We start from the raw sequence: 72,089 nt of genomic DNA, 5'->3' as shown, positions 1-72,089 counted from the left end.
AAAAAAGAAAACATCCCAAGTTAAACAGAAAGAAATATCTCACATTTAGTTTAATAAAACAAAACATTCCATGTGTAACAAAAAAAATTCCAATTTAATAAAAGAAACATTCTAAGTTACACAGAAAGAAATATCCCATAATTAGTTTAATAAAAGAAAACATTCCAAGTTTTACAAAAAAAATCTCAAATTTAATAAAACGAAATCCCAAGTTAAACAAAAAGAAACTATCTCACATTGAAGGTCCGATGGGGTCTCACAAGACCTTGCATGCATAGTCGAACATTGTAGCGAAGAGAATTGGAAGTGGGAAGAATGGCCGTCTAGGATGCACGGCAAAGGTTGGCGGCGAACTCCGATCAAAGGGACTTGCAGTAATCAGAGTACATCATCGATGGTCCGATCTCACTGCAAGATACGCTGCGTGGAGATCACCATGTCGCAACAAAGAGGTTTCGATGCATAGGAAACCAGCACTGTGATGCAATCGGTTATAGCGGATGAGGCATCAGCGTGCGATGATTGCTGGAGCTTCAAGAAACGGCGATTCTAGGAGATGGCGTTCATGTTGCAAAAGCGGGTAGGCGAGGATAGTATGTGGAGGGTGTTTCACATTAGGCTTATATGGCGTGTTTTTAATATCCTAATCCTATTTTTTCAAAATCCTAAACTTTGAAAAGTTGTTCAAGTTGCCTTATAGTAGAGTTAGTTCCTTGTATCACAAGAATATTTTCAAACTCACTTCCTCTAATCTTATCACTGGAAGTAGTAGAAGATATTGCAGATGTACTTGACATGTCAACGGACACTGATTTTCCCGTATATGAAAACACGATTTTATCATTGTGCAACCACATACAAGTTCAAAATTTTTGTTGTTTTATTTGACAAAATTAGAGTCTATTAACAATGTTCCACTGAATGTGCCAATTTGTTTTACTCAAATTTTGTTCTATTTTAACAAAAAATGTGAGTATCTTAATGTCTCAATTGTAATGTTAATAGAAATTAAAGAAATAAAATTAAAGATAAAAGAAAAAATGCAAGATGCCAGAGATAAACTAAAATTGTGAAAATTAAAAGAAACAGAAATCAAAAGAAAGATAAAGAAGGAAAGACAAATATAAAAAATAAAACAACATAGAAAAGCAAATAAATTTTATTAAGAAAAACTGAAAAAGTAGATTACAAGCATTTGAGTTTAGAAGAATTATTTAAATTCTCAAATTTTATTCTGTAATGTCAAAATGGTTAAAAAATTTTTAGATTTCTAAATATTTTTAAAGAACTGAAGACTTTAACATCCTATTTATAGACTTTTCTATGTCAATTGATAATTACATTTTGATACGTCACTTTTTGCAAATTTAAATGACATTTACAGTCATTTCTGCACTCTTTGTCTACTGTCAATTGAAAACTTCAAAAATAATTGGACTATCAAATAATTAATAAAAAATAAATATTATAATATAAATATAAAAAACATCAATCTATAATTATTTCTTTACATAATTTTTTTAAATAATAATATTTTTTACCTAACAACTAATAATATATGCAGTATAATATTATTAATTAATTATATGTTAATATATTAGAGATAAAATAATTACATGTAAATAACCCAGTGTGTGTAATGTGTATTACAATATTACAATAGAAAGATGTGTGTAAATAAAAGAGTATAAATGTACTATGTATGAATATGTAATAACTTTACAATAAATATAGATTAAAATAAAAATAATAAACTAACAAATTTAAAAATTAAGTTTATCAAAATAAAATAAAATAAAATAATAAATTTTTTAAATAAAATTTTATTCTTTCATATTTTTTTATGTATTCTTCTTAAATAAAGATTTAAAATTATTTATTTTCTGTTACAATAATAACAATTAAATTATCTTTTTCAGCGATAATGATTATTAAAATAAGATGAAGGATGATTTTTTATTAAATTATATAATTATATATATTAAAAAGGTAATTATTTTAAAATTTACTTCAAATATAATAATTAATTATTTTAGTCTTATAAATATCGGTAAACAAGTCTAAAAGTATTAAAATCTTAAAATATATTGTTAAATGGTAGCTTTTATTTAACGTAATTATTGATTTGACATACATATTATAAATTATAGCAATTTTTTAAATATTTTTAAAATACTGATATTTCCAATAATTTTAACCACTTATTTTAATTATATATATTATATATTTTTTATAATAAAGATCAATAGTTAAAATTATTAAAATACTAATATTTTTAAAATATTTAAATTTTTTAATTATATTTTATTAATTTTTGTTATATTATATTTTAGTTTATTTTATGTTTAATTTAGTTCCTTTTTTATAAAATTGAGTAAAGTATTGTTTTGTCTCTAACGTTTGGGGTAAGTTCTAAAGTTATCCCTAATGTTTCAATCGTCATATTTAAGTTCTTAACGTTTCAAAATTGACTCAATGTTGTCCTGCCGTTAGAAATTCGTTAAAAAAAATTGACGGCGGGACAAAATTGAAACGATTTTGAAACGTTAGGGACTTAAATAGGACGAAAACGTTTGGGACAAAAACGATACATAAAAATAAATTTTTATTTAATTTTATCTTTCAATAATATCAATTTTTTATTGTAGGTAGTATTCAATTATTTTTTAATTAAATCTAAATAAATTACACTTAATTACATTACTTTTATTTTAAATAAAGTTATTTTTTTATAATTTTAAAGAATTTTGATACATTAGAGAGACAAAAAGTATAATTTATATTTTATTGTATATATATTATTTTTTCTTTTCTGCAAGTTTATATACTAGTCATTCTACAAACATTTCATTATAACTAAAAAACTTTAAGAGTAAAATTATAAAAAAATTAATTTATTTAGAAATGAAAGTAACATGATTAAGTGTAATTTATTTAGGTGTGATTAAAAAATAATTGAATACTATGTATAGTAAAAAATTGATATTATTGAAGGATAAAATTAAAATTTATTTCTATGTATAGTAAATTTGTTTAACCAGTCGATCATATTTTGACTCACTGTCAGCTAGGATAGGATTCAGAATAGTAGTCATCTGGTGAGTCAACAAGTTGAATAAATCATGATGGCTTTCATTAATATATTGTCGAAACTCAGCCATCAATCCTGGCACATTTCCAAATCTGATTGAAAATATGTAACTGCACATAGGAGGCGTATAGCCAGAAGGAAAGCCAAATGGAAGCCAACTTGCAGTTACTTGCGGTTGATTCTGCACTGTGGTGATCCTAGGGCGTGAATTTCGTCCACTACCACTAACACTTGCATCAATAACTGCAATATTCTCCCCAGAATTATACTATACATGTGGAATCAAATTTGCAGAAATTTGTGTAGTAGTTATTGGAAAATTATTACTTGTTTCTGCATTGCCATTTGAAACTTCGTCAGACATGGTAACAATTCTACCACTTATTAATTGCACGCAACAAATATCAACACTGCATGCACAATGCAACAGTTAAAAGTAACAAATTTTGACACAATTAAATTTTAAACTTGTCCCATCAGGCGTGCCAATTTGTTTTGTCGATTTTTAGCAAATCGATGGTGGTTCGACTCTAATGGTTTCGGAGCGAAACCTACTCCTCTTTTACAGGTACCAGTTTTATTTGCATCAAAATCTATGCCTTTGACAATGACGAAGAAGAAAGAACCAAGCTTTGCAGAAATTCGAAATGAACAATAAAATTTAAATGACTTGAATAAAAGGAAAATGAAATTGCAGAAAGAAAAAGTGTTTGGAAAAATAAAGGGCAAATTAAAAGGTAAAGGCTGAAAAAGATAAACGTTACTGAATTTAAAGGAATCGAAATGACATTGCAAAGAAGATAAATTGCATGAAAAGGAAAGTTGCAGGAAATTTAAATGAAAAGTAAAGACATGAAAGGAACCTTTCAAAGAAAAAGACTATTGACTGACTCAGAAAGTCGCTGGGGATGTGAGTGAGTGTGAGTGTTTTCTCCGAAAAGATTCCAACCTTTGTTCTTTCGAGCTTTCACCAATTTATAGAAGTTCTCAACCAATCAAATTCAAATATAACTTCCACGTGCGGTTGATCCTTGAATAACTGTTCCTGCTCTTTGAGTCTGTAACTTCCGCCAACTATCTTCACTTAGTAACTTCCTTCGATTGCTTCACTCTCTCCATGAGTCCTAATCGATCAGAATCATCATCTTCATCAATTGACCATCTTTAAGGAATCCAATAAAGTTATTCTCCACCTCGAAGTTCACAATTTGTTTATCTTTTTCGACTAACAAATTGCTGTCGACCTCTTCTTCGACATAGTTGACCTCCGTCGAGTCTGCATCTTCGATTTTCACACTTAAGTCAATCGACTGATAGAGAGTACATAACGGAGTACCTAATTGGCTCCAATTCAAAGTTAATTCTAACATGTATTTGGAGGTCGATCGAAATATTATTTTGGTACTTGGCAATGATCGAAGTCTAAACTTGTCGAACATTGGCTTATCAAAGAATTCAATAACATTTTGATCGAAAATATTATTTTTCGATATAACACTATGTATCGTTTTTGTCCCAACATTTTCGTCCTATTTAAATTCCTAATGTTTTAAAATCGTCTCAATTTTGTTTCGTCGTCAATTCTGTTAACGAATCTCTAACGGCGGGACAACATTAAGTCAATTTTATAACGTTAGAGACTTAAATAGGACGATTGAAATATTAAAAACAATTTTAAAATTTACCTCAAACGTTGAAAATAAAAACGATACCTTACTCTATAAAATTTCTAGTTCGGCGTTGACTATAGGCTTCCTCCATAAATAGGAACTTATGACTTTATATGATGATACCGACGACTTTCACACAAAATCTCCTCGTTTGATTCTTGCTAAGTCAAGTGCGTGGGAGTCATACTAGGAGATAATATTTTAAAATTAGTTTATTTAACTTAATATTTATAATAATCGTATATATGTAAACTATATTTTTTTTTTAATCAAAGATTGAAAGACTCGAACTCATAATCTCTTATATGAGTATAATAAAATTATGCCATTTAAATTATAATGATATGTTTATTACATTTAAAATTATTCATTTATTTTAATAATAATTAAAAAGTATAAAAATAAAAAAATATAGACTATTTTGAACTAATATTCATTGTCTTTCAATTATTTTTTAAATGCCTAATCTAACACTTACTTTGACATCATTGCTTGCCATTCAAATTCCTAGTCACTAGTAGAGGAGTCTTATTATTAGTAATTATAATAAAGGTAAAGTATATTTTTATTTTTAAGGTTTGTAATTTTTTTAAAAATATTTTTAATATTTAATTTTATTTAATTTTATTTTTAATGTTTTTATTTATTTAATTTTATTATTAACGTTTTTTATTTGTTGTAAAACTATCTTTAAATGTTTTCAATTTTTTCCTCAATATTTCAGATAAAATTAATATTCGGGAATAACTTTGATACAAATCGAAAACATTAGAAATAAAATTGAATATAATTAAATATTAAAAATATTTTTTAAGAAAATCACAAATGTTAACAACAAAAACATACTTTATCCTTATAATAATTACTTCTCTTTATTTTTTTTTCAATTTTTATATTAGATCAACTTGATTAAATTTGGTTAATAAAAAGATTTCGATTTTGTTAGGTAGATATGATTTTGTAAACAATATGAATAATAAGCTTTAGAATTTATCCAGTAAAATAAAAAAATACTCTACCTCCAAATTACCTCCTAAACCTTAATATTAGAATAACTATTTGCACACCTAGTGAATTGAATATGCAGCTATTGTTAACTATATATACATGAGTAAATCGAATCAAAAGAAATAACCATCCAATTAAAAATAATGACATAATCATTTACATACCTATTGAATTAAACATCCGACATATCTATTGTTCATATTATTTAATATTCTTATTGTCTACCTACCTATGTGAAGTATTATTCTTTGTATATATTACACATCAATAATATTGTAATTATACTTTATGCCGGGTATTTGAATGTACACGAGATTTTAGTTGAAGTTTTACAAGATGTCACTCTCTTAATATATACATATATAATTGTCATCTCTACGTATATGTGTATAAGAATAAGCCTCAAGTTAAACCACATTTGTTTATATATTTCAGCTTTTCTTTTCTTTTTTTTTTATACTTTCGATATATATATTATTGGAATAGTCTCTTGTCATATATGAACGAGGGACATGATTAACTCATAACTAAGGACTCATTAGAAAAGCGTAGTGGGCACCAGCCATAAACAAGACAAATAAAGCATAAGGAACACACAAAAGCAAAAGCTAATACACCGAACTGCATGTCAAACATCTAAGAAAGGGAAATAAACTCAAGCAGCTGCTAAAGATATGAATCCGGGATACATGGTTTCATGCGTGAATATAATATATGATATATAAAACATGTTCCTAAAAGTCTAAAAGGATTAAAGGCTATAAAGGGACCTATATTAGAAGGGGTCGCCTCATTTTGCCACACCTTGTATGTGCCTGTCATAGCAACAAAGATTCAAAGAACAAACAGAGTCTAAGTCTAGACACACCCATCACCTATCATTAGTTTATGGACCATGGCTACGCTAACTTGAGCCTTCTCCATTTCTTGGGTTGCACTTAAAGCTGCACGGTTTGCATGCCATTTTATATATATCTGGCTAGTCACAATTATATGTTTCAAAAGGCATATATTTTTCAATATGTTAATTTTTTTCCTTAAATATACATACACTAGTAATATTATTTGAAAATTAAAAGGTATGTATTAATTTAATATTTAATATATTCAAAACATGAAAATAAGAGTTTGAAATATCAATTCGAAATGCTCATACCAAAATTTAGAGGAAGGTATAAAATAAATGGTAATAACAAGTACAATATATTATTATATCTATCATGTTAGATATATATTAAAATTAGTTATTAGGATAAAATACATAATAGAATATAAAATACACATTAAAAATAAATTAAATTATCAAATATATATAATAATTAATTTTAGTATATAAATAGTATTTTTAATATTATAAATGTTTAAATCACCAAATTGTTAGACACGTGTATAATAAACAATTAGAAAATACTAGGGCAATATTTTTAGTAGAAAATAAAATTGAGCGTTACTTGTTACTTGTTAGTGTTGATTCAAATATAAAATAAATTATCAAAAAATATTAATCACATAATATTTTGTAAACAATTTAGTAGTCCTACTATAGAATAATTTTTTTTTTAATTATGAAAGCAATATCTGTCATAATTATAATTCTGAAAATCAGATCAAATTGATTAGTTCAGATGGAATAATCGAAAATTAATTACTAAACTGATTTAATTTATTAGATAAAAATAAGTTGGTAATGAACCAATTAAAAAATTAAAAAAATCAGTCAAAAAATCAGTTAACGAGTCAAACTTGTTACAACTTTTTAGTAGTTAATTAGTTTAAAATGATAAACACAAAAATCCATTTTTATCTAAAAGAATATATATTATATACATAATTATATTATTTAATTATTTCTGACTCAATTCTAATTGAACTTTGGTTGAATTTTTAAATTTTTTTATATATCTAACTCTACTAGTTTAATTTATCTATTTGGTTTTTAAAATTTTTGTCACAATACATATATAAAAAATAAAGATAAAGATAAAGATAATTTATTAGAGGATTAATTTTTTTTATCAAATAATTAGTCACTAAGACAATAAATAAAAAAAATAAAAAAGCAATATTAACTAATTATTAACTAAAAAGAATTAAGTCTCAACCTTTTTCTAAATAAATATTTCCACTCTCACTTGACCCCACAATCACCTCACCAACTCCGATCCATACGCTCTTGCAAACATGCGCACTACATCAATAACGATTCCTTGCCCTTTACTACACACACATTTAGTTTCAGACTCCTCAAATGAGAGTAGTCACTGACACAAACACACCCAAGTGAGAAAGACATTATATTGTTGCACAATGCAAGGGGCATCATGGCGTATTACCTTAGCTTGGTAGTAGTGTACTGTGCATGCAATCAGCACCATCCCATCATCAGAAAGAATAACAACCTTGGAATTCTTCGCTTTTCTTGCAAACTATATATTATTAGTAAAGCTACTTTCTCCCATAACGGGTTCCCTTTAATAACATTCGTGTCTCCACTGCCTTACATATTCCCTTGTCACGCACTTTATGATCAATGCCCACCTTCACGTCTTTTTATGTTGGAAAAACAACATGGGCGTGACCAAGACAATGAACATATAATCATTGAGGAATTTTTACCATATATATTATTTAGGGTAAAATACATAATGTTTTTATATAAATCGAATGAGTTCAATTTCGAATTATTCATTCCAATACTCATTTGAATTAGGTCAATTTGAATTACTAGAGAAATATGTAAATCGAATCTAACCAATTCAATTTATACATGCATAAAATGTCCTATTAAATCGAATCACATTGATTCGAATTATGCATGCAACTGACATGCCTAATAATTTGAAACAACATGTTTCGTTTTACGCCTTGTATTGTCCTTATATAATTCGAATTTGACTGATTCGAATTACCAAGAACATATAAATCAAACAAGATAAATTCGATTTACTGTGACGCCAACGTATATAAATATGATGTGAACGTGAATTCTTGCTATGAGAGTGAAACACAATGGCTAGTGAGGATAGTTTTTTAGTGTTGATGCATTATAGAGGGTCGATTAAGAAAAAAATATGCTTTGGAATTAAGTTTACTGATAAGGATTTTCTCAGTATTTTTCTTAAACCTACAACGAGCTTTGCTAAATTCCTGAATTCTATAATCCAAAAACTAGGGTTGCAAGGCGTGAAACGAGTTGAGAAGTTATTCTATCGAATTTCGATTTTAGTTTTGCGAGATGATATGAAATACGATTCGTTTGTCATAGAAAGTGACGAGGATTTGGAGGTTCTGTTCCATTGTCGTCGGAAGATCCCCGAGGTCAGGACCCATGAGTTGTTGGCCAAACTTGTAGATGTGGTCTCCAGCTCAGGAGGTTCCAATTGGAATCCCCAACCTTCAACAACGGCAGCCTGTTCTAGTTCGAGGCCTGTTGGTGCCTCTTCATCCGTGCCTGTAATTGCACCTGAGGCAATGGTGGTAGCCTCCCCGTCCTTTGTAGCTGATCTAAACCGCAGTGGTGACGAAAAAGTTGGTATTACTGATACGGCGCCGGTTTCATTACAGGATGGACCTCCCCATCCTTCGCACTTGAGACCTGATGTCGAATTATATAAGGACAATACGAGGTGTAAATCAAAACAGATTGTTTCGAATTACTAGGCACGTCAGTTGCATGCATAATTCGAATCAATGTGATTCGATATAATAGGACAATACATGCATGCATAAATCAAATTGGTTAGATTCGATTTGCATATTTCTCTAGTAAATCGAATTAACCTGATTTGAATTAATGTTGGAATGGATAATTCGAATGGGGCTCATTTGATTTATATAAAAATGTCCTATTGAGAGATCCATATAACGTTTTTTCTTTTAGGTAAATTGTGTAATTTTAGACTCCATTTGGTTTAAATATGCATTTTACACTATTATTTACATCATCACATATACTAGTGACTGGTATGTGCTTAATTAATTACTATTATTTCAGATTTTCTAACTATTAATTATATGAGTTTTAAATTTTATATATCATATAGAATAAGTTATCATTTTTACCCAAAGTTAAATATACTGATAAATCTATCTACGAAAAAAAATAAAATTGAAATGGTATATATAAAAAATTGATTCCGTATGACAAAATTCTCAAATTACATTTTTTCTAATCCTAATTAACCTCACTCCTTATTTCTCTCAATCCCCAATGCAAGTACAAACAATACAAATTCATTTTTCCTAATATCACAGATAAAATAAAGTTAAAGACTAATCATAACTAGTCTAACTATAATACATTCTTCATGAAAGACTTCAACAAATCAAGAAAGACTTCAACAATCCAATCGCCTTCTCCTCATGGAAGATCATCGCTGACTATTGCCACCATTGAAAACACTACAACATTTTCAGTAAATAGTGGCGGTTCTGGAGCCATATTACCGCCGCTAAATATTTTGCAACGGCTAAGTAATCGCTCCAAAATAAACCGCATGTAAACAGTTAGCAACGTTTTCTATTTACCGTCGCAAAATCAGCATTTAACTTTGCAGCGGTTATATCTGCTGCTATAATTGGAAACATAAATGCCTTTCATTTTAGCATCAGTTTGTAACCGCTGCAAAATAAACATAATTAAAAAAGATATTTTTCCCGTTTTTTATTATTTTATGTCAATATCAATATGCTTGTTTCCTTTATTTTGTTTCTTTTTTATTAGTTTAATTTAATAGAAATTAATTAAAATTAAGAAATTTTAATCAAATTAAAAAATAAAATGTTATAAGAAAAAGAATATATATATATATATATATATATAACAAAATTGTCACAAGCGCATCATTCTTTATAAACTAAAATTAGGTCATGTCAGAAAAATAAACATTAAGCACTAAAACAAATTAAATTTTATAATATCTATTTCAGTTTATTCAAACTCATTATTTTTGTTGCATGTCATGATTGCAAGAAGAAGATGGCTTTGCACGCGATAAAGTCGATGCACTCCCCAAAGAATCCAGCTCTGCAACAACGTCTGGTGACAAATTGTCTCATTGCTGTTGGATTAGATATCTCAAAAGATTCTCCATTATTTGTCTCTTCGCCTTCTCTTCTGCTGCCTCAACCTTTAATTCTGCAATCGCTCTCTAATACTTTCAATTTGCACACCAAAGTCCAACTATTGTGAAGTAGAATTACTAAAAAGTTGGGTGGGATATGGTCCAACACCTAAACCACGAACTTGTCCTGAGTGCTCCTTAACAAAAACTTATGCAAGCGAATTGTTTTGTGAAAGCTGCTTCGAGGATTCATCTTAACTCTCAATACTCACAATTACTTCCTACGAATATACCAAAATTGGGGTTATAATAGTTTTAACTTTAGCATGATGAATACAAAAAGAGAAGTAAAAAATCTTAAAACATTACTTACACTAACAACACGCGCATCGTCATGGATATCCGAGCCATTCTTTTTTTATGAACCGTGGTCCATAACTCTCCTTTACTAATGCGCTTTCCTTGTACTTGCTCTTAGAACATTGATGTCGACACAATCATGTAAATAACAACACTATATTTAGGAAAATGATGCAAAATCTGAAACACAATAATTATTTATTACCTCTTCGTCCTTTCGTCTTGCCAATATTTTGGAACTCCCAGTATGTGTGTAAACTTGTTTCAAACGATTTAAAGCATTTTGTTTACACTTTTTCTATCAACAACGAAATAAATACAAATGAGACTGGGATGAATTAATAAAATATAAAGAGTCTTTTACGTAGCCATATATGGTTTAGGGGAAAGAAATACAAAATACTATTTGTTACCTTTGTTTCTTTCTTCAAGCAATACTCAAGGACCTATTTCCAGTTATTTGCATCTATTCTTGATGGGTGACACTTAACATTTTTCTTAAGAGTCTTTATTTCATTGTAAAACTTATGATACAAGTTGTGTCTTGTATTCTTTCAGTTCTTTCCTATCCTTTGCATAATTCCCCATTTTATTTTTCCTCCGATGTCGTCTTCATATTGAAAGACCCGCTACCATTATTTTTCATTGTCAGTAACCAAAATCAATGAACAAACATAAGTCTATGGTAATGTGAAGAATATCAATAACTAAAAATAATCTACTTTAAAATTAAAAAATATAACAATATAAGAATCTAAAAAGCATTATTACATATAAGATAGAAATTCTAATTTAAACACGTGAAACACAAAATATGAAAATTTAACTAGCAATACAAAATATACATTGCAAAGTTTTTACCCAAAAAAAATTGATAATTAAATTGCCTTAACATATCGAAACTAAAAGGATTACCTTAACCATGTTATATGCATATTCCTTGGTAGCCTTGTTCACTGTCTTCTAACTCTTTTCACAAATGAAAAACTGGGAATAGTCAGCACACAAACTCCCAAAAAATCACTTAATAATCTAGTCGCATGACCAACCGATTGCAACTCTTTGTTAAACAGGAGTATGATCTTTCTATTTGGAGAAAGTGCTATAGCCTCCTTGATACTCAAACTCGTCCCTTTTGTCACGCCGTCCTCTAAGAAATAAAAAAAATATTGCAAGATAATCGTTACACAAAAGAAAAATAGAATTAAGGGATTTTAAAAATCAATATTAACAATAATAGGGGGAAAAGTTTACCAATCATAGTAACATTTCAATGATTTGTATCTTTGCGTTTGTTGTCGTGGTTCTGACCTTCGGCTTCTTGGAAATCAAACAAGTTGTCAATGTGGTCATAAAACGACTCAATTTCATTCGCCTCCTGTAACACCATACCACGCAAAGCCTTACACTATAGTAATAAAGCAGAGGTGGTGAGGTATTACGACACCTAAACAGAAAAGTTCATACATAGTATTTGAAGAAATATAATTTAACTAGAAACTTATGAAGGAAGGATAAAATAAAAGCGATAAATCATCATCACACACGTAGTGTTAAAGGTAAAAGCGTCAATATACAGAAACAAAAGACATAATATATATATATATATATATATATAGGATTCAAAAGGAGATACATAGAAAATACTAGTCTCGACCTGCAAAGAAAAGGCCAGCTAGAAAAGTATTACAACCCCGAAGTATAACCAAATACAACCTTGTTTCTCCAAAAGAAAACCTCTAAGAGGGATATACAAATTAAATGCATATACAAAAGTGGAGAAATAAACATTACTAAGCACAAAATACAAAATAGGAAAGGAATCTTCGCTATCCAAGAGAATCCAGCATGCTTAGCAAGGTGCATCACATCCTGTATTTGAAAACAACAAAGTTCGCAATGGGTGAGAACCCGAAAGTTCCCAGTAAGGTAACAGTTCTAAAAAAAGATGATGTAAAAATTGCACGAACCCGCTAGGCAATCCTAAACTCCAATCAGACGAGATTCAAGCTTAGAATTTTGCTAATCCAAACATGGTAAACACGCTAAGTTCTCATCTATATCAGTGGTCTATATTCTTAATTCTCCTCCACACATCTCAGCATTTTACTCTTTTCAACATCACAGCCAATCAGTATATGGTTCATCAATTTATTCAGCAGTAGCAAACACAAGTAATAGGATGCAAACACAATCAAGAGCAATTACAACATATATAGCAATTAGCAATTAAACAGAGATATTCACTTAGACAAACCAAACACAAGATGCACACTCAAGAAATTGCACAAAGATGCACACGATGCAGGCTTGTCCTACTAGCCATGAGCTCACGCGTCGGTTATGTTGCCAAACCCGACTCGAGTAAGCGGGATTAATCAAATGTCCTTACTCGTAGGTTCCATAAAAGCAAGCGGGATTCACCAAACTGTCCTTGCCCCAGAACGTTCTCGGATCAATATGCAAGTTGGATTTACCACCATCCTTGCCAATCACATTAGCCCACGAGTCAGCATGATTAACCAACCGTCTTCACCGGGCACCTCGAACAAGCGGGATTAACCATCGTCCTTGTTCGGAACAAATATCAATCAATGCACAAGCAAAATGCACCACCATCCTTAGCTTGCCATTTCAGTATTTCAGATCTCAATCAGTTATCATTAATGTCTTTAAAAAAATTTTATTCAATAGGTTCATTAACCATAAGCTTTCATCAATTATCATTAACTTCGATCCTTCAATCCACAATCTCATTCAATATGTCAATTTAATCCATTCAATATGCTCACACTCATTCAGAGCCTGAAAACTAGTTATTGGACCTTATTCAGGGGTTACAAGGGTTTACAAGCTTGTCAGAAAAGCTAACCAGTAAAAAACAGAGACTTTTTTTGAAAATAGGACCTATGCGTACGCATCACCCTCGTGTGTACGCACCGATCAGAAGCAATTCCCATCTTATGTGTACGCGTCACCCCTCATGCGTACGTACCACTTGAAGATCTCCCTTGGCATGCGTACGCACACCGTCGTGCTAACACACAAGTCTTTACACTCGTTCTAACTAGTGCGTGCACACAACCCTGTGCGTGTGCACACAGGCCAAAATTCTGGTTTTTCTGCAACATCTGAGATTTCAGTTTAAAATATCAATTTTTAATTGTTCATAACTTCCTCTACAAAATTTTGTTTTCCTTAATTCTTAAACCGTTCTAAATATCTCATCATTATCTTTAATTTAATATAAATTCCATCAAATTCCGAACTTCGAATGCCAAGTTATGACCCATCGAAGTTAGTCAAAAATCTATTTTTACCAAAAATTTGCATGATGTCATTTTTACAAAAACATCAATTTACCTCATTCTAACCCATCAAAAACCACTTCTAAACACCATCAATACTCATTTATCAATATTCAATCACCTGCTAAACAATAGCCTAATCAACCCAATTTCAACTCATATAGCATAAATCATCAAAATATACATTCATAACAATAACCACAACTCATCAATTATCAATCCAAACTTATTATTTCAACCACAATTCACAACATGGCACTTACACCACTTACCGTAACTTATCAAATAGGGGATACTTCACCCTATCACAACCTCCGACCCAATTTTCATATCAAAATCCCAATAGGCAATCAATTACAACATCTATTCAATCACAATTATATTCAAACTCAATTATACTGATTTTGCAAATTCACATTATTTCTCAACAATTAATCAATCATCAACTAACCAATTCTATTCAAACCTATCCTAAGGCATGTAACCTAGGTTTTCACATAACTTTACATAATGCCTACCCGGAACCAAAACCCGTACCTTATCGACGACGGTTTTTCCAACACTTGAATTTTTTTTCCAACCAGACTCAAGCCTCAACCGACTCCTCCAAGCCTCCATCAATCATTTCGCAACCACACCATGTACTCCAACTGCATCAATTCAACCAAACAAGGCAAGCTAATCCATATAATCTAATCACATACAAATTTTATAATGTTCACACTAGGTTCTTAACCCAAATTACGGAAAAACAAAGGAAAAAAGTTTTCTTACCTTATTTTGCGGAACCTCGGGTCAAAACCTCGCTAGAACTCAAAATTGAGCTTCTCCTAAATATTAAAATCACAAAAATCTCAACACTATATACCCAAAACTCGAATTCAGAAGAGAAATGAAAAATGGGGAAATAATTTTGAAATTTCTTACCACAATAGTTAGATAGAATCGAAGAACATGACAAGGTGGTTGCATGGCCACAAATGAATCTTTGATCGGAGGTACAGATTGAAAGTTATATAGACTTGAAAATTTGAGTGAATAGTTGCTTAGGGTTTTTGTTCTTCCTCTCTTCTCTCTATGCGTGCTTCTCTTTCAAATGAGGGGTATATGTGCTGAATTATTGCTAAGTGAGAGGGGTTTTGTGCCTTGGGTTTAGACTTTGGCCAACATGGGCCCATTTTGTGATTTTTGGTCTTTTGGTCTTATCTCAGGGCAAAACCTTTAAAATAAGTGTCATGATTTCTATTCTAAACCTTTATCTCATCATTTTTATAGTTTTAGTTTATTTATTATGTAATTAGAATTTACACATCTATGTCATAATCTTCATCCTCTGAAAGTATATTGGCCACTTCATCGCGATACCGAGTCTCTATACATTATGTGGGAGTTTGAGGGTCATCACTTCGACTTGATGGCGCCAGCCATCTATCATTGCACGGTGCATGAAATGGTTCATTAATACGGGATGCTGGAGCACTATTAGTTGAGGACGGAAATGCACGAGCTCTATCACATGGTTGCTGACGTGACGTCTGAGCTCCTCCAGACATTGTTCCAACCTTATTAAGGCAAGATGAAATCATTTAGTATGATATTGAACAAAAATAATTAATTTAGAATTATAATTGAATTGATAGTTTAGAATTAATTTAGAAATCATTAACATCGTCCATACTCCATCCAAATTATCTGTAGTCACCCCTTGCCACTCTCCCTTCTCACTACACTGTCATCCTTTACCGTGCCATCACCCTCACCGCGTTGTTCTCTCTGTTCGCAACATTTTTTCCTTTTTGAGGGTGCATTTGTTCTTCTTTCCGCAACTCTGTCGTCGTGTCCATTCTTTTCTCTGCTGTCGCATCTCCCACCTCATCCACTGCTTTGTGCTCTAGCTTGCTGTCGCGTCCCCCCACTGCGTCATTTCTAAAGAAGTCGTTGTCCTGCCATTTAAACTTTTTGTATAAAGGCTTACTATTTTTGTATAGGATGGATACTTGTAGCTCTATTCTTATGGAAATTTATAATCAGTCAAAACTATTAAAAAGATAGGGAATGGGGTCCCCGCAGGGAATAAGTCCCTGTAAGAAATAGAGATGGAGGACATATTCTCCCATGATGGAGAATGGGAACGGGGATGAGGAGCAAGAAGACATCTCCCGCCCCCTCCCTGTCCCATTGTCATCCCTACTTCAACCAAGCTAAATTTGTAATAACTCTCAATGATTTATATACACTATTTTAATAATCGTAAATAGTTGAAGTCCTAAACAATTTACTCATGTATCCTGCTCCAAGATAAATCATGATGACTTCTTATAATTAACTATAAAAACATCAACGTCGCTATCTGCAATGATTGAAAAATAAAATTGAGAAAAAATCGTAATGATTTTGCCTTAAGGTATTTGTTTAATTGATGCGTGAGCATCTTGTACCTATTTTTCTTTGGTTTTTTAGTCGTTTTTAGTTAGAATTTATTAAGTTTATATTATCTGTAGTCACCCTTCATCACTCTCCCTTCTCACCGCACTGTCATCCATCACCGTGCCATCACCCTCGCTGTGTTGTTCTCTCTATTCGCGGCATTTTTTCCTTTTTGAGGGTGTTTTTGTTCTCCTTTCCACAACTTTGTCGTCGTGTCCATTCTTTTCTCCAGTGTCGTGTCTCCTACCTCGTTCACTGCTCTGTGCTCTGGCCTGTTGTCGTGTTCCCCCATTGCGTCATTTCAAAAGAAGTCGTTGTCCTTCCATTTAAACTTTTTTGTATAAAGGCTTGCTATTTTTTTATAGGATGAATACTTATAGCTCTATTCTTATGAAAATTAATGATCAGTCAAAACTATTAAAGAGATGGGGAATGGGGCCCCCGTAGGAAATGGGTCCCTATAAGAAATAGAGATGGAGGACAATATTCTCCCATGATGGAGAACAGGAGCCGGGATGGAGAGCAAGATGACATCTCCTGCCCCCGCCCTGCCCCGTTGTCATTCCTATTTCAACCAAGCTAAATTTGTAATAACTCTCAACTATTTATATACACTATTTTAATAATCATAAATAGTTGAAGTCTTAAATGATTTACTGATGTATCCTACTCCAAGATAAATCGTGATGACTTCTTACAATTAACTATAAAAACATCAACGTTGCTATCTGCAATGATCGAAAAATAAAATTGAGACAAAATCGTAATCATTTTTGCTTGAAGATATTTGTTTAATTGATGCGTGAGCATCTTGTACCTATTTTTCTTGGTTTTTTAGTCATTTTTAGTTAGAATTTATTAAGTTTTATATTATTTTAATACAAAAAATCCTCTTTGGATGCTACTTTGAGTGTTTTAGTGTTTTTATTTGTTTCAGGTGAGATTCGGAGCAATTTAGTAGAGATTTGTGCTAAAAGGAGAAGATTTAAGGCTACCTCTTTGGGTGCTAAACGCCTAGCCAGCAAGCCTTGCAAAATAGGAAGCTTTCTGCCTCTTCGGGTGCTAAACGTCCAACTGGCATTTAGCCCCAGGCAATCCGAATTGAAACCTCATCAAGAAGTATCTTCGAGTGGATTTAGCTTTTATTAGTTATCTTTTATTTTATCTTTGTAATTTTTATTTACAAATAATATCTTTTAGTTTTAGGATTTATTATTTTATTTTATTTTCAAATAAAAAATTAGGTTAGATATAAAAGGGAAAAGATTCACCCCTTTGGGGGGATCTTCTCTCTTGCGCCTTTCACACTTTTCAGAACCCTTTTCTCTGTAAGTCATGAGCCACTAAACTTCCTTGGTTAAGGTTAGGAGCTCTGTTTATTTCAATGGATTAAGACTATTGCTTTTCTATTTTAATTAATGTATTGATTTAGTTTCAAATATTACTTTCGTTCTTCGTTTTATGAATCTGAGTGGAACGAAAGTATGACCCTTATTCTATATGCGTTCTTGTGATCCTTAAAAGAGGTTTCTCACCTGAATAACGGCTTGAAAGTAAACTCCTCCTAAACTGCTAATTACTTGAACTAATCGAGATACGTGACATATAGTCCTCTTAGCTTTGGGTAATTATGGTTTTTGTGGCCATAAACTAGATTTGAACTTAACCCTCTAATTGGAATCAAGTGACCAAGACATTGGCGATTGATGAAGGTTAGAGTAGACTAAATCACTAAGACATTAGGGTTTAGTCATTCACAGTTTGCAATGAAATGAATCTTGCATGATTAAAATAGTTGATAAGAAAACTTAATCCAAAAAGGTAAACATTTCCAATACCTTAATTGTTTTCTCTTATTGATTTCTTACCAATTCTCTTATTTGCTTTCTTTACTATTGAATTACTGTTTAATGCTTTTCAAACCCACAAAACCAACTTTTCTGCCTGTCTAACTAAACCAATCAGTCGACCATTGTTGCTCAACCCATCAGTCCTCGTAGGATCGACCCTCACTCACCTGAAGTATTACTTGGACGACCGGTGCACCTGCCGGTTCAGTTGTGGATATTCTCAAAATTCACACCATTAATATTATTGTGACTTTGAACGATTTTCATATGATTTATCTTAAAATTTAAAAATATATAAATTAGAGATAAATTTAAAGTTTGGAATGAAATTTTATAGAAATATGAGATTGTCTACTCAATCAAATTTGAAAAAGTCTGTCTAATTTAGTGCAATTTGTTTGGTTGTATAGCACTTTTGGTGTGTTTTATTTTCATTTTTTTTACTATTTCCGTGTTGTTTCATCCTTGTTTTATTAAAGGGATAAGTATTGTTTTGATCTCTAAGCTTTGGGGTCAAAACCGAAATCATCTTTAACCTTTTTTTAGTTCAAAATGATCCTCAACATTCTATTTAGTATTAAAATCGTTCTTTTAAAAATAATAATCTTTTAAAATATAAAAATACCCTCACTACACCAGCTTTCACCCTGCAATCATCACCACTGCCTTCCTTTTCACAGTCACCACCACTACTATCTTAGAAATTTTTTTAATTCAATAATATTAAATTCTTCAAATTTAACAACAAAAACAATAGGTTCAGATTAAAAAAAAAAAAGAATGAAAAACATCATCAATCCAACAGTGATGACAACGGCTTCCAGCAGCTTCGAGGGTGAACGCTGCAAGAATGACACAATGAAGGCAAATTCATGACAAAGCATGAAGAAGGTGGTTGCAGCAGCAACAATATAGAAGGGGAGCAGGGACCAGCTTGGCGACAACCTCCTTCAGCCGCGACGAAAATCACTGCAAGAGCATCTCTATTGTTGCCTTCTCCTCGCGATCTTCAGCCTCCTTTCGCATTCTATTTCATCTCTCTTTCTCTCTCTCCCCCTCTCTCTCGACTTGAGTTCATTTTCGTCGTTCAATCAAAATCCATGTAAGATCTTCCTCGATTTCAAAATCCTTCCCTTTAAACGAAACATCCTCCTCTACCCCTATCCCCAAAATTATTTTTTTACCATTATCTTCTTTCTCCTTGTCACTCATTCACATCTCCTCCATCTTGTAAGCAAGCATAGAAAGAAGATCTGAAAATTATCGCAGTCACAACGGTTGGCATTCTTTTTCACACTGTTGTTGTTGCCTATAGGGATCGCTGTCGAGGTAGAGATTGTTATTGAGGTCACCAACGTAAAAAAATACGGTGGAGACAAAGAAAGTGTGTTTGAGTGAGAAAAATAAGAAGAAAAAAAGAAAAGTGTGTATGTGTGAGTGAGGAAAAAAATATATGACCATGAAAATAAAAAAGATAGGATTTGGAATTAAAGAGGTAAGAGAGTAAGTATTAATGAAATAAGAATAAAATAGTCAAAAAAATGATTTTAATATCAAAATGAAATATGTTAAAAACCATTTTAAATTAAAAATAAAATTAGAGACGAATTTAATTTTGACTATAATTTTTAAAGAATAAAACAACACTTATTCTTTTTATTAATTATATACTTTAGTTGATCTACGTGTTCTGCATTAAAGGCGTGTGTTGAGACTTTGGTCTTGAATAAAAAAATTGAAAAGAAAAGAAAGGAAAGCCTATTTGCTTAAGTGACAGTGGAAGTGTAGTAAATATAAAAGAAACAATAATGCTCATAGTAAGAATCTTGCAGACACCATCGAAGTTAAAGAAGAGTTTTCAATTTAACCCCGATTTTTGATGGGTTAACCACATCTTTCTCAACAAGTTAAAGGCCAAAATCAATTAAGATGTAATGAACTCCATATTATATAACACAGCCCAACTAGAACACTAGAAGTTCATCAATAGAAGAAAAAAAACATGTCATGAGCCATGATCATCGAAACGAAACCTCTTGAACACCACAACAGACACTGCGCAGCTGAGAAACTGAATTATTAGCATTACGATTTTTAAAATTCCAAAAAATTACATATTAACCGCATAGGAAATCTCAATAATTTGCATGGCAATACAATCTCATTAGCTCCCAGAATAATAATATAGTACTAACTCTAAACAAAAAGAAAGAAACCAAAGTAGAGATTCTCTTGTCTCTTCTTCTTCCATGCATCTTTTTTGTTCCTCAAGAAGTGGTCCACGTCACATCGTTCTGGAATATCCAGTGGCACACCTCAATCTTTCCAGGGGTAGACCCCAGAGCCAAGAAGGCCCCATGATCCGGGCCCCACGCTGACGTGTCCAGGTGACAGATGGCAACACCATGATTGATCTTCTCTTTCGTTGCCACGTCAAGTATATCTGCTTCATAAACCCTCACCTTTGGAACAGAGTGGCAATAATACAGCAGGTAAGGGTACAGGCTCTGATGGCATGACACAGATTTTGTCACATCTCCACCGTTGATTGGGTAGACCGTCCCAATCATCACGCTTGTGCCGGAACCATTCACGCCCTCCGTGGTCCGCAAAATCACGCTGTTACCCAGCATTGACGTGGCAAACTCTATCATCCCCTCTGCGGACGCGACGCACCGTTTCGTTTCCCCTCGGCTCGGAGCTCTCTCGCACTCCTCCATTGCGCGCGTGATTACACGATCCATTGCAGAGCCCTCCCGCGCGTGGAACATTTCCCTCACATCAACAACCTTGGAGGAAGAAAACGGTAACTTTGACGAAACGGACAAGGGCAAAAACGACCTTTCAGGCATTTTATCCCTAATATCAGGCATAGGTATAACGTTTCCTTCTCTGATCATCGATTCTCTGAAAAATTTTCCGGGCTCGACCCACCTATTTACAATTTTGCCACTGGTGGCGCTGAAATTGCGATACTCCGAAAACGACGCGCCCTGTTTGTTGTAACCCTTGAACGCGCGTCCCAACCCGTAAGACCTGAACCCGAATTGGGTCCGACCCGAAGACCCTTTCCCGTAACTAATAAACGTGTCATTTCCAACGTTGAAGGATTGGCCATAGTTCGCGAACGTCGCACCGCCGGAGTTTGATTTTCCGGCGTAGCTCTGGAACGTATTTTCGCCTACATTCGCCCGGTTCCGGTAACTGGTGAACATGTCGGTGCCGGAGATGGAACCGGTGGCGTAGTTCTTGAAGCTATTCTTAGGGTTATTGCCGGAGAAGCTATAAGACCTGAACGAGTCATTTGTGCCGCCGGATCCTAACTCGCTGTAACTCGTGAACTCTGATTGAAGAATGTTGGAGCTCACAGCGTAGTTATCGAACTCGCTGGTTCCGCTGCGAACTCTTTTACCGTAGCTCGTGAAAGTTTCGGTTCCTGAATTCGTTTCGTTACCATAGCTCGAGAACGAAAGCTTGTGGCTCTTGCCGCTGGAATCGTAGGTGGTGAACCTGAGGTCGGGAACGTTGACGAGCTTGTCGTAGTTGCGGAACTCCCCGGAGCTCGCAGTGGCGCCGGAGCCGTAGGAGGCGAAATCGGTGTTGGCGACATTGCCGTTCTCAGAGTAAGAGGTGAACGCGCCACCGTGTCGCGTGGATCCGGTGCTGTAGCGGCGGAACGAGTCGGTGTTGGCGTTGATGTTGTTGGAGTAGTTCTTGAACGAGTCGAGACCACCGTTTTGGGAGGAGCCGTAGTTGCTGAAACGCTTGTTTGAGTAAATGGCGAAGTTGGCGCCGTTTTGGGCCGAGACGTCGTCGTTTTGTTGCGTTTCGAAGGAGCATAAAAGTTTTGGTGCGGAGCAGAGAGAAGTGAAAGGTTGTTTATTGAGTGTGGCCAAGTGTTTTGGTGTGAGAGGTGAAGCCTTTGAGAGAAGGAAGTTTGGAATTGGAAGGTTGGTTGTGACGTGGGTGTTCCAATAGCGTATGAGAGAAGCTTTGGGAGTGAATGGATTAATCTTTGCTTCAACGTTGGAATAATATTGGTAACGTTGTTTGCTTGCTTGAGAAGTATTACTAACCTGCATTAATTTTAAAGACCTCGTGTTAAAGGAGGCATATGCACATATGCAATACAATGTATTATGTATAGTAGGAAAAAAAAAAAGAGAATAGTTGAGGTTCTTACATGGAAAGAAGAGAGTGACAAGAGCAGGAAGATGAACTGACTGATACTCATTTTGAGTTGGTTGTGTTGTGTTGTGTGTTAATGTCCCCGACGGAGAGCGTAAGATATAGAATAGAAGAGAGAAAAAGTGGAGAAGGGAGGGCACTCAAACACCTGAGTGGACATGCTTTGCTTTACTCTGGAGTATGGACAAATATCATCAATGACTAGGAACGTTCTTTTTACCTTTTAAAAAAAACTTCATGGTGGTACCTTATGTGAATATATGTGTATATTTGCTAAAAGTATCTTGGTTTTCATTATTAGTGTGAGCATGACAAGTGAGGAGAAGTGGACGGCAAGTCTTTTGAAGTGTTATTAGATTCAAAAATCACACGTGTATACCAAAATTAGGTATAATATATTAGATATATGTATTATTTAATTTATTTTTAATATGTATTTAATATTTTAATATTTTTTATATTAGTAATTAATTTTTAAAAGAATTGTGTAATATCATTATTTATTGAAATATGGTGATTAAAATTTGCCATTGACATTATATTTTTAAAAATATTAAATGATAAAAAAATAATTCGTCATTGATAAACTTATCTTTCAAAAATTTAAAAATAATAAAAGATCATTTATCATTGACAAATTCACTTTTAAAATTTTAAATTAAAATTTATCTATTTGTTTTCATATTTTTTTTAAATTATCAACAAATATATTTTTTGGACTTTTACTGTCCAATAAATAATATGATTTTTTTTGTTTGTCTTGGCATGATTGTATATTTGTATTAGATTACATTTATCCGAACTAATTTTGCCTGTTCTCCTCTTTTCGAAATAAGAAAGATGACAAAATCTACTCCTTAGATAAGTAGCCTAAACAAATCCGCTTTTACAAAGCAAAAAACGACACTACTTTTTATATGAAATAGAGATGTATATTTTATTATTAGATTATGGAGGGGTAAACTATCGACTGATATTTGAAAGCTTATGATGTTAATAACTAATAAGTAATAAAAATAATTTTAAAAAATGCAAATTAAAAATAAAGTTGTAAAAAAATTTAAAAATTAAATTTTAATATAATTTTTCACAAGTATAACAAAAATGAAATATTTCTATATTTAAAAGTTGATGACTTTTGTTTTTTAGATTTTTTTACGTGAATAGTCAAAATTCTTTTAAAAAATAAAAAAAATCTAAAGATGCAGTTTTATTCTGACTTTCTTATGAGTCTTCTAAATAGTTTAAACAAGTATAAAGTTTGTAAAATATTTTATATTTGAATATACTTATAAAAGTGCATTTGATTATTTAGTAGAATATAAAGACAATTGAATTATATTTAAATTTGACAAATATGTAAGTACTTTTTTTAATAAAATTACATTTTGTATTTAGTAATCCATTTTGTATTTATTAAATATCTTTAATGATAACAAAAGTGAGAGTAATCAAGATCGCTGATAAACACTTTATTATCTTAATAAATGACACTATTTGATTTAAATTTTTAAAACTAACAAAACAAAATAAGCATCAATAGAGATGTAAAAAAAATGGTATATATTCAATAATTATGTACTAAATTCCTCTTAATCTCCTTTTATATACGGATAATGAATAAGAGAAAAGTTCAAGCGGCACCAATTTTAATTTATATTGACTAATATTTTTAGTCAGTAATTTAAAGTCTTTAATTTAGCAGTTCAATGTTATATTTTTAATTAATATTTTAAAATATTATTGATTAACTTTTGATCAAAAACAATAAATTATGTTGACTTGTAGTATTGTTTAATGAATAAAATGTTATTTTACATTGCATGGTACTTTTGAGAAAACAAATATAATTATTTTATTATATATTTTTTTATTAATATAAAATAAACTAATTTTAAAATTTATTAACAACAAATATTAACTATGTTATATTTTAATTTTAATTAAAAATAATCTTTATTCTAATAATAATATAAAATATATAATACAACTTTTTAAATTTTAACAAGAATAAAGTATGGTTTTTGTCCTCATATTTGAAATAATTTTTAAAGTTACTCTTATCATTGAAATCGTCATATTTAAGTTCTTAACGTTTTAAAATTGGCTCAATGTTGTCTTGTCATTATGGATTTGTTAACAGAATTAACGATGGGACAAAATTGAGATGATTTTGAAATATTAAAAACTTAAATAGAACAAAAATATTGGAAAAAATAATACATAGAAATAAATTTTAATTTTCTCCTTTAATAATATCAATCTTTTATTGTACATAGTTATTCAATTATTTTTTAATCACATCTAAGTAAATTACATTTAATCACATTACTTTCATTTTAAATAAATTTATTTTTTATAATTTTACTTTTAAAGATTTTTACTCATCATGAAATGTTTGTAGCATGACTTATGTATAAACTTGTGAAAAAAAACGAGCATAAGATATATACAATAAAGTATAAATTGTACATTTTGTCGCTAATGTATCAAAATTCTTTAACGTTTAATTTAGTTTAAATTTATTTATAATTTTAAAATAATTTTTTATTTTATTTTTTAATAATATCAATTTTTTAGTAGATAATTATTCAATTATTTTTTTAATTTTGCTCTTAATCACACTATTTTTTTTAAGTGAATTTATTTTTGGTTAAGAGACAAATTAAAAAATAAATAAATAATTATTTGTCGTAAAAAAAATTAAATTATTGAAAGGAAAGATTAAAATTTATTAAAAAGTTAAAAATAAAATTTAATTAAAATAAACATTAAAAAAGTTTGATATATTAAAAACAAAAAATATTATTTATACTTTATTATATATGTACATACTTTTTTTTTGAAAGTTTATATACTAATAATTCTATAAGTTTGAGTAAAAATCTTAAATTAATAATACAATTTATTCTATTAAAATTTATTATCATTTTACTTGATTTTATAATTCTTCTAAAAGCAATATATCGTTTTTATCTTCAATATTTTTGTCCTGTATGTTTAAGTCTCTAATATTTTAAAATAATCTCAATTTTGTCCCACCATAGATCACTAACGACATGATAATATTAAGACAATTTTAAAATATTAAGAACTTAAATAAAACGATTTAAAATTAAAAATAAATTTAAAATCTATCCCGAACATTAAAGACAAACACAATACTTTATTCTTCTAATAATAAATAACCATGATATAACTTCATCCTATTTTAAGATTGGTTGTTGGTTCAGTAGAAAATTCTTATTAAGATTTAAGAACATTAATTTTAGAAATAATACTACCTATTTAAATTTTTTTGTTAACCAAGTCTAACTAAATTAGTTTAATTTAACAAAAATTAGTTATAATTAATATTATTCTAAATTTTATTATTTAATTTGATTAAATTTAGTTCATTAAAAGACTTGAATGTGTAACGTTACTTTCATTTTAGTACATTATTATTACGTTAAAAAGTGATGCAACTTTTCAAGGGATACGCCGTGGGAATAAATTTGCATTGTAAGCGAATATTTTCAAAAAAGCAATGCTAGGGCCAGCAATTTTTGTGATTGTTAGCCATTAACTAGCCATTAATGACGATTTGATGGTGTGAAATTTCATCCAATGGTTCACCTTCCTCTGCTGGTTACATGCTGACCAAAATTCAATAAAACTGCTGGCCCTTAGACTTTTCCTTTTCAAAAATAATGACTAAATTTTCTCTCTCTTTAACTGCACATAAATGTTAATTTTCTACTTCTGAGTTTTCTATAAACACAAGAAAAGTGTATATTGTTGTAAAGCATCCTATCTTAAGCTAAGTATGGAGAAGGGCCACACCCTTTTTAACCTAATGTTGGTATCAGTATTGATTCCATGTTGAACTGATTCGTAACTTTGACGTCACATGAGAATAATTTAATCACTTTGATGCCCCATAACCAATGGTGTTAATTTCGAATTGAAATGTGTCGTTATAAGCATTCATTCACCATCAAATTTAAAAAAAGGATATAGATGAATTTTGAAATCAAATTTAAGACTATATATATAACCTAAGTCGAATCGGGAGATGGTTTATTGTAATTGAACAAAGAAATTGGGAGTTTGTAATTATGATCGAGCATTAAACTAAATTGATGACACTCAAATTAAAAATTCTTCAAATTGCATTAATTCATCAAGTTCATTAGATTAATTAACATAGTCCTACAACCAAAGGTTCTTATATATAAAAAAGTTTTTATGTTTTGATGAATCACAACAATAGAATTTAAGGATTTGAGCGACACTGTTGAAAGCAATACAATGAAATAAGAAAGCTAAGTCCAAAAAATGAAGACGTTTAATACCTTTAAAAATTGAAACATGTTGAAAATTGAGTTCTAAACAAAACGGTTCAAACGCTTTTGAAATGGTTTACAAATCAAGAAAATGTTAAGACATATCAACTAAATTGATTGGAAATCAAATCAAATCTATTAGAGGAGTGGTTTTATCACTTTCTTAACATTTGAAACAAAAATTAATCATTGGTTAAGGCATAATCAAACTGTCCTAAAATTATTTCTCTTAAAAATTTAAATAGTAAAAATATATAAATAGTTATATATCTAGTATATTTTTAAATAAGATTTTTTTTGAATTTTTTTGAATTTTTGTATAAACTTTTTTTTATCATTTTTTATTTAATTTATGTTATTTTTTTCTTTAAAAATAATAAAAATCAAATTTTAGATTTTTTTTGTCATAAAAATTTTAATATCATATAAAATTATTTTTTAAAACTTAAACTAATATGAAGATATATATAAATAATTATATTTCTAATACATTTTTTAAACAAAAATCTATTTTAGTTTTAGTTAAATACGAACCCAATGTATAAAAAAATTATTAAACAATTTGAAATCCTCGTTGGCAATTTTATGATTCATATTCAAAATAATATCTTCTAAAAAAATATTCCATAATTCGATAAAACAAAAATCTATATCTAAACTCCGTACAAAAATAAATCACCCTTAAAACGTATGGAGAGCAATCAGGACATCTATATATTTAGAATATTTTGTGAAAAAATATTTAATTTAGTCTCTAAAATTATATTTGAATTTTAATTTAATCTTTAAAATTTTAATTATTTTAATTTAATTTTTAAATTTTTTAAATTTTAATCACGTTAATCTTTATAATAATTTTTATCACAGAGTCAATTAAAAATTTTAAAAATTAAATTAAAGTTTGAATGTAATTTTGGAACCAAACTGAATATTTTTTTTATATTTTGTACGTATAACAAATTAGTAGTTAAATTCAACTCACACTCACTACTAAAAAGATTATTATAGTATACCATGTTAGCACCATGGAGTGTAGTAGCTATTAAATGCATCTTAATTAAAAAACTTTAAATTATAATTTATTTTTTAATATGTTTTTGTCTTTACCCAAATACTCCTCAGAGAGTGTAATATGGCAACATCGTGGCCTCGATTTTGTTTAAGAATTGTGTAGTGCGCGGATGTAACAAACGGTTAGGTTGGGCATTAGTAAGTGGAACACAAATGGTTTAAGATAATAATTAATAAAGTGAAGTACCTTCTCATCGAGTTTATAATCATTAATGGAAGCTGAAAGCAAGATAAGGGTATCTAACATATGTTTAATGAGTCTGGTAATGTTAATGAAAGTGGTTTTATATAATTATTTTAGGTAGAATTAAGTTTGTATCAATATAATTTATGTTTGATAATTGTATATTAAAATTAATTTTAATAAATAAATATTATTCAAATAATATTAATTAAAATCATTTTTAAATAAATAATTATTAAAAAAGATATAATATTAAATTATAATATTATTTTTTTAAATATATTTAATTTTTTTTATAATTTTTAGTATATTTTTTATATAATATTTTTTGAGTAATATTATACATCTAAATACTTTTATGAATTAAATTCAACCAAAAATTAAACAAAGACTTGGAGTAATATTATTTATAATTGATTTTTGTTGATATTAAACTAATTTAATTAGATTTGATTAACAAAAATAATTAAATATATAATATTATTAATATTTTTTAATACTTTTAATATTCTTTTTTAGTATATCATAATTTTTTACTATTATTATTATTTATGGTTAATTTCTTTTAATTTATTCTACTTAATAGGATAAAAAAATCATATTATAAAAAAAATAATAATAAATATAATATATAAGAAACACAAATATAAAAGTACAATATCAAACCAAGGTAGTTTTTAACCTTCAAATATTAAAACACAGACCTTAACTCATTTGCCTAGGCGCGCGTGCATCGTAGGTGCACTAAACAACTAACACCTGCTACTGGGAGCACATGCCAGTTGGGTTATGAATGTGATGGACCAAAGGCAAGCTTGGATCAATATATATAAATCAGTTAATTAATTATGGTATACATTGATAGTCATCACTATGATGCAAAACTTCAAGTTTTCCATATATGAAAAATTCTTTTTGAATGGATAGACCTCATGCTAATTTAATTTGAAAAAGGTTGAATTCAAAGCCTACGCACACAACAAATACAAATTAGAAGTGTCAAATTAAGCTATTAGTCCCATTTAACCCTTAAAATAAGGTAAGACCGTCAACCTACTAAATTTAAACAGATCAGAATTTTTAATAAATCTGTCCAAACCAGCCTAGCTTTCTGAGGTGAAAATAGTTTTTAATAGTTTCCATATATACTCTTAAATTGTTTAGAATTTTCTTAATAAAAGATGAAGATTTGTCTATACATAAGATTATTAGATTTTATATATTCTAATTTCAGCAAAATAATATTTTTGTGAATATATATAAATAACGTACGTAATAAAGTAATTAACTAGCAATGAAATGTGTAGATTATTAATATATATTGACAAACTTTTGTTTTTTATTTTTCGATAATTTTAATAATCATCACCTACAACTGCCGTAATATTGACAAAGTTTCAATATTAGAAAATGAATTGAAATTAGCAGCAACAATTAACACATATAAAGCGATATAAAATGTTGTGTGTTTTACATTAAAAAATATATATATAACTAAGAGTTTAAGTAATATGCGTCCTGGACACACATATTAAAATCAATTAAAAAAATTATAAAAATATAAGTTTCAATTTTTAATATATTTATTAAAATGTTTAAAAATTTTAAATTCATTAAGATGATAATACCTTTAGTAATTGGCATGCCTCGCATGCTTGAGACATAAGGTATCGGGGGCAACTTTGAAATGTAACCAATGAAAGCTTTACGTGCCAAATTGACAATTTGTGCGTGAATTTAAAAAGGACAACTCTAGTGTGTATAAATTTTGTGCTTAAATTACCTAAATATAAATATTAAAAAATGAGATCCACTCATTTATAAAATTAAAAGATGTATATTTTATAGGTATCATAAAACACAGCATTTATAAAAAGCATTGACTCGGAAACAATGGTGGGGAAGGAGGAAACGATGTATTCCAAAAATAGTACGTAGAAGGCACTCAGTCACTCACACCTAAAGCGGGTAACAAATGCTTAACCTTTCCCGGTATTGTAGTACTTATTATGGCCAAGAAAATTGGTGATAGATGAATATAGCTTTAATTGAAGTTGTAATTAATGAGAAACCGGCGACACAGTACAGTCTCAAGGTCCCCACCGTGGTTTTTGCTTTTATTGTTTTAAAACTAAAGTCTATTTCTTATAGTGACATTCATATATATATATATGAACCACATGCATCTGAAATTTAGTCCATGTCCGTATAGCAGATGACGTGGGTCAATAGATGTCCAAACATAAAACATACACATCACATTTTTTGTGAAATTGCATAGGTTATGCTTATGAGTTTGAGATTACACATGAGAAGAAGCGCGGAATGTCTAGTTATATGTTCTATTGTTACTTGGATTAATTTTTGGTGATTGAACATGAAAGAAAGAGAAAAAAAAAAATACGAGAGATAAAACACGAGGCAATTCGCATGGCAGAGGATCTATTTATGCTTAGGTGAGTAAATTTAGCGGAAGGGTGAAATCATTCCACATAGTAAACCGTATTAGTGATATCTGTTTTTGTAATAAAGTCAACAGTATTATTAATTAGCTGTCTTCTGAATGAAATTGATGCTCATTTTTCACTTCTAGCCACTGGTGTCTCTGATTTTTTACACCAGATTTTGCTGCTGAATAGATTCAATAAATTGTCTTTTCTATGGTAGTAAAAACGCATCTAAACAATTTGTTTCAGGTTATTTTTCGAAATCTACACTTCTAAACAAGTACTAAATCCCTCCAAATAGCGTAAAATTTGTAATACCCTATCATATAGAGTTTTATATTTAAGTTATAAAATAAAAGTGACAAGATATTACGACTACTAAAAAAGAAATATATATATATATATATATATATATATTTTGAAAGAATATCATAACAAAAAACCTTAAAGAATAGACTAAATAAAATTAAAACTAGAATTACATCACTCTCGTAATGATAAGCGTACACGAATAACTAAAATCGTAAGAAAGCTAAAACATATATATACAGATCAGATATAGATATTAAGATCCAGAATCAACTTGCGAAATTAAGGCCGGCTAGAGTATATATATATATATATATATATATATATATATATATATATATAAACTCAAAATGCGACTCAAACTACAGAATAAACATCTGTTTCTCCATATCAACCTCTAAGAGAGACCAGCATAATTAATATATAAGGTCCCGAAAAAATTAAAGACAATCATAAAACTCCGACACTCATAAATTAAACTTAATTTAATTCTATACCAGGAACTTTGGTAATCTAGCTAATGGATTCCTAACTACCATCTAATTCGTCACTCTTGTCTCCTTTAAACCTCCTAAACACCAGTGGAACAAGGCTCACCACTCCTCCGCCATATAAGGGGTCTATCAGAGAACAAACACAAACAAGGCAAACAAATAAAACACATATGGGGTTCAAATACAACAAGTAAGCAAATAGCAGATAAACATGGCTAAGCGATTAGGAAATCAAAACAAGTGCACATTCAATCAAAACATTCAAATGTATATGATGTATGCCTGTCCTATAGCTGATGAGCATCATCTATCGGTTATATAGCCAACCCAATATGTCCTGGTAGCTAACCATTGGACAGACCCTCTGTGCGTGCACATCCCCAAGCTCAAATTAATATATATATATATATATATATGGAAGACTGCGGGGAGTTAAAGTACCCAGTCACATCTTGTGACACAGAGTTAACAGAGTATCGAGTTTCAACTTGGAGTAAGTGTCTAGAGAAATTCGTGTCTCAAATAATTTAATCACGATTCATCATTGTCAATATCATTCTCAATCATGTTTCATTCAATCTCAAATCATCATTATTGTCCTCATCATTGTCAATTACTTCTTTTTCAGCATAATCAACACCTCATTACTTAGTTAATCACTTCACAAATTCCCTTTTATGTCTACAGTAAACCACGCAAAATTAATAAATAATTACTCAATAAATTAATTATTATTCAAAAAAATTGGAAAATTAAATTTTTATAATTTAGATGAGTTGAAATATTAAAAATATGAATTTTGACACAAATTTTAAAAATTTTGGTCCAAAATCAGACCGAATCGGGTCCAAACCGGGCCTAAGACCCACTTATATAAACAACTCCAAACCCTTTCTTTCCCATTGTCTCGTGGAAGCATGCTGAAAAGAGGGATTCAATGCCAAAAGAAAACCAAACCCTTGTAAAAAATTTCAATTCTACGTAACTTTTAATTCAGAGCTCCGATTGACGAGTCGTCAGCGGCTACGTGTTCGTCTCAAAATTCTCATAAATTCTATCTGAGCAAAACAGTAATAAATTTGCATTTCTCATCCAGTTCTCTCCCTCCTCAATTTTGTGACTTTAGAGTTTAGGTATTGAGAAATTGAATGATTTTGATGGTTTAGGTGAACTCTAGCAGCGGATAATTACTGAGTTTTTTCAATTGATCCGTGGGTAAGGCAAGGAACTATTGAACCCTTGTGAATTATTGAATTAGTGAATCCTATGATAATTATAGTGATATTGTGTGAATTAGATTGTGTTCTTGTTGATTTTGAGTTCAATTGGACAATTTGGAACGAAATTCAGGTGATTAAATTTGAGAAATTGACGTTTGGAAGCTTGGAACTTGTGAAAGGAGAGGTTTTTGAGGTGTTCCGAGCTTAGAAAAGAATAGGTCAAGATATGGTTTTAGTTTCTCGTAGTTAATGTTTAATGCCACGTGAAAACTTAGGCTAGAAGACTTTAGGATAGGAATGAATTGAACGAATTATTGATGGATTGTGTATATGGTATAAGATATGTGGTTTGGTTGTTGTTAATGATTTGCTGTTGGAGTTGGTTGGTTATGAAAAAAGATTTAATATTGGTATTTATTTTATTTTGAAATAATTTGATACTGGAAATGATTTGAATGATTGAGGGGCATTTGGTTTGGTGGTTGGGACCCTTGAAAGGTGGTAGAAATTCGAGTTTTAGAGGAGATGTTGCCAAAATTTCTATAAGAATTAGAGTTTTGTTTTGAAGTGTCATGTTAAAAAGAAAAAGACTATTATGTGGTTTGTGTATTTGAGACTATCTGTTGACCTTCTGTCGCAAGATGTGACCGGACACTTTAACTCCCCGGATTCTTCCATGGGCATGCATATATATATATATATATATATATATATATATATATATGAATTTTGAATATTATATTATTGAGCTTGGAGTTTGACTCCATGGTTATTATTTTTAAGCTTGGGGATGCGCGCACAGAGGGTGGCTATATAACCGACAGATGAGTTTAACTAACAGGATATGTCGGGTGGCTATATAACCGACAGATGAGACTCATCAGCCATAGGACAGGCATACATCATTGCATTTGTTTGTTTTGCTTGAGTGTGCATTGTTTTGGTCTGCTTATCTGTTTAACTCTGCTTATCTGCTACTTGTTCTACTTGCTGTAATTGCTCTTCTATCTATGTTTTTCTTATTTGAATTGTATGTGTATGTTTTTTGAGAAACCCATCTTGGCGGAGGTAGGGGAGGGGGGTTAGGGAGGGATTGTTCAACCGGTGATCGGAGGATTGGAGGAGACAGAAAGTGAAGTATTAGGTTAAAGTTAGACTCAGAAATTGAATATATTAGATAACTTACCTAATTTATAGTTTAGTTGAATCTTTAAGCTGAAATCTGAGCATTGGAGTTCTATGAATGCTTCTGACTTTTTCGGGACCTTTTATATTAACTATGTGGGCACCTTTACCATGCTGAAAACCTTTGGTTCTTATTCCATACATATTTCTGTTGTTTTTCAATGTAGGTCGAGAGGAACCTCGCTGAGCATCTAGAGTTTCCTGTGCAAGCGAAGTTTGGTTATTTTGGGATGCTGTTTTTGTATTTATGCTATGTATATATATGTCTATAGATTCTCCCCTATATATATTTTATGTTTGTCCTTCCTAGAGGTTGACTTTGAGAAACAGGTGTTTATTATGTAGTTTGAGTTTTATTTTGGGTTATATATATATATATATATATATATATATATATACTTTGGCCGGCTTTAGCTTCGCAGGTCGAGTCTGGAGCTTGATATCTATGTTTTGGAACTCTGATCTGTATATTATATTTTTAGCCTTCTTTTGATCTTATCTATCCGCTTTACGATTAACCATGCGAGTGTGAAATAATTTTCTGTTTTTGCTTTTGCTTAGCTTCTTCTTCAAGACTCCTAGATATGAATTCTTTCAACTATATTTATATAAGTCTTTTCTTAAGCGTAAGGCTCTGTGTGGTAGGGTGTTACATTATGGTATCAGAGCAATTCGTTCCTGTAGAGCCTGAGGGACGAACTGACTTTGTTTCTGGGCATACTTTGGGTGTGTGTATATGCTAATTGGGATATCTAATTGATATATGTGGCATATTTGTTTATGAGTATGTATTTGGAACTTTGAAGCATTAGACTTGAGATATTGACACTGATCACCTTAATATCACTTGTTTGGTGTGAACATGAATCAAATGATGACTCGTAGATGTGGACGCGGTCGAGGCAAAGGTCGGAATATTAATGCAGAACATGAAACCACTATGAATAATCCCATGAACTTTACGAATGCTTTGGAAAACATGGTAGCTGCTACGCAGGCAATGGCTGAGGTAATTGGTCAGCAAGTTAATAACGAAAACGGTGCTAGTGGCGAAAATAGGTCGATGACCTTAGCAACTTTTCTAAAGATAAACGCACTAACTTTTAGAGGAACCACAAATCCCACAGAGGCTGATAATTAGTTTCAAGTAATGGAACGAGCTTTGAGAGTGCATCAAGTGAAGATCAGTGTGTTGAGTTTGCTACTTATCTGCTGATAGGTGAAGCTCAGTATTGGTGGCAGGGGACCCGATGCCTTCTGCAGCGAGATAATGTTGCAATCCCTTAGGATGTATTCCAATCCGAGTTTTATAAGAAGTATTTCCCAAACTCAGTAAGGACGACGAAGGAGTTTGAGTTGCTACAGCTTGAGCAGGGTCCTATGTCAGTGGCAGAGTATACTAGTCGGTTTGAGGAACTATGCTAGTTCTCTAGGATTTTTCAGGTGCTCCGGGGGATTTTAAAGAATGGAAATACATAAAATATGAAGGTGGTCTGCAGAGTGACATCCTGAGTATAGTGGGCCCGATGGAGATAATAGTTTTCTCTAAACTGGTAAATAAGAGTCGAGTTGCTGAGGATTGTGTGAGAAAGGTAGCATTGAACAAGGGTGATCATCGAGCTTTTGTTAGGAGAGATCAATGGAGGAATTTTGTGCCTAGAGGACAGAATTTCAAGCAAGGAAGTTATGTTCCACAACAACATCTGGGTCAGAATAGCTTCCGGAGATTCAATAATAACAACAACCTGGAAAGAGGCAAAGGAAAGCAGATTCAGAATCCTCCCAATAACTTGACATGTAGGAGATGTGGGGCATATCATCCGAACACTTCGTGCAGAGCTAGACTGGGTGTATATTACTACTGTGGTAGAGCCAGACATCTAACCTGGAATTGTCCAGAGAGAAAAAGACAGGAAGCTGAGAGAGTTCAACAGCAGGGACGTGTGTTTACCATGACAGCGGATGATGCTGAAAGATCAGACACTCTTATTAAAGATAATTGTGAAATCGGTGGTAAAATCTTAATTGCTTTTTTTGATACTGGGGTATCACATTCGTTTATATCGTTTGAGAAAGATAGTGAGTTAGGATTGAAGATAACCATGTTAGCCTATGATTTGCAAGTATATACTTTTATCTCTGAGGCTGTTGTAACAAGATTAGACTGTCAACAAGTTTCATTCTGAATTAAGCGTCAAACTTTTGTCCATGATTTAATTTGTTTGCCGATGACTGGCCTCGATCTCATTTTGGGATTGGATTGGTTATCAAAGAATCATGTTTTTCTTGATTGTTCTGAAAGATCACTACAGTTTATGTCGGAAGGTTCAGAAGGACCGGTGGTGGCAAATGGATATTACTTGAATTCTGTCACGGTGAATTGTAGTGAAAGTGAGTGTTTGGAATTCATACTATTTGCTGCCAGTGTGTCGGGCGATGAACAAAGTTTGAATCAGATTCCAGTTGCGAATAAATTTTCAGAAGTATTCCCTAAGGATATTCCTGAATTTCCTTTTTCTCGAGAAATCGTGTTTGCGATTAAGCTAGTTCTTGGAGCAGGAGCAATTTCAATTTTGCCTTACCGAATGTAGCCTTTGGAGCTGGCTAAACTTAAAGCTCAGTTGGAGGAGTTAATGAGTAAGAACTTCATTCGTCCGAGTGTTTCTCCATGGGGAACACCGGTATTGTTGGTGAAAAACAAGGATGGAAGTATGCGGTTGTGTGTAGATTACAAACAACTGAACAAAGTAACTGTAAAGAATAAATACCCATTACCGAGAATCGATAATTTGATGGAACAATTGCAAGGAGTTGGTGTCTATTCCAAGAATGACTTAAGGTTTAGTTATCACCAGATAAGAGTGAGAGATGAAGATATCCCAAAAACTCCTTTTAGAACTTGATATGGTCACTATGAATACACTGTGATGTCATTTGGGCTAACCAATGCCCTTGCTGTGTTCATGGACTATATGAACTGGATATTCCGTCCTTTCCTGGATAGATTCGTCATCGTCTTTATTGATGATATTCTAATCTACTCTAAGACTGAGGAGGAATACGCGGAACTCTTGCGGATCGTATTGCGAATTTTGAAAGAGAGGAAGTTGTACGCTAAACTTTTTAAATGTAAATTCTGGAAGAATGAGATAAAATTTTTGGGTCACATAGTGAGTAAGCTGGGAATAGCTGTAAACCCTTCTAAGATTGAGGCAGTAATGGATTGGGGACGACCTACATCAGGGACGAAGATTAGAAGCTTCTTAGGTTTGGCAGGATATTATTGGAGGTTTATCAAGGACTTTTCACAAATTGCATTGCCTCTGACAATGTTAACTCGAAAGGATGCGCCATTTGCCTGGACATCATAATGTGAGGAGAACTTTCAAGTTTTGAAGCGAAAACTGACTACGGCGCCTGTGCTTGTGTTGAACCTAATGAGCCTTTTGAAGTGTATTACGATGTTTCATTGAAAGGTCTGGGGTGTTTGTTGATGCAATACCAGAATGTGGTAGCTTATGCATCGCAACAGCTGATACCTCATGAGATGAATTACCCAACTCATGACTTAGAATTGGCCGCGATTGTATTTGCATTAAAGATCTGGAGGTATTACTTGTATAGAGTGAAGCTTCGAGTCTTTTCTGATCACAAGAGTCTCAAACATCTCTTTGATCAGAAGGAGCTTAACATGCGGCAAAGGAGGTGGATGGAGTTACTGGAGGATTACGACTTTGAGTTAAGTTATCACCCAGGGAAGGTGAATGTTGTCGCGGATGCATTGAGTCGAAAGTCATTGATGGTCGCTTGGACGATGATTAAGGAAGAGGAATTGGTGAGGAAGTTTGGGGATTTGAGATTGGGTGTCTGAAAATCTAATGGGAGTGTATTCTTAAACCAACTACAGATCTCTAGTGACTTCAAGTCCAAAATTTTAAAAGTTCAACAAGACAATCAAGAATTTCAGAAGGTGTTGCAAGCAATTGAGAAAGAAAAGTGATGGGGAGTTTCGTGGGACGGAGACAGAATATAGAGGTACAAGGGTAGGATTTGTGTACCGAATGTTAGGAACTTGTGGCAAGATATCTTGAAGAAGGCGCAGAGGAGCGGATTCTCTATCCACCCAGGATGTACCAAGATGTACCATGATTTGAAGGTGATGTTCTAGTGGCCGGGAATAAAGAAGGATGTGGCATTGCGTGTTTCAAAATGTTTGACTTATCAGAAAGTAAATATTGAACACCAGAGACCGTCTGAAGCAGTACAACATTTAGAAATTCTGCAATGGAAGTAGGAAAGCATCGCCATGGATTTTGTGTCGGGTTTGCCAAGAACTCGAGCTGGATTTGACGTGGTTTGGGTGATTGTGGATTGGGTGACGAAATCAGCTTACTTTTTACCCGTTCAGATGAATTGTACCTTAGAGGAGCTAGCATGTTTGTACATTAAGAAAATTGTAAGGTTGCACGGTGTGCCTACCATCATAATCTCTGACAGAGATCCTCGTTTCACTTTAAGATTTTGGGGGGCATTTCAGAAAGAATTTTGAACTCAATTGAGTTTAAGTATCGCGTACCATCCTCAAACTGATGGTCAATTGGAGAGGACGATACAAACACTGGAGGATATGTTGAGGGCTTGTGTGCTAAATCAACCGGCGAGCTGGGATCAGTATATGCCGCTAGTGGAGTTTGCGTATAATAACAGTTACCATGCGAGCATTGGAATGGTTCTGTATGAGGCTCTGTATGGGAGAAGGTGCCAATCTTCACTATGCTGGTATGAAATTGGGGAAACAAGCTTGCTTGAGTTAGTAGCTAAAACCGGTGAATAGATTAAGAAAATCCGAAGTCGAATGCTAACCGCTCAGAGTCGCCAGAAGAGCTACGCCGATCAGAGACAAAAACCATTAAAATTTGTTGAAGAAGATCATGTATTCCTAAGAGTTACTCCAACAACAGGAGTGGGTAGAGCGATCAAAGCAAAGAAATTGAATTCTCGTTATACTGGTCCGTTTTAGATCCTGAAGAGAATCGGGCCGGTGGCGTATCAGATAGCTCTACCACCGCATCTTTCGAACCTGCACGACGTGTTTCACGTGTCGCAGCTTTGAAAATATGCTTCTGATGCTAGCCACATTTTAGAACCTGAATTAGTTCAATTGAAAGAGGATTTGGTGCTTCAAGTGACTCCGGTTCGAATTGACGATACTAGTATTAAGCGATTACACGGAAAGGAAGTCTCATTAGTAAAAGTTACTTGGAGTTGAGCTAGAATGAAGATTGAAGATTTTCATGGTTGTACGTTGTAACACCCCAACTTTTGACACGTCATGACCAATGCCAAACTTAGGTGTTACTTGTCGTAAGGACCTACTTGGCTCAAGTTTCGGATTTCATAAGCAAATTTTAATATAAGCCTTTATCGATTCAGCGTGATTAACTTACTTATTATGAAAAAGCATTTAGTAGTTCGCAAGGTTAATACTTAAAACCATAATTCGGCCCAAGAGCTTCAGATCCATATACATCAAGAATTTACACAATAAACATAACATGATCACACTTTCACAACAATAAAAATCTACAATACATCTAACAACAATAATTCAACCAATTAACAAAAGTTTTAGCAACGTCAATCATGTTAGCTCATCATCATCAATCAAGATTATATCTAACAATCACCCATATCTAATTTACGATCTTAAACCTTACTTTTTTTTAGGATTCACAATCCAAGGTCTGTTCCTTGCTACCTTAAATAAAAAAACCCTAACAAACGTAATTAAAAAATTTTATCAGTCCACAGGGCCAATTGGCTGAGCTACACATAGAGGAAGAGAAGGAGTCTTGCTCTTGCAATGGGATGAATTTAATTGGGTTGGTCCTCATTTAAAGAAATTGAAGTTTAACAAGGGTAGAGTCTCTGAATTAGGAAGAACAATAAGGCACAGATAAGGGTTTTTTCTTTGGCTTTAGGTTGTAGCTCCGTTGATGGACTTCTTCTTCCTTCTTGATGGTGATGTACGCTGTTGACAACTTCCTCTTTCCTTTCCTTGATCAATCGCCACTTTTGCTTCCTTTTTCTCTTCATGTAATTTCCAGAGGAATTGAAAGGTTTGGCTCTGCTATATATATCTATAGAAGATGGAGAAGGATGAGCTGGTGCAGCAAGGCTTTGTGGCTTCCTTTCCTTGTAACACCACTTCACAGCATTCATTGTATGAAGCGGTGACCATGGTTTCCTTTGAAACACGTTCAGTTGTGAGAGGAGATGAGTTTAATCAGAGTTTCCTTGGGTTTAGTTTACTTAAGGGAAGCTTGGTTCGGTTGAATCGGAAAAAAGAAAAGAAAACCGTGACTTTGAAAGGGAGGAAGAAAAAACTGAGTTAATAGTTGGTAACGCATCTAGGGTAATTCCTCTACTAATTCATTACTTATGAATTATTAACAGGTAGCTAATTTTAAAAGAAACAAATTAACTATAGCGGTAATTATCTAATTACTAAAACTTGTCACTCGGAAGCACTAAGAATGTTTTAGCGCTACGTGTTCTAATTCTAATTCGTTATCTATGCTATATATATATATATATATATATATATATATATATATATATATATATATATATATATATATATATATATATACCTATGCACGTTAGGGAACGTTGTAAAGAATGAGGAATCACAGGTCTCATGGGGTAAGGTGATTACATTTTACCTCCCTAAAAAAAATTTTGTCCTCAAAATTTCGTTACCTCAAGTGAGAGGATCGGTTTTGGTAGTATTTCCCGCATCCATAATAAACACCCTCCCTGGCTATTGCTGTCCATGGGAAGCGAATTCAATCCTTCGTCGTGTGCATTCTTTGGCTATGTGTCTAGGCTTACAACAGTTATAGCAAACACCAGACTTCAACAAACAGGGTCTACCACCATGATTCTTTCCACACACAATGCATGTCCATTTATTTTGGGTTGGTTGCAGTTGTTTGCCTAAATCCAGCTACCAAGTTATTTTAAAGTTTCTTCCTTGAGGAGCGAGGTTACGATTGAAATCCCTTGTTGGAAAATTCCTTTAGGTAGTTTGCGCTGCCACCAACTTCTTTACACATTCCTCTACACACTGTGCTTCGGGGATTTGTTGTGCTCGCAGTGATCGTCCTATTTTCTTAAACCAGTCGTCAGCTTAGGGATGGCAATTTTTCCCGACGGGGCAGGTATCCGCAGGGAATTACCCATCGAGGGACAGATTTGTGGGTCATTTTCTCCCTGCGGAGACGGGGGACGGGTATCCGTTTAATAAATGGGGCAGGAGCAGGGAGAGAGGTACCCGCCCCGTGATACCCGTATAATATTCGTATTAATGAAATTAAATAATATCCTTATATATATATATATATATATATATATATATATATATATATATATATATATATATATATTATATGATGGAAACCTAAAAACCTAATTTACGCCTCTGCCTCCTCCCTCAATCTCTCATCAGATCACTCTCACTCTCTCAGGTCTCATGATGAGCGGATAATTTGTATGCTTTTTGGCATTGTTTTTAGTAGGTTTTTGGTATCTTTTAGTTAGTTTTTAGTATATTTTCATTAGTTTTTAATTAAAATTCACTTTTCTGGACTTTACTATGAGTTTGTGTGTTTTTCTGTGATTTCAGGTATTTTCTGGCTGAAATTGAGGGACCTGAGCAAAAATCTGATTCAGAGACTCAAAAGGACTGCAGATGCTGTTGGATTCTGACCTCCCTGCACTCGAAGTGGATTTTCTGGAGCTACAGAAGCCCAATTGGCGCGCTCTCAACGGCGTTGGAAAGTAGACATCCAGGGCTTTCCAGCAATATATAATAGTCCATACTTTGTCCAAGATTTGAGGGCCCAAACCCGCGAAGCAATCCGGCCTCAGGAATTCCAGCGTTAAACGCCGGAACAGGAATAAAAGTTGGAGTTAAACGCCCAAACTGGCATAAAAGCTGGAGTTAAACGCCAGGAAGAGTCTCTACACGAAAATTACTTCATTGCTCAGCCCAAGCACACACCAAGTGGGCCCGGAAGTGGATTTTTATGTCATTTACTCATCTTTGTACACCCTAGGCTACTAGTTTTCTATAAGTAGGACCTTTTACTATTGTATTTTCATCTGGGTATCTATCTTTGGATTGTTTTTGATCCTCTGATCACCTTTGGGAGGCTGGCCATTCGGCCATGCCTAGACCTTATGCTTATGTATTTTCAACGGTGGAGTTTCTACACACCATAGATTAAGGGTGTGGAGCTCTGCTGTACCTCGAGTATTAATGCAATTACTATTGTTCTTCCATTCAAATTCCACTTGTTCTTTATCCAAGATATCACTTGTTCTTCAACATGATGAAGGTGATGATTGACGCCCATCACCATTCTCACCCATGAACAAGGTGACTGACAACCATTCTTGTTCTACAAGCATCTGAGGCTTGGTGAATGTCTCTTGGATTCTTCGGAATCTTCGTGGTATAGGCAGGACCTGATGGCAGCATTCAAGAGAATCCGGAAGGTCTAAACCTTGTCTGTGGTATTCTGAGTAGGATTCAATGACTGAATGACTGTGACGTGCTTCAAACCTGTAACCTACTGGGCGTTAGTGACAGACGCAAAAGAGTGATTCTATTCCGGTAGGGGAGGGAACCAAACCGGTGATTGGCGGCACTGTGACAGAGTGCTTTGCATTAGCTTTCACTGCGCGGATGGGAGGTAGCTGCTGACAACAGTGAGACCCTACACGAGCTTGCCATGGAAAGGAGTAAGAAGGATTGGATGAAGGCAGTAGGAAAGCAGAGAGACGGAAGGGAAGGCATCTTCATACACTTGTCTGAAGCTCTTACACCAATGATATACATAAGTATCTCTATCTTTACTTTCATGTTGTTTTCGTTCATCACCATTATACATTTGAGTCTGCCTGACTAAGATTTACAAGATGACCATAGCTTGCTTCATACCACCAATCTCCGTGGGATCGACCCTTACTCGCGTAAGGTATTACTTGGACGACCCAGTGCACTTGCTGGTTAGTTGTGCGAAGTTGTAGTGATCACAATTTCGTGCACCAAGTTTTTGGCGCCGTTGCCGGGGAATTAAATGTCCTAACTACAGTTTCGCATTTGTTCCCTGCAATAACAGTGCCATATTTTGATCCGGCAACAACACCAAGTTTTTGGCGCCGTTGCCGGGGATTGTTCTTGTGTATGGACAACTGACGGTTCATCTTGTTGCTTAGATTAGGTATTTTTCTTCAGAGTTCTTAAGAATGAATTCTAGTGTTTCAAAGTGATGTTCTTATCCTCACCAAAGCTGATTGATTCTCATCAATTTAGCTCTTGAATGCAATGTCCTGCTGAAGCTTAGCCGGCCATGTCTAATTCCTTTAGACTAAAGCTTTAGACTAACATTGCATGATTCCTGGAATTCTCATTAAGAATTTTGATACCTTTATTTTCCTTTTCACTTAATTTTCGAAAAAGCACAAAAAAATTTACAAAATCATAAAATCCAAAAATATGTCTTGTTTGAGTCTAGAGTCTCATCTTAAGTTTAGTATCAATTGCATGTTTCTGTTCTTATTGCATTCATGCATGTGTCTTAATTAATCTTCAAGTTGTTCTTGATGATTTTCTTGTTTTGATCTTTGAATTCTATTGACTTGAGTGTTTTGTTGTTTCTCATATGCATTCTCATTTTGTTAATGTCAGTAGTATACAAACTGCTAAGTTTGGTGTCTTGCATGCATTGTTATTTGATTTTAGTTGCATTTTGATTATCCCTCATTATTAAAAATCCAAAAATATTTTTAATTTGTGTCTTTTCAAGTCAAGAATACAGAGAATTGAAGATTCAAAACATACTGCAGAGGAATCACACAGAAAAAGCTGGGCATTCAAAAATGCCCAGTGAAGAAGACAGACTGGCGTTTAAACGCCAGCCAGGGCACCTGGTTGGGCGTTTAACGCCCAAAAAGGTACAGGTTTGGGCGTTAAACGCCAGAATGTGCACATTCTGGGCGTTTAACGCCAGGATGGTGCTAAGGGGGAAGATTTTGTTTTCAAAATCAATTTTTTTCAAGTTTTCAAAGTTTTTCAAAATCAAATCTTTTTTCAAATCATATCTTTTCAATCAAATGTCTTCAAAATCAATTTCTTTCCTTTTTCAAAGATACTTACTAACAATTAATGATTTGATTGAACATTTTTTGCCGTTTCTGTTGAGGAAGGTTTTATGCTTGAATCATATCTTTTCTTGTTAGGCAAGTCATTAATTTTTTAAAATCATATCTTTTAAAATTGTTTTCAAATCATATCTTTTAAAATTGTTTTCAAATCATATCTTTTCAATCATATCTTTTTAAAACCATAATTTTTCAATCACATCTTTTTCAAAATAAGTTTTCAATCATATCTTTTTGATTTCTAATTTCAAATCTTTTTCAAAAATCACTTGATTCTTTTTCTATTCTTAGTTTTTGAGAATCAATTAGTATTTTTCAAAATGTTTTCAAAATCTTTTACTTAATTTTCGAAAATTACTTCCCTTCTTCTCACATCCTTCTATTTTTGGACTAACACTATCCCTTAATGCAAAATTCGAACTCCTTCTCCTTTGATAAGTTCGAATTTTCCACATCTGTCTTCCATTTTTCTTCCTCTGACACTTAAAGGAATCTCTATACTGTGAACTAGAGGATTCCATACTTTCTTGTTCTTTTCTCTTTCATATGAGCAGGAACAAAGACAAAGGCATTCTTGTTGAAGCTGACCCTGAACCTGAGAGGACCTGACCGAATTCTTCAAAGAAGAAGAACACATGGCAGCCGAAAACAACAATAATGCCAACAATGCAAGGAAGGTGCTGGGTGACTTTACTGCACCTACTCCCAACTTCTATGGGAGAAGCATCTCTATCCCTGCCATTGGAGTAAACAACTTTGAGCTTAAGCCTCAATTAGTTTCTCCAATGCAACAGAATTGCAAGTTCCATGGACTTCCAATGGAAGATCCTCATCAGTTTTTAGCTGAGTTCTTGCAAATCTGTGACACAGTCAAGACTAATGGGGTTAACCCTGAGGTCTAAAGGCTGATGCTATTCCCTTTTGCTGTAAGAGACAGAGCTAGAATATGGTTGGACTCTCAACCTAAAGAAAGCCTGGGCTCATGGGAAAAGCTAGTCAATTTGATTTCTCAAAGTCTGTCTGGAATGCAAAATGCACCTGGCAGTACTAAGGATGCTTCATCTAAGGAAGAAGCTTATGATCCTGAGAACCCTTCAATGGAAGAGGTGAATTACCTAGGAGAACCCTATGGAAACACCTATAATTCTTCATGGGGAAATCACCCAAATTTCTCATGGAAGAATCAAGAGAGACCTCAACAAGGTTTCAATAATAATAATGGTGGAAGAAACAGGCTTAGCAATGGCAAGCCTTTTCCATCATCTTCTCAGCAACAGACAGAGAGTTCTAAGCAGAATACTTCTGACTTAGCAACAATGGTCTCTGATCTAATAAAGACCACTCAAAGTTTCATGAATGAAACAAGGTCCTCCATCAGAAATTTGGAAGGACAAGTGGGACAGCTGAGCAAGAAAATTACTGAACTCCCTCCTAGTACTCTCCCAAGTAATACAGAAGAAAATCCAAAAGGAGAGTGCAAAGCCATAAACATGGCCGAATATGGAGAGGAAAGAGAGGAGGAGGACGCCACTGAGGAAGACCTCAGTGGGCGTGTACCAATCTCCTCTGAGTTCCTCAAAGAGGAACCATGGGAATCTGAGGCTCAAAATGAGACCATAGAGATTCCATTGGACTTGTAGAGAATGTTTTGGTTAAGATTGAAGACCACTACATCCCTACTGATTTCATAGTCCTAGAGACTGGGAAGTGCATGGATGAATCCATCATCCTTGGCAGACCCTTCCTAGCCACAGCAAAGGCTGTGATTGATGTTGATGGAGGTGAACTAATCATTCAAGTGAATGAAGAATCCTTGGTGTTTAAGGCTCAAGGATATCCCTCTGTCACCATGGAGAGGAAGCTTGAAGAGCTTCTCTCAAATCAGAGACAAACAGAGCCCCCACAGTCAAACTCTAAGTTTGGTGTTGGGAGGCCACAACCAAACTCTAAGTTTGGTGTTGAACCCCCACATTCAAACTCTAAGTTTGGTGTTGGGAGGTTCCAACATTGCTCTGAGTATCTATGAGGCTCCATGAGAGCCATCTGTCAAGCTAATGACATTAAAGAAGCGCTTGTTGGGAGGCAACCCAATGTTATATTTTGACTATTTTCTTTTGTTATTTTATGTTTTTTGTAGGTTGATGATCATAAGAAGTCACAAAATCCATTGAAAAAGCAAAAACAGAATGAAAAACAGGAAGAAAAACAGCACACCCTGGAGGAAGAACCTGCTGGCGTTTAAACGCCAGTCAGGCTAGCAGATGGGCGTTTAACGCCCAGTCTGGTGCCATTCTGGGCGTTTAACGCCAGAAAGGGGCACCAGACTGGCGTTAAACGCCAGTAAAGGGCACCAACCTGGCGTTAAACGCCAGGAATGGGCACCAGCCCGGCGTTTAACGCCAGAAATGGCTCAAAACGAGGATTTTGATGCTATTTGGTGCAGGGATGACTTTTCCTTGACACCTAAGGATCTGTGGACCCCACAGGATCCCCAAACAACCCCACCACTCTCTCTTCTTCTTCACCCATTCATCAATCACCTCAACATCTCTTTCTCTTCACCACTCACATCCATCCTTCATAAACCACCACTTCTCCCCATACATGGCCGAACACAAAGCCATCTCCCTCTCCTCCATTTCTTCTTCTTCTACTCACTTCCCTCTTCTTTTGCTCGAGGACGAGCAAACCTTTTAAGTTTGGTGTGGTAAAAGCATTGCTTTTTGTTTTTCCATAACCATTTATGGCATCCAAAGCCGGTTCAACTGAGAAGGCATGACCTCAAGCCCATCACTAAGAAGAAGATGGAGCAAACAAAGAGACCCCTCTCATCAAGAAATCCCTGAGATACCTCAAGGGATGCACTTTCCTCCACAAGACTACTGGGAGCAACTGAACACCTCCCTAGAAGAATTAAGTTCCAACATGGGACAACTAAGGGTGGAGCACCAAGAACATGCCATCCTCCTCCATGAAATTGGAGAAGATCAAAGGATCATGAAAGAGGAGCAACAAAGACAAGGAAGAGACATTGAGGAGCTCAAGCACTCCATAGGATCTTCAAGAAGAAGAAAGAGCCGCCATCACTAAGGTGGACCCGTTCTTTAATCTCCTTGTTCTTTATTCTTCTGTTTTTCGAATTTTAGTGCTTTATGTTTATCCATGTTTATGTCTTATGATCATTAGTGTCTTAGTGTCTATGCCTTAAAGCTATGAATATGAATCCATCACCTTTCTTAAATGAAAACTGTTTTTAATCAAAAGAACAAGAAGTACAGGATTTCAAATTCATCTTTAAAACTAGCTTAATTAGTTTGATGTGGTGGCAACAATTTTGTTTTCTGAATGTATGCTTGAACAGTGCATATGTCTTTTGAATTTGTTGTTCATGAATGTTAAAAATTGTTGGCTCTTGAAAGAATGATGAAAAAGGAGACATGTTACTGAGGATCTGAAAAATCATAAAAATGATTCTTGAAGCAAGAAAAAGCAGTGAATACAAAAAAAAAAAAAAAAAAAAAAGAGAAGCAGAAAAACAAAAAAAAAAAAGGGGAGAAAGAGAAAAAGAAAGAAAAAGAAAGAAATAAAGTTATGATCCAAAGCAATAAGAGTGTGCTTAAGAACCCTGGACACCTCTAATTGGGGACTTTAGCAAAGCTGAGTCACAATCTGAAAAGGTTCACCCAATTATGTGTCTGTGGCATATATGTATCCGGTGGTAATACTGGAAGACAGAGTGCTTTGGGCCACAGCCAAGACTCAATAAGTAGCTGTGTTCAAGAATCATCATACTTAACTAGGAGAATCAATAACACTATCTGGATTCTAAGTTCCTAAAGAAGCCAATCATTCTGAACTTCAGAGGATAAAGTGAGATGCCAAAACTGTTCGGAGGCAAAAAGCTACTAGTCCCGCTCATCTAATTTGGAGCTAAGTTTCATTGATAATTTGGAGTCTATAGTATATTCTCTTCTTTTTATCTTATTTGATTTTCAGTTGCTTGAGGACAAGCAACAATTTAAGTTTGGTGTTGTGATGAGCGGATAATTTGTATGCTTTTTGGCATTGTTTTTAGTAGGTTTTTGGTATCTTTTAGTTAGTTTTTAGTATATTTTCATTAGTTTTTAATTAAAATTCACTTTTCTGGACTTTACTATGAGTTTGTGTGTTTTTCTGTGATTTCAGGTATTTTCTGGCTGAAATTGAGGGACCTGAGCAAAAATCTGATTCAGAGACTCAAAAGGACTGCAGATGCTGTTGGATTCTGACCTCCCTGCACTCGAAGTGGATTTTCTGGAGCTACAGAAGCCCAATTGGCGCGCTCTCAACGGCGTTGGAAAGTAGACATCCAGGGCTTTCCAGCAATATATAATAGTCCATACTTTGTCCAAGATTTGAGGGCCCAAACCCGCGAAGCAATCCGGCCTCAGGAATTCCAGCGTTAAACGCCGGAACAGGAATAAAAGTTGGAGTTAAACGCCCAAACTGGCATAAAAGCTGGAGTTAAACGCCAGGAAGAGTCTCTACACGAAAATTACTTCATTGCTCAGCCCAAGCACACACCAAGTGGGCCCGGAAGTGGATTTTTATGTCATTTACTCATCTTTGTACACCCTAGGCTACTAGTTTTCTATAAGTAGGACCTTTTACTATTGTATTTTCATCTGGGTATCTATCTTTGGATTGTTTTTGATCCTCTGATCACCTTTGGGAGGCTGGCCATTCGGCCATGCCTAGACCTTATGCTTATGTATTTTCAACGGTGGAGTTTCTACACACCATAGATTAAGGGTGTGGAGCTCTGCTGTACCTCGAGTATTAATGCAATTACTATTGTTCTTCCATTCAAATTCCACTTGTTCTTTATCCAAGATATCACTTGTTCTTCAACATGATGAAGGTGATGATTGACGCCCATCACCATTCTCACCCATGAACAAGGTGACTGACAACCATTCTTGTTCTACAAGCATCTGAGGCTTGGTGAATGTCTCTTGGATTCTTCGGAATCTTCGTGGTATAGGCAGGACCTGATGGCAGCATTCAAGAGAATCCGGAAGGTCTAAACCTTGTCTGTGGTATTCTGAGTAGGATTCAATGACTGAATGACTGTGACGTGCTTCAAACCTGTAACCTACTGGGCGTTAGTGACAGACGCAAAAGAGTGATTCTATTCCGGTAGGGGAGGGAACCAAACCGGTGATTGGCGGCACTGTGACAGAGTGCTTTGCATTAGCTTTCACTGCGCGGATGGGAGGTAGCTGCTGACAACAGTGAGACCCTACACGAGCTTGCCATGGAAAGGAGTAAGAAGGATTGGATGAAGGCAGTAGGAAAGCAGAGAGACGGAAGGGAAGGCATCTTCATACACTTGTCTGAAGCTCTTACACCAATGATATACATAAGTATCTCTATCTTTACTTTCATGTTGTTTTCGTTCATCACCATTATACATTTGAGTCTGCCTGACTAAGATTTACAAGATGACCATAGCTTGCTTCATACCACCAATCTCCGTGGGATCGACCCTTACTCGCGTAAGGTATTACTTGGACGACCCAGTGCACTTGCTGGTTAGTTGTGCGAAGTTGTAGTGATCACAATTTCGTGCACCATCTCACCCTCTTCCTCTTCCTTCCACCCTTGCCGGTGTCGCTCCGTGCTTGGTTCTCACAGTGTTGGCGCTGCCTGCACCTGTGTTGCCTTTACTCCGCAAAGATGAAACTGCTCTAGCCATGCCTCTGCCATCATCATCTTCTTCAAATCTGACATTACCAGCCATGTGAGAGGAGAGGAGAGCCGTCTTCGCGCTGCGTGCCTGAGGAAAACCGTCACAGTTTTCGTCACCGTCCAGAGGAGAGTTGTCTTCGTCGTCACCGTCATAGGAGCGAGATCCGCCTTCGTCCCTGTCCAGAAAAGATCGTCCTTCTTCGCCGTCAGAGGAGAGCCGCTTCTGCTTACCTACCTCCTCTCACTGCATCGCTCACTGCTTCCTGCTCGAAGCTTCGCCTCTAGTCCGTCTCTACTTTGCCGTTTTAATGTTTATTTTGATTTTTAATTAATGAAATTGCTATGGTTTAAATTCTATTAATGTGAAATTGGATTTAGGATTAGGGTTTGAATTCTATTAACTGGTAAATTTGGATTTAGAGATTGATTTTGTTGCTGTGAAATTGAATTTAGGGTTTGGGGTTTGAATTCTTACTGGAAAATTAGGAATTGGAATACAATACTGACCATTATGTATCTTTTATTTTTCAATTTTGCTATTTTTTGAATGTTTTTGAATTTTTTTAAAAATTCGTGGATATCCGAGGAGACCCCGATCCTCGGCAGATACGGGGTCCCCGTTACTCGTCGCGGGGACGGGGCAGAGACGGGGACGGATTCTGGGTGGCGGGGACAGGAGACGGGGGGCATGTCCCAGCCTCCATGGGGACCCATTGCCATCCCTACGTCAGCTTATATAGCACTAGTGTTTCCATTAAACTACGGCGGATTGATTTTCAAGAAAGAGGCTAAAGTCATTGGCCGGTTATCATTGCATAATCCATCTTCACCTTCGTCGCCATTCCCGTTTCCATGTCTTGTTCCATGGCAACTTTCAGTCCCATTGTGGCAGTTAAGATGTTCAGCTACTCAGTTAGTAGCAACTACTAAATCGCGTACAACAGTAGCCATGGCATTTACAGATTCAAGAATAGTCGTTGCATCGAGGATAGTTCCCTCACTTGTTCCCTCCAGTCGAGGGCGTCTTTGCCTATTCGCAGCCATTTGAGTCCTATCAATATCAATAATCAATATTAAGGTGATAAGTCTTAATATATCAAAATCAAGTATTAATCTTACTATAATGGATGTTCACAGACCTTCATGCAGAATATAATACAAAATATCCTAACTGCATGGCATAAAAAGATTCAGAGTATGTGAGGAAGCATAGTCAGTCCATCCCAAGGCTCATAGAACGGACTGCTCTGATACCAACTTGTAACACCCCAATGTTTGACATTGGTGATGACGTGTCAAAAGTTGGGGTGTTACATACGTACGCATGCCTTGTGCGTACGCATCACCAGGAATTTGTGCATACGCATGGCTTGTGCCTACGCACGAGTGGAGGCACGTGATTTACTTAAGTAAACACGTGGCTCGCGATTTCAAGCCCAATTTTGGCCTAATCCAACTTATTTCTAATGCATATGGAGGCAAGACTCAAGAAGGATGAGGAAAGTAGTCATAGTAGTAGTATAGAACTATGCTTTAGGTAGAATTTCTGGAGAGAGAAGCTCCAACTTCTCTCTAGGAATTTAAAATTTAGTTTGATTTCTTCTTAGTTTTTGGATTTAATTTTGTTTTAATTTAGTTTCCTTTACTTTTTATTGTTCTAGCATCTTAGTTTGTTTAGTTTTATTTGTTAGTTTCTTTATTTTGTCAATTTTAGTTTACGAACAATTGTTAACTTTAATTTTTTTTAATGCAATTGATGTCTTTTCATATTTATTGTTGCTTAATTGAATTGTTATTATTATTTTCTTACAATTGGTAGTCATAGATTTTATTATTCTTGCAATTTACCATATTTTTATTTTATGCCTTCCAAGTGTTTGGCAAAATGCCTTTTCTAGTTTTAGAGTAGATTTTGCACTCTTGGCTAGAATTGAGGACTTAGGTGACCTTGAGTCATTGATGTCCAATATTGATTAGTGTTTAGGGTTGCTAGTTAATTTTGTTTCCACTAATGCTAGTCTTTTACTAAGTTAATTATTGAATTGGCTAGAACTTGAATATTAAGATCAATTATGCCTATTTGACTTTCTCCTGATGTTTAGGGGATGACGAAGTGGGATTAACTCTTCTTAATTTTCATGTTTGTGGTCAATAACTTGGATAGGAAATCTTGACTCTCAACCCTTGCCAATAGATCTTTTAGCATTTAAATTCCTTGTTTGCTCTTTATTTTTTTTTGTCATTTAATTTCTTGTCCTTTGCTTTCGAACCCCTTTTCCCTCACAGCCAATGATACGTGCACCTTATTGTAATTCCTTTAAGAGACAACCCGAGATTTAAAACTCCCAGTTTTTATTGATTTGAATTTGTGACAACAACTAAACTATGATACGGGTCATTTGTTGGTTTGGAACTATACTTGCGACAAAATTCTATTGAGAAATTCTAGACCAACATTTGGTTCGCATAAAGTTTTTGGTGCCGTTATCGGGGAATTGCAATGTGTGCTTGTTATTGGTTATTATTAATATGTTAATATTGTGAATAGTTTACTTTTTGGTTGTTCGCTTGTTTTTGCTAGTAGTTAGGAGTGTGTTTTTCTTTGTTTCTTACTATCTTTTATTTTTATTTTCTCTTTTCTCTATGAATTCTCATCCTTTTGCCTTTGAGTTTGGTCGTAACTATGTTGTAGGAAATGGAAATTTCAATGATGATTCACATTATGGGTCAAAAAATCAATCGTAGGAGGAGCCACATTCTTATGGTAACAACACTTCCTCCAGTCTACTATTATCACAATTCACCCATAATGCTTACGTATCCAATAGATATGGCGTGTCTCCTTGCTATGGTTATGAACCTCAACCACCATGTGCCTATGAACCACCTCCTCAATATCACCTTCAACTACAATACTCACACACCCCATTTTACCACCAAACACCTCCATATGATCCTAATCCATATCCACCATGTCACCAACTTTATGTGCCTCAAGAACAACCATGTGAGCCATATGAACCATACTTAGAACCACCATCATTCCAACATCAATACTCTCATGGCCCTCTTGAAGCATCGCCTCCATATATACCACCTCAATATTCCCACTCTTATGAACTACCTCCCATATATGATGACTACCTCCAACACAATTAACCAATATTTCCACCATAACCCTCCATGAATGATACTCTCCACTCTTTTCTTCAAGAACAAAGTGAGGCAAGAAAGGAAAAGCAAGAATCAATCGAGCGTCACAACGCTATCATGGCTACCTTAGCCAAAACCTTAATCCGGTTAGCCTTACTACATTTATGCAATCAAAGAACTCCTGTTAATGGATGTGAAGAATTAGTTTCAACCAAAGAACATTGTGTGGAAGAGAGCTTTGAGCTTCAAGAGAAAGAAGAGGAGCCAAGGTGTGAATTGCAACATGTGGAGATTATTGAATGCATTGAATTTGAAGTAGTGGTTGAAGAGTTAGGAGGAGTTGAGCAAGGGATGGATTCTAAGATTGAAGACACTTCTGCTCTAACTAATGATCTTGTTGAGATTGTTGAACCTTCCTCTATGAAGTGTGAAGTTAATGTTAAAAGAACCATGCACAACCTCCGAGACATGACTTGAGTAATGAGGAAAAGTTAGAAGAATTTGGTGAGCAAGAAATAGAATTTGAGGAAGCTTGTCAAGAGGTGGTGGTTATCCAAGAGGAGCAAGAGGAAGTGGAGATCACATCGCTAAAGCCGTTGAAAGCCTCTCTTCTTAAGTCACCACTCACCACCATCTGTCACATCATTTACGTGGGTAAAAATCTTGTCCTTTAACTTTATTAACCCACTTGAATACGGTTTGCTAGAAACAGATGGTCAACTTAGAGCTCTTTGTGGATTAAAGAGTAAGAGAGAGATGGTTAGTGGTTGGCAACATAAATCAAGGCTCACTAAGATTGAAACCTCAAGGTTTGGGTTCCACTGTTAGCACAATGCTCAATTGAATGGATATAGGAAGAAGCTTTGGTATTTAAGGGAGAATTCTGAAGTCTTGTCACTCGAATAGAACCATGAGTATCAACAAGAAGACGAGTGCAAAAATAAGGTTTGAGATCCCGGAATACAAGGTGATAAAAAATTTTGGGAGCTCTTTACTTGGTTGAATGATTTTGAAATCTTGGTGCACTTAATTGGGAATTTCGGAGATCATTTGAAGTCCAAGAACTGGTGGAGGTTCAAAGATGAATTCAAGAATAAGCCTCTATGACAATAACTCACCAAATGTCCAACTTAAGGACTTTAAATAAAAGTGATAGGTAGGAGACACCCACCATGGTAAAACCTTCCAAACCCTGTCTCTTTTATCATTCTTGTAAGTATTTCTCTTAGTTATTAACCTCACTTGGTGGTTTTTTATTTTGAATTGCATGTTTGAATAGTTGAAATAGTTTTAGGAGTTAAAAATCTTGTTAATTTAGAGTTTGCTTTGTTTTTCTTAATTTGATTTTCTAATTTTATAGCTTTTGTTGAGTTTTTAGTTATTTTGTTTATTTTGGGTTGGATTTTGTTTTTAGAATGCCAAAATATAGGTTAGAAAGTCTTTGTTAAGCTTAGGTTGCCTTAAAAAAAGGGTCCAAGTCATGCGTACGCATGGGTTGTGCGTATGCACGATGTCCTTCTTGAACCATCATGTTTTCGTACATACAGATCATATGTACGCATCATCAACTCATGTGTACGCACCCATTGTGCGTACGCATGCATTCAAAAATGATACCCCTTATGCGAATGCCTTGATTCGCACGTCCTAATAGTTCAGCTTTTCCTCTTCTTCGTTCTTCTATACCCGACCACCACACCACACTCCAACCTCAATGACCATCTTTAACCACCACTCTGGCGACCACCATTCTCACTACCGACACAACCACCCTCCTTCCTTCTCTCTTTTCTTCTTTTCTAATTCTTCACCCCTGTTCCAGCAACTACAACCTCCGTGCCCTCTACTTTCTGGCGAGCTTGCTACCGCTAGAACCTTCTAGCAGCTGTCCACAGTGCTGCTGTAATATCACATGTCCCTTTTCCTCTGTCCTATTCAACTTGCCCAGTTCCAGGCTTTCGATTCATTTCCTTTTTCTTTTATATTCAGTTCATTCAAATTAATTTTGTTATGTTAATTTGATTTGTCATTATTAGCTTAGTTAGATTAGTTTACTGTAGTTGGTTGTAGGTTATTAGGTTAGATAGGATAGTTTAGTTAGTTCACTAGTTTCTGATTGTTGCTGTAATATGTTTGGGCTATTTTGAGTCTGATGGTTGATGATGGATTCATGTTTTCTTGCTGTTATTTTAAATTTGCTGCTTTACTTATTTGAATCTGTTTGTTTGATTTTCTATGAATTAAGGGCTGAATTGCTACTGAGTTCATGTAGATAATTGTTTGATTGTGTGATTCTTTTGTTAATAATTGATTGCTGCTGAGATTATTTGGAAAGTATTTGATTGTGTGGTGATTTATTGTTTTATTGCTGTTATGCTGAGATATCCTGCTGCTTTTGTTTCATTGGCCTGCATTTTGTGAATTGGTGTTGTATGATCCTTATTGACGATATTCTGTGTTGATATGACCTTTCATACCAAATAGTTGTCAAATTGCCTCAAAAGCTTTTTAATGAAAATTTTTGGTCAATTTCTTGCTTCAATGCTTGTTTTCCTAGAATTTTACCTAAATGTATTGAAGTGACTACTTTAAGTTTCTAACATGACAAAAACTTGTGCATTTTGCCTGATTGAGGCCTTTTTTCCTAATTTCGCAAGATTGACACACTCTTAACCTATGTAATCCTTTTGAATAATTCACTTTTTTATGCTTATTTGGTTTGGGTTACATTAGGCGTTAACTTTTCAATTTGTATATCAATCTTGTGATTTTAGTGTTGGAAAATATATTGGTGTTTGAACTTGCTATGATCGCTTTGTTGAACATTTTTTTATTGTTTCTTACATCAATTGCTTATGCTTATACCTTGATGATATGTTGACTCTTATTTTCTTAACTATGTGTGCTACACATACTTTAAATAATTTATTTTGGCATAATGTATGATTTGTGAAGTTAGATTGTGAGCTAGTCTATTTTTTATTTTTTTTCTTTCTGAAAAATTTTCAAGTTCTAAGGGCCAACGTTTGCTATGTTACATGACAACAAACTCTTTTTTAACTAACCTATTTTCTTTTCCTAAGTACATAGCAACCATGTTTTCATACTTTTTAGTTAAATAGACAATACAACTAACTGTGATTGATGTTATTGATTGGAGTGTGATTTCTGGTTGACTTTGTTTCATAATTTCACTCACACATCTAATTAATTCTCTTTCCTCCTTCCACTTCACAATTACTTGGTTATTCGTCTGAGTCTTATGCTACTTGATGCTTGCTTGTATAATCTCTATTTCATTGTCTTGTAATTACATCTCTCATACCCACTTCCTTTGCTCTTTTATAGGATGACTAACATAAAGAGAAAGGAAAAGGCCAAGACAACATGCCTGAGTCTTATCTGGTGTGTTTTGGAGGGTAAATAATTGTATCTTCCAAGACTCATAAGGAAGTACATGGGTCGGACTTACTATATTAGAAATCTCACTTTTTCTTGATTGATCACTCAATTAGCTTTGAGGACTGAGGTTGTATGGGAGGACACTAATGAGAGACCTACAGTTGTCGGAAGCAAAAAGATCATACCTCTTGGTAACTGGTACAAGTCCCAGCCATTTATTAGGTGCAGAGGGCACAACCAAGCATCCACTTCTGAGGCTGGCACCTCTTCAACAGCACCACCACCAGCAGCATCACAGCCAACCCACAACATTGTCTTCAAGCTATTCTAGAAGATTGATCAGATGGAGCATCACAACAAGTGACGTTATAAGTACTTGAAGAGGGGTTTCTAGCTGTAGTGACCTACCACCAGAGGAGCCTGACACATTAGTGACCCTCTCGGAGGAGAAGCAGGATCCACTAACTAAAGGTGGAGACGAGTAGAGCTCTAGCTTTATTTTGCTTCCACGGAGGACCGTGCATATTTTTAAGTATGGGGAGATCGAACGACCAGATCGGCTGTTGGGTGAAAATTTTTTTTTTTTCAAAACACTTTTATTTTGAATTTTATTATACTTTTTGGTTATTTGCTAGTATTTTGATACTTTGAGTATTTTTAATTTATTGCAATTTTTATTTTGGTTTGTACATAACTTAGATACTTATTCTAATTTTGCATATTTTTCTTTTTTTAATATGATTTGTATATATCTTTAGATTTTATTTGTGATTAGATAATGTGATAATTAGACCTGGTTTACTTTTCAATATGCATATGATGATTTGGATCAATAGAAAATAGGAAAAGAACCTGAGATTTTGATTTTTCATCCAATCGCATCGTACATACATACATAATTAATTTTCATATAATAAACTTAGTCAAAATAATTAATTTTCAAGATAATTTTTGCATATATAGGGCATCCATTGATTCGAGTTCAAATTTTTTTTTATTGAACTTGTTTGTAGAACATAGATGAGAGCTAGAACTCACAACCAAGTGAGATTTGAGCTTTAATGTGTGGTTGCATTACATTAACTATTATTTCATTCTTTTGTGTGTTATTTTCTCTCTATAATTGTAATATTTGACTTGTTTGATTCTTTATACCCAAATGATCTTATCCTTTTATCTACCATTGTTAGTTAATGTTGAGCCTATTTAATCCTTTTTTGTTCTTACTTTTAGCACATCATTAACTCTAAGCAAAAAATAATAAATATCCTTAATATGGATCTTTGTGATTGACTTAGGCTAATGAGAGTGTGCATCATCTAAGTGTGAAAAAATAGAATTTAAGGACATCGGTAGAGAGAAAAATGGGTATTTTATATTTTTGTTAAAATTTTGGAAATTTGGTACATACTCATGCATTGAATGTTGAACCATATATATAAATTTTTTTTATATATTATGTTATTAAAAAGAAAAAAAGTTTGAAAAAAAAAAGAGAAAAAGAAAAAGAATAAGAAAAAAATAAATGAGAAAACAATAAAAAGGGGACAAATATTACTCCAAAAAAGAAAGTATGAAAACTAAATGCATATGTGATATGAATTGAAAAGAATGCATGAGTATGTGTGAAGCGAATAATGGGTAGTTAAGTTTGCATTAGAATTGAATAGGTTGTTGTAGGTTAGGTGAAAGTTTAAGCTAATCAAAGATTCAATTATAACTCCACTTAGTCAAATACAATCCTACCTTTATCCTAACCCCATTACAATCCTTAGAAAAGTCCTCATGATACTTTTATGCATACATTGAATAATTATTGATTTCTAGAAAAAAAAACAAGTCTTTAAAAGCAAGATTAGAAGAGAATTGAGTGAATCAACCCGATATACTTAAGCAATTAGAGAATATACACATTCGGTAAGGGATTAATCACTCAATTCTATATTTCTACCTTTTATTATTTATTATCTTTCAAGTTGTTACAATCTTTTGGAGCTCAAATGAATTTATGGGAATCGCATTGATTGCTACATTATTTAAGCCCTTTAAATTTATATGTTTTTTTAGAAATTGAATTGTTTTGACCGAGTAAATACAAATAGACATAAGTAGATAAATATATAGAATAGATAGAATAAATATACATAGTTTATTTTTAATAAACGGAGATCCTTTGATCTTGTCCTTCTTGATATTTAACACGAGAACATGCTATTGTTTAAGTGTGGGGAGGTTGATAAATTCATATTTTATGATATTTTTGGATAGAAAAACGTGGAGTTTATCAACTTATCTTGCATTTATTCATTTAGAATGCATAATTTTGTGAATTTCTCCTAATTGAATATAATTGTGAAAAATATACTTTTTATGCTTGAAAATTGTCAAATTTAATTCACATGTCTTCCTTTCGATGTCTTGATTTGTTTGTTTGAGTAATTCAAGATTTAGAAGGCAAGGATGACTTGAAAAAATAAAGAAAAAGCATGCAAAAGTGGAAAATTCACGAGGAAATGAATATTGGAGATTTTCATGGTATGCGTACGCATTACCTAGAATTTGTGTATACACATGGCTTGTGCGTACACATAGTAGCGGCACGTGATTTACTTAAGTAAACACGTGGCTCGCAATTTCAAATCAAATTTTGTCCCAATGCAACTCATTTCTGATGCATATAGAGGCAAGATTCAAGGGGAATGAGGAAAGTAGTCATAGTAATAGTGTAGAACCATGCTTTAGGTAGAATTCCTAGAGAGAGAGAAGCTCCAACTTCTCTCTAGAAATTTAGGATTTTTAGTTTAATTTCTTTTTAGTTATAGCATTTAATCTTATTTTAATTTAGTTTTCTTTACATTTAATTTTCTAGCATCTTAGTTTGTTTAGTTTTGTTTGTTAGTTTCTTTATTTTATCAATTTTAGTTTATGAATAATTGTTAACTTTAATTTTCTTAATGCAATTGATGTCTTTTAATGTTTTTTGTTGCTTAATTAAATTGTTATTATTATTTTCTTATAATTGGTAGTCATAGATTTTATTATTCTTGTAATTTACTATATTTTTATTTTATATCTTCCAAGTGTTTGACAAAATGCCTTTTCTAGTTTTAGAGTAAATTTTGCACTCTTGGCTTGGAATTGAAGACTTAGGTGACCTTGAATCATTGATATCCAATATTGATTGGTGATTTAGGGTTGTTAGTTGATTTTGTTTCCACTGACGCTAGTCTTTTACTAAGCTAATTAGTGAGTTGGCTAGGATTTGTGGATTAAGATCAATAAGTGGGATTAACTTCTTTTTAATTGTCATGTTTGTGGTCAATGACTTGGATAGAAAATTTTGACTAACCCTTGTCAAGAGGTCTTTTAGCATTTAAATTCCTTGTTTGCTCTTTATTTTCTTGTCCTTTGCTTTCAAACCTCTTTTCCCTCATATCCAATGATACGTGCACCTCATTGCAATTTCTTCGAGAGACGACTCAAAATTTAAAACTCTCGATTTTTATTGATTTGAATTTATGACAACAACAAACTAAACTCTGACACAGGTCATTTGTTGGTTTAGAACTATACTTGCAACGAAATTCTATTGAGAAATTCTCGATCGATGTTTGGCCCGCATCAAAGGCAAATCTACATAATATTTTAGGTGACCTTAGATAACTAATTTAATTTGGATCCTTTGATGTTAAACCATCTTGGTTGCTCAAGAGAATTGAAATCTCTAACAATCTTGTACACTTTATTCCCAACTTTTCTTTCAAAAATAAAATATTGATGAGAAGAATGTCCATGTTTCTTCTATGTTTGATCATGATTCTTCTTTGCTGATTTTTCAAAGTGATATGAGGTTTGAAATTTTTTATTTTTAGAAGTTAAGACTTCATTTTTAACACTTGATTTTGTAAAAATAGTTTCATGTTTATCAAAATACCCAAATCCATATTTTTTAAACAAAGATCTTTGACTAGCTAGTAATATGTCTAAGTTACTGGAACTTTGTAAAATGTTAGCTATGTCTTGATTTAAACCTCTAATCATTTTGTGCAACCTTTCATTTTCTTCAATTCTATCCATTAAAGAAATAACTGAATGATTCCCTTTTAAAGTTTCATTTTCATATTTAAGTTGTTTATATTCTTCCACTAAATCAACTCTATTTTCGGCTTCTCTCACGTGTTTATTTTCTGCTTTTAAAAAATCATTTTTAGGCTCATATTCATGGCATTTATCCAAAATTTTTTTAACATGACTAGTTAAATCATCAATCATTTGATGAAGTTCATCATTTGTTAGGATGCGATAAATTACCTTTTCAGCTTGATCTTTGATGAGCGGATAATTTGTACGCTTTTTGGCATTGTTTTTAGTGTGTTTCTAGTATGTTTTAGTTAGTTTTTAGTATATTTTTATTAGTTTTTAGTTAAAAATCATTTTTCTGGACTTTACTATGAGTTTGTGTGTTTTTCTGTGATTTCAGGTATTTTCTGGCTGAAATTAAGGGATTTGAGCAAAAATCTGATTCAGAGACTGAAAAGGACTGCAGAAGCTGTTGGATTCTGACCTCCCTGCACTCGAAGTGGATTTTCTGGAGCTACAGAAGCCCAATTGGCGCGCTCTCAACGGCGTTGGAAAGTAGACATCCTGGGCTTTCCAGCAATGTATAATAGTCTATACTTTGCCCGAGATTTGATGGCCCAAACTGGCGTTCCAAATCAGCTCAAGAATGCCCGGCGTTAAACGCTGGAACTGGCACAAGAATGGGAGTTAAACGCCCAAACTGGCACAAAAGCTGGCATTTAACTCCAAGAAAATTCTCTACACGAAAATGCTTCAATGCTCAGCTCAAGCACACACCAAGTGGGCCTGGAAGTGGATTTTTATGTCATTTACTCATTTCTGTAAACCCTAGGCTACTAGTTCTCTATAAATAGGACCTTTTGCTATTGTATTTTCATCTTTAGATCTTTGAATCTTTTGATCCTTGATCATTTTGAGTCTTTTGATCATGTTTTGGGGGCTGGCCTCACGGCCATGCCTGAACCTTGTTCTTATGTATTTTCAATGGTGGAGTTTCTACACACCATAGATTAAGGTGTGGAGCTCTGCTGTACCTCGAGTATTAATGCAATTACTATTGTTCTTCTATTCAATTCAGCTTGTTCTTATTCCAAGATATTCATTCGCACTCAAGAACTTGATGAATGTGATGATTATGTGACGCTCATCATCATTCTCACTTATGAACGCGTGCCTGACAACCACTCCCGTTCTACAAGCAAACAAGGCTTGAATGTTTATCTCTTGGATTCCTTAATCGGAATCTTCGTGGTATAAGCTAGAATTGATGGCGGCATTCAAGAGAATCCGGAAGGTCTAAACCTTATCTGTGGTATTCTGAGTAGGATTCAATGATTGAATGACTGTGACGAGCTTCAAATTCCTGAAGGCTGGGCGTTAGTGATAGACGCAAAAGAATCAATGGATTCTATTCCAACCTGATTGAGAACCGACAGATGATTAGCCGTGCCGTGACAGGGTGCGTTGAACATTTTCACTGAGAGGACGGGACTGTAGCCACTGACAACGGTGATGCCCAACATACAGGTTGCCATGGAAAGGAGTAAGAAGGATTGGATGAAGACAGTAGGAAAGTAGAGAGACAGAAGGGACAAAGCATCTCCATTCGCTTATCTGAAGTTCTCACCAATGAATTACATAAGTATCTCTATCTCTATCTTTATGCTTTATTCATATATCATCCATAACCATTTGAATCTGCCTGACTGAGATTTACAAGGTGACCATAGCTTGCTTCATACCAACAATCTCCGTGGGATCGACCCTTACTCGCGTAAGGTTTATTACTTGGACGACCCAGTGCACTTGCTGGTTAGTTGTGCGAGGTTGTGATAAAGAGTTGAGATTGCAATTGTGCGTACCATGTTGATGGCGCCATTGATGATCACAATTTCATGCACCAAGTTTTTGGCGCCGTTGCCGGGGATTGTTTCGAGTATGGACAACTGACGGTTCATCTTGTTGCTTAGATTAGGTTTTTATCTTCAGAGTTCTTAAGACTGAATTCTAGTGTTTCAAGGTGATGTTCTTATCATCACCAAAGCTGATTGATTTTCATCAATTTAACTCTTGAATGTAATGTCCTGCTGAAGCTTGGCTAGCCATGTCTAATTCCTTTAGACTGAAGCTTTAGACTAACATTGCATGATTCTTGGAATTCTCATTAAGAATTTTGATACCTTTATTTTCTTTTCCACTTAATTTTCGAAAAATCCAAAAAAAATTACAAAATCATAAAAACCAAAAATATTGCATGTTTCTTGTTGAGTCTAGTGTCTCATTTTAAGTTTGGTGTCAATTGCATGTTTCTGTTCTTCTTGCATTTTTTGAATTCATGCATGTGTCTTCATTAATCTTCAAGATGTTCTTGATGATTTCCTTGCTCTGATCTTTGAATTCTCTTGACTTGAGTGTTTTCTCATATGCATTCTCATTTTGTTAGTGTCAGTAGTATACAAACTGCTAAGTTTGGTGTCTTGCATGCATTTTTATTTGATTTTAGTTGCATTTTGATTTTTCTTTATTATCAAAAATCCAAAAAAAATTTAATTTGTGTCTTTTCAAGTCAATAATACAGAGAATTGAAGATTCAGAACATTCAGCAGAGGAATTACACAGAAAAAGCTGGGCGTTCAAAATGCCCAGTGAGGAAGGCAAACTGGCGTTTAAACGCCAGCCAGGGTGCTTGGATGGGCGTTTAACGCCCAAAAGGGTAGTGCTTTGGGCGTTAAACGCCAGAATGTGCACCATTCTGGGCGTTTAACGCCAGGATGGCACAAGAGGGAAGATTTTGTTTTCAAATCAAATTTTTTCAAGTTTTCAAAATTTTTCAAAATTAAATCTTTTTCAAATCATATCTTTTCAATCGAATCTTTTTCAAAATCAATTTCTTTCCATTTTCAAAAATACTTGCTATCAATTAATGATTTGATTCAACATTTCAAGTATGTTGCCTTTTCTGTTGAGAAAGGTTTAATGTTTGAATCATATCTTTTCTTGTTAGTCAAGTCATTAATTTTTAAAATCAAATCTTTTTAAATTGTTTTTCAAATCATATCTTTTCAATCATATCTTTTTAAAACCATAACTTTTCAATCATATCTTTTAAATCACATCTTTTTCAAAATAGTTTTCAATCATATCTTTTTGATTTCTAATTTCAAAATCTTTTTCAAAAATCACCTGTTTCTTTTCCACTCTTGGTTTTCGAAAATCAATTTGTTTTTTTTTTCAAAATGTTTATTAAAAATCTTTTACTTAATTTTCGAAAATTTCTTCCCCTCTTCTCACATCCTTCTATTTATGGACTAACGCTCCTCCTTAATGCACAATTCGAACTCCATCTTTCTTGATAAGTTCAAATTCTTCTACTTTTTCCTTCTATTTTTCTTTTCCTCTGACACCTCAAGGAATCTCTATACTGTGACATAGAGGATTCCATATTTTCTTGTTCTCTTCTCTTTCATATGAGCAGGAGCAAAGACAAAAGCATTCTTGTTGAGGCTGATCCTGAACCTGAAAGGACCTTGAAGCGAAAGCTAAGAGAAGCTAAGGCACAACTCTCTGTAGAGGACCTAACAGAAATCTTCAAAGAAGAAGAACCCATGGCAGCCGAAAACAACAACAATGCCAACAATGCAAGGAAGGTGCTGGGTGACTTTACTGCACCTACTCCCAACTTTTATGGGAGAAGCATCTCTATCCCTGCCATTGGAGCAAACAACTTTGAGCTTAAGCCTCAATTAGTTTCTCTAATGCAACAGAATTGCAAATTCCATGGACTTTCATTGGAAGATCCTCATCAGTTTTTAGCTGAGTTCTTGCAAATCTGTGACACTGTCAAGACTAATGGGGTTGACCCTGAGGTCTACAGACTTATGCTATTCCCTTTTGCTGTAAGAGACAGAGCTAGGATATGGTTGGACTCACAACCTAAAGAAAGCCTGAACTCTTGGGAAAAGCTAGTCAATGCCTTCTTGGCAAAGTTCTTTCCACCTCAAAAATTGAGTAAGCTTAGAGTGGAAGTCCAAACCTTCAGACAGAAGGAAGGAGAATCCCTCTATGAAGCTTGGGAAAGATACAAACAATTGATCAGAAAGTGTCCCTCTGATATGCTTTATGAATGGAGCATCATAGGTATTTTCTATGATGGTCTCTCTGAACTATCCAAGATGTCATTGGATAGCTCTGCTGGAGGATCTCTTCATCTGAAGAAGACGCCTACAGAAGCTCAAGAACTCATTGAAATGGTTGCAAATAACCAATTCATGTACACTTCTAAAAGGAATCCTGTGAACAATGGGACAAATCAGAAGAAAGGAGTTCTTGAGATTGATACTATGAATGCCATATTGGCTCAGAACAAAATATTGACTCAGCAAGTCAATTTGATTTCTCAAAGTCTGTCTGGAATGCAAGCTGCACCAGGCAGTACTAAGGACGCTTCATCTGAAGAAGAAGCTTATGATCCTGAGAACCCTTTAATGGAAGAGGTGAATTAAATAGGAGAACCCTATGAAAACACCTATAATTCTTCATGGAGAAATCATCCAAATCTCTCATGGAAGGATCAACAGAGACCTCAACAAGGTTTCAACAACAATAATGGTGGAAGAAACAGGTTTAGCAATGGCAAGCCTTTTCCATCATCTTCTCAGCAACAGACAGAGAATTCTAAGCAGAGCCACTCTGACTTAGCAACCATGGTCTCTGATCTAATCAAAACCACTCAAAGTTTCATGACTGAAACAAGGTCCTCCATTAGAAACTTGGAGGCACAAGTGGGTCAGCTGAGTAAGAAAGTTACTGAACTCCCTCCTAGTACTCTTCCAAGCAATACAGAAGAGAATCCAAAAGGAGAATGCAAGGCCATTAACATGATCCACATGGCCAAACTAGGAGAGGAGGGAGAGGCAGTGAACGCCACTGAGGAAGACCTCAATGGACGTCCACTGGCCTCCAATGAGTTCCCCAATGAGGAACCATGGGAATATGAGGCTCACATTGAGACCATAGAGATTCCAATGGATTTACTTCTGCCATTCATGAGCTCTGATGAGTATTCTTCCTCTGAAGAGGATGAGTATGTCACTGAAGAGCAAGTTGCTAAATACCTTGGAGCAATCATGAAGCTAAATGACAAGTTATTTGGTAATGAGACTTGGGAGAACGAACCTCCTTTGCTCACCAAAGAACTGGATGACTTGTCTAGGCAGAGATTACCTCAAAAGAGACAAGATCCTGGGAAGTTTTCAATACCTTGTACCATAGGCACCATGACCTTTAAGAAGGCTCTGTGTGACTTAGGGTCAAGTGTAAACCTCATGCCTCTCTCTGTAATGGAGAAGCTAGGGATCTTTGAGGTACAAGTTGCAAGAATCTCACTAGAGATGGCAGACAATTCAAGAAAACAAGCTTATGGACTTGTAGAGGATGTTCTGGTAAAGATTGAAGACCATTACATCCCTGCTGATTTCATAGTCCTAGAGACTGGGAAGTGCATGGATGAATCCATCATCCTTGGCAGACCCTTCCTAGCCACAGCAAAAGCTGTGATTGATATTGACAGAGGTGAATTGATCATTCAAGTGAATGAAGAGTCCTTTGTGTTTAAGGCTCAAGGATATCCCTCTGTCACCATGGAGAGGAAGCATGAAGAGCTTCTCTTAAAACATAGTCAAACAGAGCCCCCACAGTCAAACTCTAAGTTTGGTGTTGGGAGGCCACAACCAACTTCTAAGTTTGGTGTTGAACCCCCACATTCAAACTCTAAGTTTGGTGTTGGGAGGTTCCAACATTGCTCTGAGCATCTGTGAGGCTCCATGAGAGCCCACTGTCAAGCTACTGACATTAAAGAAGCGCTTGTTGGGAGGCAACCCAATGTTATATTTATCTATTTTCCTTTGTTATTTTAAGTTTTCTGTAGGTTGATGATCATGAGAAGTCACAAAATCAATTGAAAAAGCAAAAACAGAATGAAAAACAGAAAGAAAAATAGCACACCCTGGAGGAAGATCTTACTGGCGTTTAAACGCCAGTAAGGGCAGCAAATGGGCGTTTAACGCCCAGTCTAGCACCATTCTGGGCGTTTAACGCCAGAAAGGGGCATCAGACTGGCATTAAACGCCAGGAAAGGGCAAGAAGCTGGCGTTAAATGCCAGAAAGGGGCACCAGCCCGGCGTTTAACACCAGAATTGGCACAGAGAGCAATTTTGCTCGCCACTTGGTGCAGGGATGACTTTTCCTTGACACCTCAGGATCTGTGGACCCCACAGGATCCCCACCTACCCCACCACCCTCTCTCTTCTTCTTCACCCATTCACCAATCACCTCAACCACTCTTCCCCAAAAACCCTTCACCTATCAACTCCCATCTTTCTCTTCACCACTCACATCCATCCTTCATAAAACCTCACCTACCTCACCATTCAAATTCAAACCACTTTCCCTCCCAAACCCACCTTCCCATAGCCGAACCCTACCCCTCTCTCCACCCCTATATAAACCCATCTTCACTCCTTCATTTTCACACAACCTAAACACTACATCTTCCCCTTTGGCCGAACCACAAAGCCATCTCCATCTCCTCTATTTCTTCTTCTTCTACTCTATTCTTTTTTCTTTTGCTCGAGGACGAGCAAACCTTTTAAGTTTGGTATGGTAAAAGCATTGCTTTTTGTTTTTCCATAACCATTTATGGCATCCAAGGCCGGAGAAACCTCTAGAAAGAGGAAAGGGAAGGCAAAAGATTTCACCTCCGAGTCATGGAAGATGGAGAGATTCATCTCAAGGGTGCATCAAGACCACTTCTATGAAGTTGTGGCCTTGAAGAAGGTGATCCCCGAGGTCCCTTTCAAACTCAAAAAGAGTGAATATCCGGAGATTCGACATGAGATCCGAAGAAGAGGTTGGGAAGTTCTTACCAACCCTATTCAACAAGTCGGAATCTTGATGGTTCAAGAGTTCTATGCCAATGCATGGATCACCAAGAACCATGATCAAAGTGTAAACCCGGACCCAAAGAATTGGCTTACAATGGTTCGGGGGAAATACTTAGATTTTAGTCCGGAAAATGTAAGGTTGGCATTCAACTTGCCCATGATGTAAGGAGATGAACACCCTTACACTAGAAGGGTCAACTTTGATCAAAGGTTGGACCAAGTCCTCATAGACATCTGTGAAGAGGGCGCCCAATGGAAGAGAGATTCAAGAGGGAAGCCGGTTCAACTGAGAAGGCATGACCTCAAGCCCGTGGCTAGGGGATGGTTGGAGTTTATCCAACGCTCAATCATTCCCACTAGCAACCGGTCTGAAGTTACTCTAAACCGGGCCATCATGATTCATAGCATCATGATTGGAGAAGAAGTAGAAGTTCATGAGGTTATAGCCCAAGAACTTTATAAGGTGGCGGATAAGTCCTCTACCTTGGCAAGGTTAGCCTTTCCTCATCTTATTTGTCACCTCTGTTATTCAGTTGGAATTGACATAGAGGGAGACATCCCCATTGATGAGGACAAGCCCATCACTAAGAAAAGGATGGAGCAAACAAGAGATCCCACTCATCGTGAAATCCCTGAGATACCTCAAGTGATGCACTTTCCTCCACAAAACTATTGGGAGCAAATCAACACCTCCCTAGGAGAATTGAGTTCCAACATGGGACAACTAAGGGTGGAGCACCAAGAACATTCTATTCTCCTCCATGAAATTAGAGAAGATCAAAGAATCATGAGAGAGGAGCAACAAAGGCAAGGAAGAGACATTGAGGAGCTCAAGCACTCCATAAGATCTTCAAGAGGAAGAACAAGCCGCCATCACTAAGGTGGACCCGTTCTTTAATTTCCTTGTTCCTTATTTTTCTGTTTTTCGAATTTTAATGCTTATGTTTATCTATGTTTGTGTCTTATGATCATTAGTGTCTTAGTGTCTATGCCTTAAAGTTATGAATGTCCTATGAATCCATCACCTCTCTTAAATGAAAAATGTTCTTAATTGAAAAAGAGAAGAATTGCATGAATTTTAGATTTTATAACAGATTAATTATTTTGATGTGGTGGCAATACTTGTGTTTTCTGAATGTATGCTTAAACAGTGCATATGTCTTTTGAATTTGTTGTTCATGAATGTTGGCTCTTGAAAGAATGATGAAAAAGGAGACATGTTACTGAGGATCTGAAAAATCATAAAAATGATTCTTGAAGCAAGAAAAAGCAGTGAATACAAAAAAAAATGAAAAAAAAAAGGAGAAAGAGAAAAAGAAAGAAAAAGAAAGAAATAAAGTTGTGATCCAAGGCAAAAAGAGTGTGCTTAAGAACCCTGGACACCTCTAATTGGGGACTCTAGCAAAGCTGAGTCACAATCTGAAAAGGTTCACCCAATTATGTGTCTGTGGCATGTATGTATCCGGTGGTAATACTGGAAGACAGAGTGCTTTGGGCCACGGCTAAGACTCATAAAGTAGCTGTGTTCAAGAATCATCATACTTAACTAGGAGAATCAATAACACTATCTGGATTCTGAGTTCCTATAGAAGCCAATCATTATGAATTTCAAAGGATAGAGTGAGATGCCAAAACTGTTCAGAGGCAAAAAGCTAAAAGCCCCGCTCATCTAATTAATACTGATCTTCATAGATGTTTTTGGAATTCATTGCATATTCTCTTCTCTTTATCTTATTTGATTTTCAATTGCTTGGGGACAAGCAACAATTTAAGTTTGGTGTTGTGATGAGCGGATAATTTGTACGCTTTTTGGCATTGTTTTTAGTGTATTTCTAGTATGTTTTAGTTAGTTTTTAGTATATTTTTATTAGTTTTTAGTTAAAAATCACTTTTCTGGACTTTACTATGAGTTTGGGTGTTTTTCTGTGATTTCAGGTATTTTCTGGCTGAAATTAAGGGACTTGAGCAAAAATCTGATTCAGAGACTGAAAAGGACTGCAGAAGCTGTTGGATTCTGACCTCCCTGCACTCGAAGTTGATTTTCTGGAGCTACAGAAACCCAATTGGAGCGCTCTCAACGGCGTTGGAAAGTAGACATCCTGGGCTTTCCATCAATGTATAATAGTCTATACTTTGACTGAGATTTGATGGCCCAAACCGGCGTTCCAAATCAGCTCAAGAATGCCCGGTGTTAAACGCCGGAACTGGCACAAAAATGGGAGTTAAACGCTCAAACTGGCACAAAAGCTGGCGTTTAACTCCAAGAAAAGTCTCTATACGAAAATGCTTCAATGCTCAGTCCAAGCACACACCGAGTGGGCTCGGAAGTGGATTTTTATGTCATTTACTCATTTCTGTAAACCCTAGGCTACTAGTTCTCTATAAATAGGACCTTTTGCTATTGTATTTTCATCTTTAGATCTTTGAATCTTTTGATCCTTGATCATTTTGAGTCTTTTGATCATGTTTTGGGGGCTGGCCTCACGGCCATGCCTGAACCTTGTTCTTATGTATTTTCAACGGTGGAGTTTCTACACACCATAGATTAAGGTGTGGAGCTCTGCTGTACCTCGAGTATTAATGCAATTACTATTGTTCTTCTATTCAATTCAGCTTGTTCTTATTCCAAGATATTCATTCGCACTCAAGAACTTGATGAATGTGATGATTATATGACGCTCATCATCATTCTCACTTATGAACGCGTGCCTGACAACCACTCCCGTTCTACAAGCAAACAAGGCTTGAATGTTTATCTCTTGGATTCCTTAATCGGAATCTTCGTGGTATAAGCTAGAATTGATGGCGGCATTCAAGAGAATCTGGAAGGTCTAAACCTTGTTTGTGGTATTCTGAGTAGGATTCAATGATTGAATGACTGTGACGAGCTTCAAACTCCTGAAGGCTGGGCGTTAGTGACAGACGCAAAAGAATCAATGGATTCTATTCCAACCTGATTGAGAACCGACAGATGATTAGCCGTGCCGTGACAGGGTGCGTTGAACATTTTCACTGAGAGGACGGGACTGTAGCCACTGACAACGGTGATGCCCAACATACAGGTTGCCATGGAAAGGAGTAAGAAGGATTGGATGAAGACAGTAGGAAAGCAGAGAGACGGAAGGGACAAAGCATCTCCATTCGCTTATCTGAAGTTCTCACCAATGAATTACATAAGTATCTCTATCTCTATCTTTATGCTTTATTCATATATCATCCATAACCATTTGAATCTGCCTGACTGAGATTTACAAGGTGACCATAGCTTGCTTCATACCAACAATCTTCGTGGGATCGACCCTTACTCGCGTAAGGTTTATTACTTGGACGACCCAGTGCACTTGCTGGTTAGTTGTGCGAGGTTGTGATAGAGTTGAGATTGCAATTGTGCGTACCATGTTGATGGCGCCATTGATGATCACAATTTCGTGCACCAATCTTGATCACCCATAAAGCAAGCATGAGTTTCATGTTCAGAATCTTCTTCTTCCTCAAAATTATTTTCCAGGTCCTCCCAAAAAGTCATTAGAATCTTTTTCTTGTCCTTTCTCATCTTGTCTTCTTTCTTGAGTTTAGAACAGTCACACTTGAAGTGGCTGGCCTCCTTGTAGTGATGACAGATTATCTTGCTGAGATATCTCTTCTATTCCTTAGAGCTTAATTCTTTGCTCATTCCTTTACTTCTCATGAACCTCTTTAGTCTCCTAGCAAAAAATACAATTTTGTTATCTAATAAACGGTCATTGGAATCATCTTCCAATGACTCAACAGTAGATTTCAAGGCCAATATTTTCTTTTTGAATCACGGTTCATATGGGTGATTTTATAGGCAAGTAGTTTTCCTCTCAACTCATCATATGACATCTGTTTCAAGTTACCACTCTCAGCAATGACAGTTGCTTTTGTTTCGCACTCTTTGATAAGGCTTCTCAGTATTTTCCTCACTAACACTTGTTCAGTGTGAGTCATCCCCAAAGCATCCAAGCTATTAATTATGACTGAGAATCTCTCAAATATTTCATCGATGGTTTCTCCTTCCTTCATAGCAAACATCTAATATTCTTTTCTTAGCATGTCGATTATTGTTTCTTTCACTTGTTCAGTGCCCTCATATGTGACTTAGAGTTTATCCCAAATCTCTTTTGCTATTTTTCACCTTGATACCTTCCGATACTCCTTAAAACTAATTGAGCAGTACATTATGTTGATTGCTTTAGCGTTCAGCTTCACCTTTTTCTTGTCTTTATCATTTCATTCAGCTTCTTCTTTGGGTGTCACAACTCCTTCTGCACTTGTCTTAGTTGAAACATATGGACCGCTCATGATGACATTCTATATATTATAGTCAAC

At 34.5% G+C, this 72,089-nt stretch overlaps 3 protein-coding genes and 1 non-coding gene across 4 annotated transcripts; 2 read left to right on the top strand and 2 right to left on the bottom strand.

Moving 5' to 3' along the window:
* Positions 1–20,796: 20,796 nt before the first annotated feature.
* On the bottom strand, positions 20,797–23,172 carry LOC130982487 (polygalacturonase 1 beta-like protein 3). Its single transcript, XM_057906507.1, has 2 exons — positions 22,961–23,172; positions 20,797–22,853 (listed from the first exon to the last, which is right to left on the bottom strand). Exons 1-2 carry the CDS (start codon positions 23,009–23,011, stop codon positions 21,045–21,047), a joined length of 1,860 nt encoding a protein of 619 aa, XP_057762490.1. The 5' UTR covers positions 23,012–23,172; the 3' UTR covers positions 20,797–21,044.
* An 11,971-nt stretch (positions 23,173–35,143) lies between these two features.
* Positions 35,144–36,389, top strand: LOC130981406 (uncharacterized). Its single transcript, XM_057905006.1, has 3 exons — positions 35,144–35,212; positions 35,423–35,519; positions 35,647–36,389. The coding sequence occupies exons 1-3, from the start codon at positions 35,144–35,146 to the stop codon at positions 36,387–36,389; spliced, it is 909 nt and encodes a 302-aa protein (XP_057760989.1).
* A 42-nt stretch (positions 36,390–36,431) lies between these two features.
* Positions 36,432–36,794, top strand: LOC130981405 (uncharacterized). Its single transcript, XM_057905005.1, has one exon. The coding sequence runs from the start codon at positions 36,432–36,434 to the stop codon at positions 36,792–36,794; it is 363 nt and encodes a 120-aa protein (XP_057760988.1).
* Positions 36,795–64,808: 28,014 nt separating this feature from the next.
* On the bottom strand, positions 64,809–64,916 carry LOC130984173 (small nucleolar RNA R71). The gene has a single exon (XR_009088123.1). It is a non-coding gene; the product is annotated as a small nucleolar RNA R71 (small nucleolar RNA).
* Positions 64,917–72,089: the final 7,173 nt, after the last annotated feature.

This window comes from Arachis stenosperma, chromosome 5 (assembly GCF_014773155.1).
Source record: "Arachis stenosperma cultivar V10309 chromosome 5, arast.V10309.gnm1.PFL2, whole genome shotgun sequence".
NCBI classification, from domain to species: Eukaryota; Viridiplantae; Streptophyta; class Magnoliopsida; order Fabales; family Fabaceae; genus Arachis; species Arachis stenosperma.
The sequence above is the reverse complement of the archived record's forward strand: the minus strand, read 5'-3'. Positions and strand labels throughout refer to the sequence as shown.

Coding starts and splice junctions, on each gene's coding strand:
- LOC130982487 (XM_057906507.1), bottom strand. CDS start 23,011: ATGAGTATCAGTCAGTTCATCTTCCTGCTCTTGTCACTCTCTTCTTTC. Junction 22,854..22,960: donor TGTCACTCTCTTCTTTCCAT/GTAAGAACCTCA, acceptor AAATTAATGCAG/GTTAGTAATACTTCTCAAGC.
- LOC130981406 (XM_057905006.1), top strand. CDS start 35,144: ATGAATAATCCCATGAACTTTACGAATGCTTTGGAAAACATGGTAGCT. Junction 35,213..35,422: donor CTACGCAGGCAATGGCTGAG/GTAATTGGTCAG, acceptor ATCTGCTGATAG/GTGAAGCTCAGTATTGGTGG. Junction 35,520..35,646: donor CAATCCGAGTTTTATAAGAA/GTATTTCCCAAA, acceptor AGGATTTTTCAG/GTGCTCCGGGGGATTTTAAA.
- LOC130981405 (XM_057905005.1), top strand. CDS start 36,432: ATGACTGGCCTCGATCTCATTTTGGGATTGGATTGGTTATCAAAGAAT.